General features: G+C 38.6%; 7 protein-coding genes across 8 annotated transcripts; 2 read left to right on the forward strand and 5 right to left on the reverse strand.

Moving 5' to 3' along the window:
* Positions 1-4818: 4818 nt before the first annotated feature.
* On the reverse strand, positions 4819-8196 carry LOC103438612 (transcription termination factor MTERF8, chloroplastic-like). The gene is made up of 3 exons (XM_017333112.3): positions 6849-8196; positions 5699-5814; positions 4819-5475 (listed from the first exon to the last, which is right to left on the reverse strand). The coding sequence occupies exon 1, from the start codon at positions 8100-8102 to the stop codon at positions 6957-6959; it is 1146 nt and encodes a 381-aa protein (XP_017188601.1). The 5' UTR covers positions 8103-8196; the 3' UTR covers positions 4819-5475; positions 5699-5814; positions 6849-6956.
* Positions 8197-10984: 2788 nt separating this feature from the next.
* On the reverse strand, positions 10985-14424 carry LOC103438613 (transcription termination factor MTERF15, mitochondrial-like). Its single transcript, XM_008377142.4, has 2 exons — positions 12752-14424; positions 10985-12577 (listed from the first exon to the last, which is right to left on the reverse strand). Exon 1 carries the CDS (start codon positions 14288-14290, stop codon positions 13082-13084), a length of 1209 nt encoding a protein of 402 aa, XP_008375364.3. The 5' UTR covers positions 14291-14424; the 3' UTR covers positions 10985-12577; positions 12752-13081.
* A 1263-nt stretch (positions 14425-15687) lies between these two features.
* On the reverse strand, positions 15688-16875 carry LOC103438615 (transcription termination factor MTERF6, chloroplastic/mitochondrial-like). Its single transcript, XM_008377146.2, has one exon. The coding sequence runs from the start codon at positions 16873-16875 to the stop codon at positions 15688-15690; it is 1188 nt and encodes a 395-aa protein (XP_008375368.1).
* Positions 16876-21054: 4179 nt separating this feature from the next.
* Positions 21055-21885, reverse strand: LOC103438728 (transcription termination factor MTERF2, chloroplastic-like). Its single transcript, XM_008377274.2, has one exon. The coding sequence runs from the start codon at positions 21883-21885 to the stop codon at positions 21055-21057; it is 831 nt and encodes a 276-aa protein (XP_008375496.2).
* A 5038-nt stretch (positions 21886-26923) lies between these two features.
* On the forward strand, positions 26924-39930 carry LOC103438616 (E3 ubiquitin-protein ligase KEG). Of its 2 annotated transcripts, none has more exons than XM_008377148.4 (16): positions 26924-28024; positions 30330-30692; positions 30785-31015; positions 31657-31782; positions 31882-32218; positions 32320-32477; positions 32987-33144; positions 34276-34394; positions 34525-34659; positions 35090-35214; positions 35510-35614; positions 35717-35950; positions 36854-37187; positions 37269-37457; positions 37564-37869; positions 38283-39930. In XM_008377148.4, the coding sequence occupies exons 1-16, from the start codon at positions 27300-27302 to the stop codon at positions 39498-39500; spliced, it is 4863 nt and encodes a 1620-aa protein (XP_008375370.2). In that variant the 5' UTR covers positions 26924-27299; the 3' UTR covers positions 39501-39930. The 2 variants fall into 2 exon arrangements, with proteins under 2 accessions (XP_008375370.2, XP_008375369.2); XM_008377147.4 differs by having other exon boundaries at positions 26971-28024; positions 34273-34394.
* A 3367-nt stretch (positions 39931-43297) lies between these two features.
* LOC103438729 (limonoid 7-O-acetyltransferse-like) lies at positions 43298-44671 on the forward strand. Its single transcript, XM_008377275.2, has one exon. The coding sequence runs from the start codon at positions 43298-43300 to the stop codon at positions 44669-44671; it is 1374 nt and encodes a 457-aa protein (XP_008375497.2).
* An 849-nt stretch (positions 44672-45520) lies between these two features.
* LOC103438617 (nudix hydrolase 16, mitochondrial) lies at positions 45521-49897 on the reverse strand. The gene is made up of 4 exons (XM_008377149.4): positions 49508-49897; positions 48040-48154; positions 47002-47085; positions 45521-46177 (listed from the first exon to the last, which is right to left on the reverse strand). Exons 1-4 carry the CDS (start codon positions 49576-49578, stop codon positions 45899-45901), a joined length of 549 nt encoding a protein of 182 aa, XP_008375371.1. The 5' UTR covers positions 49579-49897; the 3' UTR covers positions 45521-45898.
* Positions 49898-71394: the final 21497 nt, after the last annotated feature.

Consider the following 71394-nt stretch of genomic DNA (forward strand, 5'->3'; position numbering starts at 1 on the left):
CGAGGACAAAACTTGCTTTCGAGTGTGTCCTTCCAGTGTTGCGTTCGTCAGAAAACTTTACATCCGCCAGGGTCTACGCCTTTATCGTCGCGCGTCTGGATTGGGCAGAATAGTACGTCATTAGGATAATTACATGCGTTTGAAAGTAAAACTTGTGCTTCTGGGTTGCAACAACTATCGCCAAAGTTAGCTTTTGAATTTTTAATAACATCGAGGAGAGCTTTTGAACTGTAGAATACAGGTAACTGTGGAATACAGGTAGTCGGGCCCCCATCTCTTCTCGCATGATGGTAGAGCTTATTGCTACTTTAGATACCGTCAAACATGTGAATAAGTCCTCCGCTGCTTCTAGGGAGGTGATGTCGGGTACTTCTTCAAGTCCTTGAATATGCATTGGCGAGCCTCATCCCAAAGTGCATACTTATCTGCCAAAGCAAAAGAGTCTGCCAGAGTTAGATCTTTTTTCATGATCAATTTTCCGAATAGCGGGTGGTCTGCTGGAAGTCCTTTTTGGAAGGCTGCTCTAGCTATCGAGTCGTTGCATCCGACTATTTTTGCCTTCTCTACTTTGAACCTCCTCACATAGTCGCGAAGTGACTCCTTTGAGTTCTTCTTGACGTTGAACAAATGATCAGATTTCTTTTTTATCGAGCGATATAATGAATATTCTTTGGTGAAAACCAAAGAAAGTTCGTAGAAATTCCAGATGGATTGTGGCGGCAGGGTGTAGAACCAATCTTGCGCCTCGCCTTGTAGAGTGGTGGCGAATATCTTGCACATAAGCTCATCGTTGTTTCGATAAAGGATCATTGCGCTTCGGTAGCGCTTTAAGTGTCTCTCCAGGTCTTCATCCCCTTTGAAAGATGTGAAATGTGGCATGCTGAACTCTCGTGGAGGCTCTGCCTGCTCGATCTCGTCTGTGAAGGGTGACCTGCTTATGTTGGTCATGTTCCATCGTAGTGCCTCATCGGTGACCTCGTTGCGTTGGAAATCATGCAATCGCTTGGTCAAGAGTCTCTCTACTTCTTCCTGAATTTGCCTTTGTTGGGGTAGCGGAGCTCTCGGCTGCCCCCAGCCATGACTTGGTGGTCTAGACTGCTATTCCATGTGTTTGGCTCGTCTATGCCGCAGATGCAATGCATGTGGTGCGTTCCTAGCAGGCGAGCGAGTTCTTCGCAGGCTGCTGGTTGAACTTGAGCTGGATTGAGTGAACGCCTCTTTCCGTCTGTCGTGCTGCCTACTCTGATGTGAAGTGGATGATGCTCCTTGTGGGCTTAGCCGCGAATGAACACTTTGTCTGGAAGGTTGCTCATGTTGACTATCGGAGTGTGACCCCAACCGTGAATGTATGCTCATCCGTGGGCCTAGTCGAGAGTACACGCTCCTCCGCGCGCTAAGACAGGAGTATACGCTATCTCGGGGGCCCAATCGGGAATGTACACTGCCTGAACGTTCGGCTCGTGGCTGGTCGAATGGCTGCTTACCGGGACGCTGCTGGAAAGGTTCGTCTGCCCTTGTCCTACTTCGGGATACCTCGTCCGGGGCACGTTGGATCCCGATGCGTTGCAAAAGTTGATTCACCAAAGTTGTCTGTTGTGCAAGGGCGCTCGTCAACTCTATGACTTGTCGAGACAAGTGTTGTTCGCCATTTGGATTGGAAGAGCTTGGAAGGAATGCGCCTCCTTGGGCAGTGGAAATGTGGTAGACTCCGGGCGCGATATTTGAATTGGGAAATGTCAAATCCGCGAAAAAATATGGTGAGAATGCCCCCGGCTCGATGGTAGGTCCGGATGGTTGAGATAGTCTTGGGTCGACTTGGGCTGCTTGGAAAGCCACTGGAGCATGATGGGCCGTGAGAGTGGGCTGCTCGTCGGGAGCAGGCTGCTTGGCAGGAGCAGGTTGGGCCGTGAGAGTGGGCTGCTCGACGGAAGCAGGCTGAACCACGAGAGTGAGCTGCTCGTCGGGAGCAGGCTGGGTCACGAGAGCAGGCTGCTTGGCAGGAGCAGGCTGGGCCACAGGAGTGGGCTGCTCGACGGAAGCAGGCTGGACCACGGGAGTGGTTGCTCGTCGGGAACAGGCTGGGTCACGAGAGCAGGCTGCTTGGCAGGAGCAGGCTGGGCCACGGGAGTGGGCTGCTTGGCATGAGCAGGCTGGGCCACCGGAGTGGGCTGCTCGACGAAAGCAGGCTGGGCCACGGGAGTGGGCTGCTCGTCGGGAGCAGGCTGGGTCACGAGAGCAAGCTGCTCGGCAGGAGCAAGTTGGGCCGTGAGAGTGGGTTGCTTGACGGGAGCAGGCTGCTCAATGCGCGGTGCATGTGAATGCGAGGCTTGGGCTTGGGTCCACGTAAACTTAGATGGCACGGCTTGGATCGTGGTCTTGGTACCGTGAGCCTTAGATGGCACGGCTCGGGCCGTGGTGAAGGCTCCATGGACCTCGCCACAAGTGGCTACCGAAGTAACCACCGCGGTGGTTCCCATGGAGGCCGTGGTGAAGGCACCATGGACCTCGCCGCGGGTAGCTACCGAGGTAGCCACCACGGTGGTTCCCATGGTAGAAGCTTGTGGTGATGATGCCGCTCCCCTTATTGTCGCATTTTGCCTCACGGATCTCCGGGCCATGGTGAAGGCTCCATGGACCTCGCCACGAGTGGCTACCGAAGTAGCCACCGCGGTGGTTCCCATGGCGGCCGTGGTGAAGGCACCATGGACCTCGCCGCGGGTGGCTACCGAGGTAGCCACCACGGTGGTTCCCATGGTGGAAGCTCGTGATGATGATGCCGCTCCCCTTATTATCGCATTTAGCCTCACGGATCTCCGCAATCCCATTTCTTGAACATTAGAATTTTCACTTGTGGAATTTTCTAAATTTCTAGCCATTATATTTTGCTTGTACGTTTTATCAAAGAACCTTTGCAAGTAAAAAATTCTAATAATAAGAACGTATGAAAAATATTCAAATGGACTAGAAAATAAAGAAAAAACCTTTTTGTGCGAGAGTCTTCTACGAGTATGGATTTCAACTCTCAATGAAAGCACCAATTTGTGGATGCAAATTTCTTCCTCCTTGATCTTGGATAATTTTGCACCTACAAAACAATTAACACCTTAGGTTAAGGCCAAGAGCCTCACGCGCCCACGATGAATAGGGGGGCTTTGGCCGAAGAACCTCCGATGCCAAAGTTAGAATTTAGAGAGAAAGAGTGTTTAGAGAATTTTGGGATTTTTGCCAAAGTGTTGGAATTGATTTTTTGGTGAGAATAGGTGCCTATTTATAGAGTTAGGAGGTGGCTAGGGTTTTTAGGTTTAATTTAGGTTTAATTAGCCAATTTATTATGATTAATTGGCTAATTTAAACATAAAGGAATGTTTTGATGGTTATGGGTTTAATTGGCTAGCTAATTAGTGTAATTAAAAAGGGAAAAAGGTGGAAAAGGTAGAGAATATGATAGGCTCTTTTTGGATGGGAATGGCCGGCCCTTGGTGTGATTTTAGGGTGATTTGGTGATGTAATTAGCCTTTAATATATTGATTATATTAATTGGTTGAGGATGTTATGGAATGTTTGAAATAAATGGCTAATTGAATAAGGAAAAAATGAGGTAAAAACATATATGAAATAGGTTTTGAATTGTTACCCATTTTGGGTACTTCTGACTTGGTTGATGGATGATTCTCCACTGCTCGCGTGTAGGAGACCCGGTATGCCTCGAGGGTATTTTTGTCCTTTTTGTCCAAAAAACCCACGTGTCGCCTTGTGAATATTTTTGGCTCCACAGAGTGGTTGGAATATCTTTCCTTATCTGGTTCTGTTGAGTGGTCCGGAACCCTACCTTCGTTGGATTCAATTGAGTGGTTCAAAATTCTTTTCCCTATTCGGTTTCGTTAAGTGGTGTGAAACCTTCATTGGGTTCCATTGAGTGGTATGAAATCCCTTTCCTTATTTAGTTTCATTGAGTGGTCCAAAACCCTATCTTCGTTGGATTCTGTCGAGTGGTTTGGAATCCCTTTTCCCTATTCGGTTTCGTTGAATGCTTCGTAACATGAGCCTCCATTGGATTCTATTGAGTGGTCTGGAATCATTTTCTCTATTTGATTCTATTGTGTGGTCTAGAATCCTATCTTTGTGGGATTCAGTTGAATGGTTTGGAATCTCTTTCTCTATTTGGTTCTGTTGAGTGGGTTTAGAACCCTAGATTCTTGTGCATAGAAGTTGTTCTTACACTTGTGTTTGTAACTTAGGATTAACAATGCTGGATTTAGAATTTAGGTAGGGAAATACAACAAACCTTACAAATGTGGGCTTTATTAAACTTCGAAAGTAATATATGACCTTAATGATTGATTAACGTAATTAAATGCTAATATTGTGCATCTTTATTGAATCAATTAGTTGTTGCTTTGAACAAAAAAAACATTTGTTGGGATTGTGGAATCGTTGTTGGGAAAAAGTGTGATATATGTTAATGCCGAAACGACAATCCTGGTTGGCATATGGTTTCGTTGTGTATGGAATCTAGTGAATCATGCTAATCGAATTCTAACTGTTGGTTTGTTTTTTGTCATGTCTCAAAAGCAAGGCATGATAGTTGAACAGGTACGTGATGACATTACGTGCCAGTTCTGGATGTATCTCGAAATCGAGGCATGACACCCAAAAACTTGTGCTATATAAATGACCGATACCCTCCACAATTTCCTCAGGTTCGAGAAATGATACAACATTGCAATTGCACCAAGTGAACAGCTCAAACCTGGTCATCTAAAAGGAGAAGGAAGACAAATAAATAGTTGAAAGCGAACACCGTTACAATCTGAGACGTACGTGATTCCAGAATGCATCTCATCTCCAAATTTCAGACCCAGTTTAGACTTTAGATCATCAAGCTTGAAAATCAATGTATATATATACCTACATATGCACTAATTCAACTCTATGTCGCCATTCAAACTATGGAAACCCCAAAGTTTAGTTTGTTGAAATATTTTAGCTTTAGAAGTCCTATTCCAACCAGCAATGTAGAAAATAAACATGAACTTTTAATGGAACTGCCCGCCATCTACTCTCTTCCACTTGGTTCTAATGGTGTTGCAACAGCAATATCACTTGCTCTCTTCCTCGTTTGCTTTCCTGCAGCACCTTGGCCAGCCTACATGTAGTCTGTAAATCGTGACAGCACTAGACAGATGAGGAAAGACCTCAGAGTCAACTAGTGAAGCCAACAAGAAGTCTAGCGATTCAGCAAAAGGGTTTCCTCATGATCGAGCGATCCTTGACGATCTTTGAGATCTGGGTTTGAGAGAGTCCATGGTTTCTGAGAGAGGACAAAACGGAGCCTGGTCTTTCTGGAGAACGCAGCTTGACCGTCTTGGATGCTGAAATTGCACTTTTTGGACAACCCACATGAGTGTATGAGGTAATTGACTGTGAAATCGTGTGGTTTTCTGAGATTTTTGGGCTGAAATGTCTGCAAAGTGGCTGAGGTTGAAGAGAAACAAATCGTTTAGTTCTGGAAGATTAAGAATAACACAATCTGAGATTTATATACATAGCATATTCTTGTTCACTGTATGGTAGTAAAAAATTCTTGTTTGGCTTTGAGTTCTAAATGGTAGTAACTCACTGAGAAATTCTTGTTCACAATATGGGTTTGTGTCAAATATTCTATGTTTTGGAGCAAGTAAATATTAAAAAACATTACCAGCAAATTGGCAGAGGAGTAACAAAACGTCCAGATGATGGCATCAATGCTCGATGATCAGCTCCAGTTCCAATCAGTACATATCTGATTTCCTCGTGCAATGCAACAGAATGAATCTGCATTACAGATCTTATGAAAGCTTAATTTTTGTTCTTTTAAAAACGCGCATTACGGAAATTGCACCTCAACCCTTATGGTCTTGCAATTCACAAACAAGCCTAGTACAAGCAAATCACAACGACACATTGATACTTTACCCAGCCATTGCCCCAAAAACCAAGGTTGGCTAGCTGTTTGCAGAGGAGAGTTGTTAGCTTCGCAGAGCAGAGCATAACAGGGACAACGACCGACAATCACTGATGTCTAACGCATCTTTTATAATTTCAAAGAATCAGACGAAAGTATTTTTCATTCCTTCATCCCCACAATAGATTAAATTGAACCCAAATAGAAGCAACATATGAATACATTCTATCAAAGGCAGTTCCCAGATGAACAAAGTCAATAACCATCAATCTTAAAGTTGAAGGCGCCACAATCACAGACAGCAGAGCAGATCAAATCTCAAGTTAATTTCAAATAAGAAAGCATATATATAACTACAGTAGCTAGACACTGGAACGTTAAGACAAACAAACGATTAACAACTGAACTCATTTATAGAGAAATATTAAAACAGCAGTTAAGGACACCGACTTTGACGCAGGAAAAGCCAAGGATTCTCCAGGAGATGAGGGATAGATGACCTGGGAATCGCTCAACCTCCCCGCCGGGGGAGGGGGGGGTGGGAACGGAATCACTCACGTCTTTACTGGGATAGAACTTGGGAATCACTTGACCAGGGGCAACGGATTCACTCACGTCACTAATCATGGATTCACTCGACATGACCAAGTCTCACACTTGATTTTAAAGAGGAGAAAACTCACTCTCTTCTTAGATTAACTTCAATTCACTAATTTCACTTCTTAATCTTACGTATAGAACCCTTTAAATAGGAGGCTACCTTACATTGATAGGATAAATAACTTAATACTAAAAATTATAGTAACTAGGCATCTAATTAAAACATGGCCTTGAAAGATGAAAAAGTCTCCAACATGTTTAATGTATAAACCATATCAATTGTTCTACACTGCATCAGACTTACAATACTGAGCCAAAAGCTAGCTGCTACCAATGGCAATGAGTAGTTCTGCATCCGCATCGAGGCGTCCAAAAATTTTACAATACCTAACCTCTTTTGACCTACGAAACATCATACATCCTGGACTCCAACTTTTCCATGATACACACTCAATAACTGAGGGACTTGATCGATATATCTGGCCACATACCTCTCCAAGAACAACTTCTCTGCAGGCACCAACACAGAACCCAAACTCACGTTTTCAATCCCCTTTATCAATCCTTTCAGCAACAAAACTTTAACAACCAAGCAGCGGGGGATGAATCTCTTCTCCAAACTGTAACACATGACCGCCGGGGCTTTGGCAATCATTACCGACGGCCACCCCATCTTTATCACTAAAAATTCCAGCGCTAGCATTATTTTCTTCTCCGACACAGTCATACAGCAAGGGTACCTCCGGAAAGCAGAGAGCACAACATCTTCAGACCAACCCCATCTCTTATAAACCTGGAGACTTCGATTCCATACAGGCCTATTCTTACCACACAATGCTTTTATTGCCATCACCGACGTTGATATTTGCAGATTAAAACCCATTTGCTTAACCTCGTCCACAACTTTACCTATCTCTTCAGGCTTTACCATTAAAGTGCTGGGGTGATGAACAAGCAGCAGAGAAATGCATGATTGGGGCATACCTGATTCTTTCAAAATCTCAATATTTGGGACAACAGTCTTGCAGTGGCCTTCCACGAAAATCCGTGAGCCCGACTTGAAAACAGAAACGACATTTTTCTCAGAAACCATACTCTTAAGAAAATTATAAGTGGGTACAATCCGATTTTCCAAGCTTGCAGACAAGAGACCGGGATGACGTTCCAAAACTTTTGCAAGGCACTCTCTTGAAACTCCAAGAGACCTGAAAAATTCAAGCTTTGGCAGAAGGATTTTATCAGGATTGGAATTGAGAACGTGTGGGCATGACCTGACGATCTTGGAGATCTGGGTTTGAGAGAATCCATGGTTTCTGAGAAAGAACAAAGCGGAGTCTGGTCTTTCTGGAGAACGCAGCTTCGTCCTCTTGGAGGCTAAAATTGCACCTTCTGGGGACAACCCACATGAGTTTATGAGGTAATTGACTGTGAAATCGTTGTGGTTTTCTGAGATTTCTGAGGTGAAATTTCTGCAGAGTAGCAGCGGATGTTGACGAGAAACAAATCGTTTAATTCTGGAAGATTGAGAACAACACAATCTGAAGGTGAGCGCTACCATGTTAACAGTACATGCTCAATTTCAAATCCAAATTTTGAATTGGAAATTGCCCCAAAACCCTACCTCTGCTTCCGCTCAGTGGGATTTATTTAACTTTTACTCTACTATTTGTTAGGTAATTTTACTTACACCCAACATATTTATTACGCTGTACATTTGTTTTTTTCAATTAAAATTTGAAAGTATTATTCTTACCACATTTTACATAACACATTTATAACATTATTCTAATAGAGATGAGATCCACATGTGTTAATGGGTACTAACTCTATTGGAATGGTGGTATGGATGTGATATGTAAAATGTGGTAAGATTAGTACTTTTGAATTTTAAAACGCCCGAGTATGAGTAGTACATGAAGGTCTCTTTAGGTGCTACACTTACTATATAATTGTACCATCTCTTTAATAGAAGTGGGGTCACTACACATGTGGATTCCATCTTTATTAGAGAGATGATACAATTAATGGTATCAGTAGATAACAAGAATAGGATTTTTGTTATCTTACTACATCATCACATATTTTTCTATAATATCCTCTCACCCCACATTCTCAAGAGACTATTTAGTTTTCCCCCCACACTCCCAAGAGACTTTTCAGTGTATAACATATGTCATTATACAAGGAAAATAACACTTGAAAAAAAAAAAAAAAAAAAAAAAAAACTTCCCTCAACTTTAGGGCGTTTAGCTGCTGTAGCATGTATTCCATTAAGGGGTAGGATTATCTGCCCTCCTACTCCTCTTTCCTTCCCTTCTCTCACACTTTGCTTTTGTCTTAATGTCTCTATAAAAAAAAATCAATATAAGAGGTTGATGCGGCTTAATTATAACATTCAAGTATGAGGAGAGGGAAGAGAGATTATGAGAGGAGCATCATCCTTCTCCATTAAATGCTGCATGTGATGACTAGTGACAAAGGTAACGCAGTTTTCACTTTGGCCTTTAAGGCCATCTCCAACCGAATGAGGACCAAATAACTATGTTTAGCCTCATAGTCTTGCAAGAAATTATATTTTAATGAACACTGTCAGGCCATATTTTATACCATCTCCAACTGAGAAGGTCAAAGGATCATAGGCCAAACATAGCCCTTTGACAAAAAACTCATCTCCAATCGAGGGGGCTAAAGGGTCATAGGCCAAACATAATTCATATATATATTATTATTTAATTCAATTAATATGTTAATTAAACTAAAGTACCATATTAATTAATATAAGGTTTTCAAATAGATTTTGAGTGTCACTTGTCACTAAATGAATAAGCCTTCGAATTTCTTATCTTTATATAATCTCAATAATTTTTTCGGATAGGAAAAATTATTGGAAGAGGTAAGAGAATAGAGTGTGAAGAATTGAAATAAAATGAGGTAAGATAGTATAGAATGATGAAAAGTATGTGAGAAATGATATAGGAATGACGTATTTCTAGGGGAAAAATTAGATTTTTTCCAAAATATAATATTCAAATGGGCTGGGCTCATCTGGTTGGCTAGAAATGGCCAACCTGCTAGCCTGATTTGGTGGTTTTGGCTCGATTGAGCTCACAACTCTTTTGGCCTAGCCCTCGGTTGAATACGGTTTTCGTGTCATTTCAAGCTATTTTCAGCCCTTTGGTCGGATCAATTGGAGATGGCCTAAGTCCCAACATTTTCCTATTTCGCCCTCTTAGGTTTTCATCCAATTTCAAATTCATACGTCCATCAATTTTTTCAATTTTCATACAATGACTCACGTTTTCGTACTAATGTCGTTTAGCCGTTAATCAATCCATCAAATTGACCGGTAAGTAAGTGATAGTAGCCTACACTTTGTTGACATGTTTAATTAGTCATATTTAGTTATTGTTAGGATATAATAGTGCCAAGTGTTACATGTATAGCTTACCATGTGTCTGTGTATCATTGGTTAAGTCTTGAGTTAGTTATAGTTGTGTATTTATAAGACAAGTTAATGTATTGTATTAAATTGAATAGTTTGGTAATAATAATTCAATTTACAAAACTCTCTCTTTACTTTCCCTCTCTACAATTCACAGCTCTTACATTTTCTTATAGTTATCATGGTATCAGAGTTGATCAAGGCTTGCGCCATCGATTGATGATCTTATTGCTTCCGCTCATCTGCTTCTTCGTGTTGTTTGATCAGAGCGTTGCCTTTGTTGCTCTGTAGCAACATATAATCGTTGGAGTTGGTGGAGTCGCGGGTGTTTGTTCGTGGTGATTGTCGGTGAAGTCGATGTCGTCGTCGTCGGAGTTCCTTTGAAACCCTAGTTTTTGGGGATTTATCGAGGTGTTGAGTCGTCAAAGTTCACGAAGGTGATTTTCTTCTATTTGTTTGTTGATTCTTAATCCTTTGATTCTTGATTCTTGTTCGTCTAAACCCTAATTTTTGGGAATTGTTGTTCACGATTCCTACTGTATTCTGTGTTTCTGTGGATTTGTTTATCTGTGCTATGATTGATCTGTTTGTATCTTCACAATGGTTACCTTTGCTCAGTTAATGCTTACACAATCGCCTATTGCTTCTCTGATTCCAAGTGTGGGTAATACTGTTACTGTGAAGTTAGATGACTCTAACTATGTGACTTGGAATTTTCAAATGAAGTTGTTGTTAGATGGTAATGGAATTAGTGGTTTTGTTGATGGATCCATTCCGTGTCCTACCAAATTTGTTGATTCTGAATCTGAAGGGGAGGTTGATAATCATGTGCCTGTAATTTATGATGCATACAAGTTGTGGAAAATTCATGATAAAGCATTGATGACTATTCTTAATGCTACTTTGTCCACTGTTGTTTTATCTTGTGTGATTGGATGTCAGAGTTCTCAAGAAATGTGGCTTAGTCTTAGAGAACGGTTTGCGTACATGACCAGGACTAGTATAATTCAAATGAAAATTGATTTGCAACATATACAGAAAGGGTCTGAATCAATTGATGAGTATCTTCAAAGAATTAATGATACCAGAGATCAACTTCCTATTGTTGGGGTTTTCATATCTGATGAGGATATTGTGATTGCGGCTCTTCGAGACCTACCTTTTGAGTATAACACCATCAAGTCTGTGATTCGTGGTCGTGAAACTCTTATGTCCTTGGAGTCCACTTTGCAAGAAGTTTCAAAGCAAGTTCCTTTGATGTCTACAATGCTAGCTCAATCTTCCAAATCTGGCACACATATGGGTAGTTTTTTCTGGTTCTTCACAGTTTCATGAATCACAGTCACTTCAACAAATGCCTTTTCCAAATCAATTCTCCCAACTGCCTGTGTCTGGACCATTGCTTTTGTGTCTCAAACTGGTTCAGGGTCTTACAACAATTTCCAAGGAAACAATTGGAAGAACAAAGGCAAATACAAGAAGTTTTTTTTCCGGATCTCAACCTTCTCAATCTCAATTCTCGGGAGGTCCGTCATATCCTCAACGATTTCAATCTGGTGTTCAGCCTTCAGGACAACAAATGTCATCACCTCAGGCTTATCAACCTTTTCAGAAATGCCAAATTTGTGACAAGAAAGGGCATTCTGCTTTGAATTGTTATCAAAATGGATGTCAAATCTGTCATCATGTTGGACATACTGCTGCTACATGTTTTGACATAAACAATTTCAATTTTCAGTCTTTCATTCCTTCACGAGGGTATCAGCCACATCCTCAAGGATATTCAATCTCACAGGCTTCTGGTTCTCAGTTTGTTCCATCCCTTGTTATCTCATCTCCATATCCACCTCATACTGCCTTTTCACCTCAACAATATCATTCATTCGGTGGTGCTCCTCAATCATTCTCCCCAGTTGCACTGAACGCTAGAACTACTGGACCATCTTCAGCTCCACAACAAGAGTTTTGGTTGCTTGATTCTGGGGCTGCCGATCATATGACATCTGATCTTTCTAATCTTCAGATGGCTGCGCCTTATCCTTCTACAAATACTGTTACTGGTGCCAATGGTGAAGGTTTACCTATTGCACATATTGGCAGATCTAATCTTCATACTAAGTCTCATACTTTTCGATTAAATTCAGTACTTCATGTTCCTCAGTTGTCACAACATCTGCTCTTAATGAATCAGTTGTGTCGTGATAATCATTGCAGATGTATCATTGATGATTCTTCTATTTGTGTGCAGGACAAGGTCACCCAAAAGATTCTATTTCAAGGGCTGAGTAACAATGCAGTTTACCCTATTCCAGTGTTCAAACCTTCACCTCATTCTCCAGCAGCATACTTAGGTCAAAAAGTTTCTTCTACTTTGTGGCACTGTAAGTTGGGTCATCCAACTAATTCAGTTGTTAAAATAGCTCTTAGTAAATCCTCTATCCCCTTTACCTGTAATTCATCACCTTACACTTGCATCCTTTCAAGTCTACGTTTTTCTTTATGTATCATATGTCTTAATTGTATAGACATTGCATCCTTGCAAGTCTACGTTTCTGTGTGAATCCAATGTAAATAAGCAATTGGATCTCTTTCTGCCAATGCAAATAAACAGCCACATTTCAGGAAATTTAGGGAGACGTTCAAATGAGATGCAATTAAGCCAAATTAATAAACACAGTCGACTTCAACCAGTATTATACGATGAAAATGATATCCGACACAACCTACAATGTGAAAACTCAGACAAGTTAAGGACACAAACTTACAATACTTAGCCAAAGGTTAGCTGCTACCAACGACAATGAGCAGCGCTGCATCTGCCATCTGCATCGAGGCGTCTAAAATTTTTACAACATCTGAACTCGTTTGGCCTACGAACATCATACATCCCGGACTTCAACTTTTCCTTGATACACACTCAATAACTGAGGTACTTGATCGACATATCTGGTCACATAACTCTCCAAGAAGCGCTTCTCTGACGGCACCAATACAGAACTCAAACTCACGTTTTCAATCCCCTTTATCAATCCTTTCAGCAACAAAACTTTAACAACCAAGCAGCGCTGCATCTGAACTTGTTTGACCTACGAACATCATACATCCCGGACTTCAACTTTTCCTCGATACACACTCAATAACTGAGGTACTTGATCGATATATCTGGCCACATACCTCTCCAAGAACAACTTCTCTACAGGCACCACCACAGAACTCAAACTCACGTTTTCAATCCCCTTTATCAATCCCTTCAGCAACAAAACTTTAACAACCAAGCAGCGGGGGATGAATCTCTTCTCCAAACTGTAACACATGACCTCTGGGGATTTGGCAATCATTACCGACGGCCACCCCATCTTATTCACTAAAAATTCCATTGCTAGCATTAGTTTCTTCTCCGACACAATCATACATATCGGGTGCCTCCTGAAAGCAGAGACTAGATCATCCTCAGACCATCCCCACCTCTTATAAACTTGGCGATTTCGATTACATGCAAACCTGCTACCACACAATGCTTTTATTGCCGGCACCGAAGTTGATTTTTGCAGATTAAAACCCATTTGCTTAACCTCGTCCACAACTTTACCAATCTCTTCAGGCTTTACCATTAAAGCTTTTGGGTGATGAGCAAGCAACAGAGAAATGCAGGAATAGGGCATACCTGATTCTCTCAAAATCTCAATATTTGGGGCAACATTCTTGGAGTGGCCTTCCTTGAAAATCCGCGAGCCATGCTTGAAAACAGAAGCGACATTTTTCTTAGAAATCAAACTCCGAAGGAAATCATAAGTGGGTAGAATCCGGTTGTTCAAGCTCGCAGTCAAAAGCTTCGGTTGATACGCCACAGTTTTTGCAACGTCCTCCTTTGAAACTCCAAGAGAAGTGAAAAACTCAAGCTTTGGCAAAATGGTCCTCTCAGGATGCAATTGGAAAAGTCTTGGGAATGACCTGACCATCTTCGAGATCTGGGTTGCAGAGAATCCATGGTTTCTGAGAAAGGACAAAACGTAGTCTGGTCTTTCTGGAGAACGCAGCTTGACCCTCTTGGAGGCTGAAATTGCATCTTCTGGGGACAACCCACATGAGCTTATGAGGTAATTGACTGTGAAATCGTTGTGGTTTTCTGAAGTTTCTGAGGTGAAATGTCTGCAGAGTAGCAGCTGATGTTGAAGAGGAAAATGTGAGGGTTTCGGATCTCCAGAGACAAATCGTTTAAATGTGGAAGCAACTCTACTGGAACTGGAAGATTGAGAATAACCCAATCGGAGGGCGAGGGCCTTCAATTTGGAGAGCGATCCCATGTCAATAATAGATAGACGATGAATTTCAAATTTTGAATTGGATGGAAACGCCCCCAAAACCCTTCCTGTTCTTCCGTTTAGTCTTTGGGTTTTCGGTTTGCATGGTGTTATTCACACATCTTTTCACTTCGCACATCTTTTATTAGTAGATTGTGCTATTTATACACTATTTTTAACCATCAACACAAACTTATTAATTTTCGGTTATCAGATTAAATGAATTATAAAAAAAAATCAAATGATATAAATTAACAAGGAATTTATGGGATATGAAAATAAGTGTGTAGATAGCATATGATCTTCTCCAATTCGATTCAACGGTAAAAAATTGGGAGAAATGCACAACAGTCAACAGCTGTTTGTCTAACACCACCATAACAAAAAATGTTTAGTCTTATTACAAGTAGAGGAGCTGGATTACCAAACAAGGCCAAACAAACTAATCTCAGTTTTAAAGTGGTGCTATCCACACACGCTTTTTACTATTCACACACATTTTTTTTTTTTTTTTTTTTCTTCAATTCATTCGATTTGACAGCAAAAAATTAAGAGTATGTAAGAGATAAAAAAGGATATGTGAATAACACTAACTCTCCTTTATTCAGATTAGCTTTTGCATGCATGAGTCTAAGATCAAGTCAACGGAATTGGATCCACTTCAGACCTTTAATGTCTTTACCCTTTAAATCAAAGAGGGTAAAGACAGTGCAAACAAAACAGTGTGGATGCAACATTGATCATAATAAGATCCTTATGGCCTTGCAAAGTAGGCTAACACAAGGGAATCACAATGGAGAATAGTACTGACCACCTAACCATTGTCACTGAAAATAAGGCTAGCTATTTGTGGATAACAACTAGCATAGCAGAACAGGGACAAAGACACAGACAAAAGTTGATATATCAGACACTGATATCTTACACATCTTAAAATTTGATATATGAGACAAAGAATAGCATAACATGAGTTATTTGGCGTATTTTGATTCCTATATATTCACTCATTATACGATATATATAAGATCCATATGTATAGATATCATCATATCGCTTATAGATTAAATTGAAACCAAAGAAGCAACATAGGTGTACATTCTGCCGAAGGCAATTCCAAGATGAACAACATCAAGGACCATTGATCATATAGTTGAATGCACCAAAATCATTGAGAGCAGAGCAGGTGAAATCTCAAGTTAATTTCAAATAAGAGAGTATCCGTATAACAAAAACAGCTAGACAGTGGAACGGGAGGACGAAAAAATGAATTTCATCTTTCTTCATCCATGGCTACCAATTGAATTCATCTGTAGAAAAATATACTGAGCCAAAAGCTAGCTGCTGCCAATGTCAATGAGCAGTGCTGCATCTACGATACTACATCAAGGGAGCTACGAACATCATACATCCTCAACTTTAACTTTTCCTTGATACACACTCAACAACTGAGGTACTTCATCTATATATCCGGTTACAAACTTCGCCAAGAAGAATTTCTCTGCAGGGAGCATTACGGAATACAAACTCACATTTTCAATTTCCTTCATCAATCCTTTCAACATCAAAACTTTAACAACCGAGCACCTTGGGATTATTCGCTCCTCCAAACTGAGACTCACAATGGCTGGGTATTTGGCAATAACTCGCGCCGGCCATCCCATTTTGTTCACTAGAAATTCCATTACCTGCATTATTTTCTTCTCCGACTTGGTCATACAATGTGGGAACCGCTTGAAAGCAGAGAGAACATCGTCCTCTGACCAACCCCACCTCTTATAAGATTCACAATTATGATTCCATATGGACTTACTACACAAAGCTTTTATTGCCATCGCAGACGTTGATTTCTCCGGATTAAAGCCCATTTGCTTAACCTCATCCACAACTTTGCCGAAATTCTCAGGATTTCGTATTAGACAGCTAGGAAAATGAGCTAGCAACAGAGAAATACATGATTGGGGCATACCTAGTTCTCTCAAAATCCCAATATTCGGCGTCAGATTCTTCGAATGGCCTTCCAAAAAAATCCGCGAGCCGTTCTTCAAAAAAGCAACAAAATTTTTCCCAGAAAGCAGATTCCCAAGGAAAAGACAAGTGGGTTTTATCCGTTTCTGCAAGCTCACATCCAAAAGAGCAGGAACGGAAGCAAAAGTTTTTGCAAGCTCCTCCCTTGAAATTCCAATAGACAAGAAAAACTCAAGCTTTGGCAAAAGGGTTTTCTCCGGATAGCCCACGAGAAGTTGCGGACGTGACCTGATGAGCTTGGAGATCTGGGTTGCAGAGAAGCCATGGCTTCTGAGAAATGACAGAACAGAATCAGCTCTTTCCGGGGATCGCAACTTGACCCGCTTGGATGCTGAAATTGCACCTTCTGGAGACAACCCACAAGAGTTTATGAGGTAATTGACTGTGAAATCGTGGTCGGTTTGTGAGATTTCTGAGACAAAGTGTCTGCAGAGTATCAGACTTTGAAGAGAAAAATCAAAATCCGAGGGTTTTAGATCCCCAACCCCAACAACAAATCTTTTAGTTTTGGGAAATAGAGAATAACCCAATCTGGCGGCCTCCAAGTTGAAGAGGCTTACCATGTTAGATTCCCGGCGATGTCCAATTTCAAGTGGAAAGTCCAAAACCTCGGCGGCGCCTCCGTTCAGAGGGTTTTAGCATTTCTCTCGGGAGAGGCTCTCCCTCTCTCTTTCACGTTTTGTTTTTTTCTTGGTTGGATAAAGTGCAAAATAGTACGAAAATGCTATTTGGGCTTAAACCCTTTTCAAGCTTAATTGGGAATTAGTGCAATTCTTCGAGGTGTGGGATACATTAGTCTTTGACAAATAAAAATTACGAACTTTATATGGGCTTCGCATTGAGGACATATATGGTAAACCGGTACGGTAACGTCTTGTGTTAATAAAATAAATACGTGTAAATTTTAATTTACATATTCTTGTTTTTGTGACACGGGATGTCATGTTATTGTGTACTTGTACTATATAAGTTTGTCTCTTGCACATAACCCGAGAGAGCGATATAAATGACGACATAATAATTAAATATTAATGTTATCTTAACAACGTTATATTGACGTAATGATACCATGTATATCCTCGTATCAAGAAATTTCTATTGAGTATCAACGTCGTTACCATGGCATGGATATTCAATTGCCGCCCACGTTAATCTTTAGGTCATGCGCTGCCCATGCACACGATTCATGTGCGCATGGGAGAAAAACTGAAGCAAACACAAGGTAAAAATAACCAAAAAAAGGTCCTGCACAACGTAAAGAAATTACAATGAAACAGGCCCAAAAGGAGTAGTCTATAGAATGACTGTCTTCCTTGTATTGTAAGTTCTGAATCAGAGGATTGTCATATTTTCTGACGAAGGCAACAGCAGATACGAATTACCCTTGAAGAATTAGAATGCGACACAGATCAACTTACCACGAATAATACAAATTATAAATATAAAACAAGAAGAAGAAAGTTTCATTGGACAATTTGAGCTTGCTTTGTGGCTGTTTCGGGTTTTCGATTACCTTTGAAGAATTGCACCAGAAAAATTGTGGAAGAGATTATAACTTTGAGTACCAAGTTGTTGATTGCAAACAAGGAAGACAAAGGATACCAAGCAATAGACATCAAGCACCCAAGCACAACAGAGTTTATGTGGTTCTGTCTCTATCCACGACCAACATACACGGCCATAAATTAGGTGAACTGGGATGTGCACTCGTTGTAGAGAAAGTATGACTTCACTGCATGAATAAACTGATGCAAATATACCGAATCCAGCATCACATTGTCCGTGACATAAGTAATGAGCTTCCATAGTGTTCTATCCTTCCCACGCAAAATGACTTGATTACAAATCCCTGGGATCTCTATTCCCTCGTAGCAAGTCCATCCCTAAGGACTTTGTGTCATCACCCAACCAATTTATTTACTTCAGTGAACAGTAATATACTCCAATGAACAGTAATAGGCCAATGCACTCAACCCCTAAAAAAAATGCGCTGGCACCCAACACATTTAAAATATTTTTAAATTTTTTCTAAAAGAATAAAAAAATAAAATAGTTTTAATTTCGGATAGGATTTTTAACCAATCTCGTCACACTACGTGTCATTATCCGAACATATTATTTTGTGAATAGTTTTAATTTCGCTTATCCATCTCATTACCCGTAATCGGGTCATGAGTAGTGTGAACCCAATATTCACACAACACAACATCTTCAATGAGCTTCTACGAAGACATTTTTTTCTCTTAAAGTGTAGAAAATATTGAAATGTAGATAGTATAGAAAGTGTAGAAAATATTGAAATGTGGTGTAAGGTGGAAGATGAGAGTTAGGTATTTATAGAAAAAAAAAAATTTTAAATTTTACTGTATTTAAAAAAATTATAATTTATAATTAATTTTAATGTAGTTAATTAATTTGGACCGTTGAATTTGAAAAATATTCAAATCCAAGAGCCAAGGATTTGCCATGTGGCCAACGGTCATAAATCTGACCGTTGGGCCCTTTTTTTCTTTTTTTTTTTGAGGAAAAAACATGGACCGTTGATCTGTGATCGGATGGTCCAGTTTAAAAGTAAAATTTATATTTTTTTTTACCGTTGGAAATCCAACAGCTTTGAGCATGCCACGTCGCTGACTGCATCTGAAGCACAAGTGAGCTGACAACGCCTACCCCCTTGTCCCCTACTCGCGGCCATGCCTTACACACGCCAGCCAAAAAGACCGGCTCTTGGGTTTGTCAAAAATGGGCTGGTCTGGGTGTCAGGCAACTTTGTAGGCTGGAGTAAATGGACTGATCCTTAGCTTGATATTTGGACTGGGTGCTGGGCAAGGTTTGCTCCGCTCTCAAGAACCGAATTTACAGCCACAACGGATGCAATTTTTTTTGCTAAGGCAAGTGCTAAAAAAACAGCGAAAGTGATTCACAACGACACAATGATACTTTATCTAGGTCACGGCCACTGAAAAAAGGCTAGCTAAACTAAACTAAAGACTAAACTGAATCCCATAAGAAGCAAGTAAAGGTGTACTTTCTATCAAAACCAATTTTGAAGACCAACCAAATTCAAGAACCAACAACACAACTCGGACTGCAGGTCAACCTTTTCAGATAAGATAGTATATATAACTAAACCATCTAGTCAGTAGAGTCGAAGATGAACAATTGTTATTTCTCTTTGATCGTGACTAACAACTGAGCATAAGTAAACCAATATCGAAAAGTTGGCTTTTACCTCTCCTGACCAGCCGATGTCATACATCCTGGATTTCAACTTTGCCCCCGATACACACTAAGTAATCCAGGTACTGTTGGAATTTATTAGGTTTATTTAGGAAATTAATTAGAGATTTGATTTGATTTTGTAGTAGGGTATTTTTGGCATATACGCATTAGGGTTTCTTTGGTTTATTGCTCTATAAATAGAGTTTGTAATTTAGTTAGAGAATAATTCATTCACAATGTAGTCTCTAGGGTTTTTGTAGCCGTCTCGGCATTCTCGTTTGTTCAATAAAATTCCTATTATTTTGTAGTCTTATTTGTTCCGCACTCTGATATTCAACTTGGTATCAGAGCGGGTTCGATCCTTATGGTTCAATCCGTTCTTGTTGGTATCAATTTGTTTTGTCGCTTTTTGTTTTTTGGTTTAGTTTGGGTCTCGTTTAGGCTTTCGCTTCCGCTTTGGTCTGTGTCCTTTGTTCTTGGTCACTCTGTTTTTGTTCGTTTTGTCTTTGGATTTCTGTTTATGTTCTTTGTCTTTGGATTTCGGTATTGACCGTCAAATTGTGTTAGTCTTGTCCGTAGATTTTTTACGCTTTCTGGTTTGGTTTTCAGTTTGTCCTTGGTAGTCGTCAAGAAAGGGAAAAAAATTCTGTTTTTTGAAAAAAAGGAATTTGGTGAATCCATCGCACTAGGATTTCTGCATTCCCCAGCCCCACCCTGCATCTGGATCCGTCCACAATCGTACCCTCGCGGAAAAAAAAAAAAAAAAAAAAAGGAGGCTGGTGATGTTGGTTCGCACAGAAGAAAAAAAAGGAAGGAGGTTGGTGATGTTGGGTCACACGTTGGTTCGCACAGAAGGTAAAAAAAAAAAGGAAGGAATCGCACAGAAGGAAAAAAAGGAAGAAAAAAGGAAGAAAAAAAATATTTGGTTGGATTTTTTGTTTGTTTGTTAGGCATCGGCATCGACATTTGCACTGGTACTGGCATTGGAATCTTGCACTGGCATGGAAATCTTGCACTGGCATTGGAATCTTGCACTTGCACTGATGAAATTTCGTATTGAAATTGGCATCGGAAATCGGCATCGGCATCGGAATTTGGAGGCTTGCATCCACATCTGCTTGTTGGCAAACTCATGTCGTGTACCGCCATGAGTTTGACGGGGGGTGTTGGAATTTATTAGGTTTATTTAGGAAATTAATTAGAGATTTGATTTGATTTTGTAGTAGGGTATTTTTGGCATATACGCATTAGAGTTTCTTTGGTTTATTGCTCTATAAATAGAGCTTGTAATTTAGTTAGAGAATAATTCATTCACAATGTAGTCTCTAGGGTTTTTGTAGCCGTCTTGGCATTCTTGTTTGTTCAATAAAATTCCTATTATTTTGTAGTCTTGTTTGTTCCGCACTCTGATATTCAACTGGTACTTCATCTATATATCTGGGGACACACCTCTGCAAGAAGACTTTCTCTGTAGGGTTCATTAGATAATACAAACTCACATTTTCGATTTCCTTTATCAATCATTTCAACAACAAAACTTTAACAACTGAAAACCTCGGGATAATTCTCTTCTCCAAACTGAAACTCACAATAGTCGGACATTTGACAATTGATCTTTGCGGCCATCCCATCTTGCTCACTAAAAAATCCATTACCTGCATTATTTTCTTCTCCGACTTATTCATACAAGGCGGGAACCGCTTGAAAGTAGAGAGAACATCATCCTCTGACCAACCCCACCTCTTATAAGCTTCACAATTACGACTCCATATGGACTTACTATTACCACTAGATAATGCTTTTATTGCTGCTATAGATCTTGATTTTTCCATATCAAATCCCATTTGCTTAACCTCATCCACAACTTTAGCAAAATTCTCAGGCTTTAGTGTTAAATATCTAGGAAAATAAGCCAGCAACAAAGAAATACATGATTGGGGCATACCGAATTCTCTCAAAAGCTCAATATTTGGAGCCACATTCTTTGAATGGCCTTCCGAGAAAATCCGCAGGCCACCGTTCTTCAAAAAAAAAACAACGAAGTTCTTCTCAGAAAGCAGGTTTCTAAGAAACTGGCAAGTTGGTAGAATCCGCTTCTCCAAGCTTGTGACCAAAAGATGCGTTTCATATGCCAGAGTTTTTGCAAGGTACTCCCTTGAAACTCCAAAAGAAACGAAAAACTCAAGCTTTGGCAAAAGGGTTTTCTCCGGATTATAATTGAGAACTCCTGGGCATGACCTAACAATCTTGGAGATCTGGGTTACGGAGACTCCATGGTTTATGAGAAGGGACAGAACGGAGTCTGCTCTTTCTGGGGATCGCAACTTGACCCGCCTAGAAGCTGAGGCCATCTCCAACCCGTCAGACGTCTCATTTTAGCCATTTGGCTCTCCAAGATCCTCCAAGGTTTTAATATTTTAATGAACAGTACATGACCATATTTACCTCCGTCTTCAACCGAGTGTCAAAGGGCTATAATGTCAAACATAATTTATTATTTAAAAACTACAACTTAAAATAAAATGAAACAAATTTTGTGAAATCGAAGTTATAGGAAAAAATGGAATTTTAAAAAAATATGAAACAAATTTTGTAAAATAAAAGTTATTGGAAAAAATAGAAGTTATATGAAAAATTTTGTATAAATATACTACTGTCGGTTATAACCGACAGTAATACATTTATATTAAGTAATATAATGTATTACTGTCGGCTATAACCAACAGAAATAACAAAACATTAAAAAAAATGGCCAACCCCGGGCTGGCTAGTTGGCTGCATGCAGCCAGCCCTCTCCGATTCCATGGGGCCCTCCTAGATTCTAAAGCCCTCTGGCCTAGCACTCGGCTGGAGACGATTTTCGGGCTATTTTCGGTTTTCTGGCCCTCTGGACCCTTCGGTTGGAGATGGCCTGAAATTGCACCTTGTGGAGACAACCCACATGAATTAATGAGGTAATTGACTGTGAAATCGTGGTGGTTTTATGAGATTTCTGAGGTGAAACGTTTGCAAAGTATCTCGTTTTGAAGAGTAAAATGTAAGGGTTTTACATCTCCGACAACAAATCTTGTAATTTTGGAAAATAGTGAATACCCTAATCTGCCGGCCTTCAGGTTGAAGAGGGCTGCCATGTTGGACGGCGTCGGCACTGATCAATTTCAGGTGGAAAATCCCAAACTTCGAGGGCTCTGTGGAAATTTACTGGCAACTTTTGGGCTTGGGTTGGGAGCATTTGTTTGCTAAATTCTAAATTTTGGGTTTTAGGCTTCTAGCAACACTTAGGGGCGTTTGTTGGGAGCGACCATCTCGGATTGGACTACCTTCTGGGACTAAGCTGGATTGATTTAGACTAAACTAAGCTGGACTGACTTAGTGAAGCGTTTGCTGCAGTGATGGACTAAAAGAAGGATAATTAACAACTATAATATTATATTATTTAATACACATTCAATAATATTTTATTATTAATTTAATATATTTTATTCAAGCTTTTGCCCTTTTTTATAGGGAACTTTAACGAAAAGCTCCCGATACTGTTCACTTTAACGAAAAACCACATTTTTACACTAAAAAGTCAATCCTTGTACTATTCACTTTACCCTTTATTTTGTCCTTATCATTAAAACTCAAAGTTTTCAAACCCTTTTCATTAGTTTTCCTTTTTTTATATGTCTAGAACACGTTTTTGTTCCGTCCCCTTTATTAATTCAACAATATTTTCATTTTTATCCAACCTCTCTCTAGACTCTCTCTGGAGAGTTCTTTCTTTACTTACTAGTTTCGTCCCCCATAACACTCCTTCCATCATTTGTCCTGCAAAACCACAACCTTCAAAATCGTTTTTCCTGTGTAAAATCTTCCTCAAAACTACTCTCTCCTCCGTCCTCGTCTCTCCATTACTCTTCATCCCAAAGCTACTTTCTCCCTTTCTCTATCCATTTCTCTCCAAAATTTTATGGGAAAAAGGAAAATTTTCTTGGAATTTTGGAGAATAAGGAAGAATTTTTCTATTAGGATTCTTGTTGTAATCGTTTTGCATTTTTTTCTTTTCGAATTTTGGTGTTGAGATTTAGGTAGCAGCGAGGCTGGGTTTCAGATCTAGGAAATGGAGTTGCCCAGAAGCATGCTTACGGGCTTGCAGCGTTTATAAACTTGCATCGTGCAATCAATTTTGGAGATGGGATTAGCAATCCCATGGTTTTTGGGGGGTTTAGATAAAACCCGCTAGTCTCTTCTTTAGTCGAAGCGAGTGAGAGCTAATCTCATTAAATCTAAGCCTTCCAGGAAACAAACACGGGACTGGACTAAGAGTTAGTCCAGTCCAATCCAGTGAATTTTAGTGAGGGTAAACAAACACCCCCTTATTGTAGTCTAAGACCAACTTGGAATGTTGCTTTTACATCACCGTGAATTCGAATTTCGTTAACTCTCTAATTTAACATATAATCTAACAAATTTATCTTTTAACCAAAAATAAAAATTTGGATTCAAACTCACATATTTGTCTACTAAAAAATAAAATTAGCTCTATAAATAGTGGATGTCACTTAACTCTGCAAACCTAAATTTTAGCACTTAAAATGTATTAATTGTTGTGGATTGATTTGAACTTTAAGGGGGTGTTTGTTTGACCTCCTTAAGTTTCACTGGACTGGACTACTTGGGTAGGATTATTACTCTGTGTTTGGTGCAAGCCATGATTGAGTTTAGTGGGATTAAGTCGGACTCGTGCCGACTAAATCCTTCGTTAGCTGGGCTTAGCGAGAGCCCCCAAAAAGGAGGGGATTGCTAGTCCCGTTTCCCCGCTTCCCCTCACTTTGCCTCACCCCACGCCTGAGAACTTGCCCTCCCATTGTCTTTCTCCCTACCTCCCTTTCGTCTGTCCATAAGATCGCCAAGTCAGAGACCCAGAAAACCCAAAAAAAACTCAGAAACCGAAAGCAGATTCAACCCCATCTCCCACCTTCGAGCCACTCATGCATGCATCCCGCCTAACTCCTAAATTTTCATTTTTGTTCTTGCTCTTTGGTTTGATTTTAAGATTTGCAAGGGATTTTGTGAGAGGAATAGAAGAGGCAGAAGTAGATTTGCAGTGAAGAGGAAGAGAGAGATTTACAAAATCTTCGAATCCGAGACCATCCAAAATCAAATTATCACCCATGGAGTTAGACAGGAAAAGAGGCAGAGGGGAGAGAGAGATGGGAAGGATGTAGTGAGCGGACAAAAAAAATGAGAGAGGAAGAGGATTAAAAGCTTGATCAAAATAAATGGTTCTAGAAAAGAAACTGATAATTTAATAATAAAATATTAGTATATATAATATATGAGTCATGTTTTTTAGTCCGACACAGCATCAAACGCTTCATTAAATTAGTCTAGCTTAGTCTATTATAAGCCAGTCCAGCTTAGTCCCTAAAGCTAGTCCAGTCCGAGATAGTCCGGTACAATAAACACACCCTAATTGTTTTTATAAGGATTTTTTTGTACTTAACTAACTATTTGCAACATCGTCACATGATGACTATATATATACACACTCAGTCAACACTCAAGAAGAAGTTTTAATCTTAATTTCATTAAAAATGTGATTATGTAAATCTGAATAGACGATGTCTAATATTTTATAAATAATTTTGTTTACATTAAGGGTGCGATTGTATAAATCTTAATAGAGGATGTGGAATATTTTATGATAGTTTCGTTGTTGTACTGCAGCACTGAGTGGAAATCATGCTACAATAGCCAAACGGCTCTAGTACATTACAAATCAGCTCAATCATTTTCCCCCAAAAGAACCCAAACAGTGGCCACAAGTTGATAAGACAAGTGCTACTTCCTTACGTTGCCACCCCTTCTTCAGTAACTTTTGTTTTGTGATATTTTTTATTTTATTCAATTTGATAGTTAAAAATTAAGAAATATATGTAAAAGATAAAAAAAATAATATATGGATAAATTTTGTTAGCATGGGCTTGTCTTCTCTAACTTGAACTTGCATGATTCTCATCCGCTGACGGCTTGTGCCACATTATTTTCGAATTAAGCATCTTGGTATTCAGGTTTGTCATACTTTTTTTTTCCTAACTTTGTGGTGTTGCTCAGTTTGTTTTGCAGGTTTAGATATTTAGGTTTGATTTTTGAAGGGTTAGGTTACACATGCCCCTCTTTTCTTTGTATTATTCTTGTTTTTGTTTTTAGAAGGCTATGATTTATGTCCCATTTCTTTTTCATGTATTTTTTTTATGAGAGGTAAAATTTATATCTCCTGATTAGGTATATTTTTTTCTTTTCGTTATTAATAAAGTTTTTCTCGTACAGTCAAGTTTTCAAAAAAAAAAAACATATATATATATATAAATTATTTTCATAGCAATTCAATTGCAGTCACATTCGATATGTAACATCACTAGTCCACATGGTCGGTTTAGGGTTTAGGAGGAAAAACCATACATTACGGCTTTTGCCAAAAATAGACTATGCACTATTGCAACTTGCACGCCATCTGTGACCAACAAAAAGAAAACAGCATGAAGTCTGTAGTACGTAAAAAATGATGTGTGAATAATATTAATAAAAAATAAAAATGAAAACATTTGCAACCATTTCACACCATTTTTCTATATTCTTATTTTTGCTCTCCAACCGTATTATTAGTCCGTTTAAAAGTGTTTATATAAATTTAAAAGCGTTTTATTTTTCTTTAAACTTTGACATACTTAAAAAAGCATTTTACTGGAAGCATTTTGAATAGAAGTACTTTTTAAATGAGCATTTTCAAACCAACCAGCTGTATTTATATTAATTCAAATTTATGGCTATGAGATGATTGATATCTTGATAAACTCTGTAAAAAAAGAAGATCTTGATCAATACGTGGATATATTTTAAATTAAATATAATTATTAATTTTCTATCAAAAATCTAACGGCTAAATATTTTAGATTTACGATATTTAGTTGTACCATCTTTTGAATGGAGATAGAACGTATGAATTAAATTTCTATTAGAGAGATGCTAGCACAATTAAATAGTAAAAATAGCATTTTTGAATATTTTATGATGTCAAATATTCCGAAACACACTAAAAAATCCAAAAAGAAAATCGAAAGAAAACAATGATGTGGTTTCATTTTGTGGCGGAAGAAGCGGGTTTGAGGACTCAGTGAAAAGCAGCCGACCTAGCCAACCTTCCTTTTACTCCTCACAGAAAGCGAAACAAAATCTTAAAATAGTAATAAAAAAAAAAATTTGAAATAGGTCCAATTTAAAGGCCTATTTTTGAAATAAATTTAATTTTTAATAATTTTTTATTTTTAAAATAAGTTTTATTTTTAATTACTTTGACCCATATCAAAAGATCTAAAAAAAAAAAGAAAAAAAAAAAAACCCGTTGCAACTCGCAAGTTACAAGACAAGAAACAAGCTCCTCTCTCTTTATCTCTCTAGTTTAAGCTCCTCTCTCTCTCTATCTCTCTAGGTTCTCTCTCTAGTTTCTCTCTCTTTCTTTTCTTCCTTTCTCTCTCTAGATTCTCTCTCTAAATAGTCTAAAACCCTTTTTTCTGTGTTGGTGTAGATTCATTGTTTGTTAGCCCAACACCCAACTGATCATTCATTTCTCTCAAATCTCCATTTTCTCTCCCCTATTCATTTATGGATCTGCCCTTTCCCACTACCGACCCGACCTTTTGAGCTCTCCCGGAGCTCCGAGAACCCGAAACCCACCCCGATTCCAATCGATTCACTTCAGCTAAGCAGCCGGAGTCCGATGAAGGTCCCGTGCTGCTCCGTCTGCCAGACCCGCTACGACGAGGAGGAAAGAGTTCCGCTTTTGCTTCAGTGCGGCCATGGCTTCTGCAAGGACTGCTTGTCCAAAATGTTCTCTTCCTGTCCCGATACTACCCTCGTCTGCCCCCGCTGTCGCCACGTCTCCGTCGTCGGGAACTCCGTCCAGGCGCTGAGGAAGAACTTCGCCGTGCTCGCCCTGATTCACTCCAGCTCCAATGCTGTCTCGTCTGCTGCCGCTGCCAATTTCGATTGCGATTACACGGACGACGAGGATGGGGACGATGATGAGGATGACGATGGGGACCGAAGGTGTGCTCGTGGGTCCCACACGTCGATCTCGGGCGGGTGCGGGCCGGTGATCGAGCTGGCGGTGCACCCTGACTTGAAGTTGGTGCGGCGGATAGGGGAGGGCAGGCAGGCTGGGGTTCAAATGTGGACTGCCGTCATCGGAGGTGGAGGAGGGAGGTGCCGCCACCGGGTTGCGGTGAAGAAAGTGGCAGTAGCGGAGGAGACGAGTATGGATTGGGTGATGGGGCAGCTGGATAATTTGCGGCGGGCATCGATGTGGTGTAGGAATGTGTGCACATTTCATGGGGCTATTAAGAGTGAAGGCACCTTGTGTCTTGTTATGGATAAGTGTTATGGATCGGTTCAGTCCGAGATGCAGCGCAATGAGGGCAGGCTTACTTTGGAGCAAATTCTAAGGTTTTGTGGTTTCAAATTGCTATCTTTTCATTTTTATCTTCGAAAGGTTATGTACTTTTTATAATTTGCGTATATTCTGATTGATTTGTATGTGTCACTGCTCGCGTGTGTGTGGAAAGTAATCTAATTTCTTGGTTTGTGTGGTAATTCTGGATTGTTAGTTCATAAAGGTTGTTTTGCGAGTGGAGGAAATTCTCGTGGATGTTGATTTAGTGGGTAAAGTTATGTGCTTTCTGATTCATTCAGTCATGGATTATGAATTTGTTGACTGTCTGAATAAGCAGAATATGGAACTAATTCAACCTACATTTTCTTGAGTGGATGCATTTTTTAACAAATGAGCATAAAAGCAGTCCTACCCGCAAGAGCGGAGTCAAGAATTTTCAATTGGGTGGGCTAGCTATTTTTTGTTTCTTTTAGGATTGGGCGTATACTCTTAAGAGACTAGAGACTAAATTTATGTGAGTTTAGTGCTATTAGTTTTAATTTGGGTTGTTTGCTAGGTATAATTTGATAGACAAACACTCAATATAAGCAAAATTATAGGCGGATTTCTTTTTTTAGTTGCCTAAAGGCCAACTAGGCTGCAGCCCAAGGTAGACTTGTATGTGTCTCCGCCAATGCATTCTTGTCTCAATGTCTTACTATGCAAGTGGGATGGTATTATGTTGAGTTTGATATAGCATAATCCCACGTGAGACCCTAACACTACAAATATCACCCTTTTCATTCAGTGCTAACTTAGGATACAAGTTATATTGCAATCACCAAATTGTGATGGCTTCCATTCCCATAAATGTTGTCCTCACTAAAAAGCTTTAAAGGGGGACAATTCTTGACCTTCTTACTTAACCAAACGTACTTTCTATTCCACTATATACCTCTTTTTTTTAACCCCGAAAATGGGAATTAGAAACGTTAAAAGAATGTTGATTTGCTCACAAGGGTTGATGTTGATTTACAGGTTTGTTTATGTGACTTGAGAGTAATGAATGGACATGACAGAACATGTATAAATGCGAAAATTCGGGTTTGTTGGTTGAATGAGACATAACAAGAATTTCCCGACCTGGAAATCAAGCTTATTCAAAACTTTCATTCGATACTCCTATAAATTCTCTAAATCCATTGAAATTAGTTGTCAGATTTAACCATATCACTCTTAATATTGTTAGATTTGTATTAACTTTACTGTTCTAGTCATTAGCTGGAAATAAATCTGCCCAATTAATTGCGAAATTGTGAACAGCTGTATCAATTTATTAAGTAAAAAAAGAGACTTTAATAAAAATGATTTTCCTTGTTGATTTTCCTTGTTAATTTTCCCTTCCATAGAACTAAATAATCAACATAATAAATGCATTGTTTTACAAGATCAAGTGTTAATTGTAGTTACCCTGTCCTCCTTTAACCACCGTTCGTACTACAAATGTTTGGTAACTGATGCAAACATTTTATTTATGTTGATTAGCAATGAGGAAGAAAAAAGAATTTTAAACTCGGAAATATTGAATGAATATCTCATTTGTTCTGAAATATCTTCCGTCTCATATACGGGAAGCTTAAACTGATTCTTGTAGAATTGTTTATCTTTCCTACACAGTGAAGCTTTCTCTAATTCTGTATCTATGAGGTAGGAGTAGGAAATACTAATACAATAAAAGTGATCTGGAATATCATTCTGATTTTCTAAATGCACTTTTGAATCCGAATGCTGAGCTTTAGACTATGAGAACAAATATAGAAAAATTGTGTCTTCACCGAAAAATACATAACGTCTATTCTGTTGTCCATGCAACCAGCTTCCAAAGAGAGCACGGGGTTTGCTTCGCATCTCCTGTCTTTATTTGAAATGTTTTGGAAGTTAATAAATAGAAATTATTATTGTCATGTATATGATTATACTTATATATTCTACACATATTGGAGTCATTTAATTTGAGGCTTAAGTTCTAATTCAGCTAGAGGTTAACCAATCCAAGCTTACCAATGTGCAAGTTTAATAGTTTATATAATATCTTTTGTTAGTAACTACTAGCTGGCATTAAATCTTGTCTTGACGTTTATTTGAAATGTTTTGGAAGTTAATAAATAGAAATTATTATTGTCATGTATATGATTATACTTATATATTCTACACATATTGGAGTAATTTAATTTGAGGCTTAAGTTCTAATTCAGCTAGAGGTTAACCAATCCAAGCTTACCAATGTGCAAGTTTAATAGTTTATATAATATCTTTTGTTAGTAACTACTAGCTGGCATTAAATCTTGTCTTGACGTTTTGAGTGCTTGCCATTTGTAGATACGGGGCTGACATTGCGCGAGGAGTAGCTGAACTTCATGCAGCAGGTGTTGTTTGTATGAATCTAAAACCGTCCAATCTTCTTTTGGATGAAAGTGGTCACGCGGTAGTTTCTGATTATGGAGTTGCTGCAATTCTGAAGAAACCTTCCTGCCGGAAAGCTCGATTGGAGTGTGACACCTCAAGGATCCATTCTTGTATGGAGTGTACGATGCTCAGCCCCCACTATGCAGCTCCAGAGGCATGGGAACCAGTGAAGAAGTTACTGAATCCATTTTGGGAGGATGCTATCGGTATTTCTGCAGAGTCAGATGCATGGAGTTTTGGTTGTACATTGGTAGAAATGTGCACTGGTTCCATTCCGTATGTGGAGCAACATACTGTATATTTGAAATTTCTCATTTGTTTTCCCTTTGTGAAATGAGTTTTAGTACAAGCTGAAATTCATTGTGCAGATGGGCTGGTTTAAGCACTGAGGAAATTTATCGGGCTGTAATCAAGACTCGGAAACTACCTCCACAATATGCAAGTGTAGTAGGTGTTGGAATTCCTAGAGAATTGTGGAAAATGATTGGCGAGTGCCTGCAGTTCAAGGCATCAAAAAGACCATCTTTTAATTCAATGCTAGCCACTTTTCTTCGCCATTTGCAGGAGATACCACGCAGCCCTCCTGCAAGTCCTGATAAGTAAGAATTCAAAGTTCTGATTGTGCCCTTGAAGTTTCTGGTATTTTTGTTTGTGGCATCTTGACTTAATCCGAGCTGATATCGTTGGATGAGACACACAAATATATATATATATATATATATATATATATATATATATATATTTACAAATAAACAACCTCCTATAAGATGATCTATTTTGTTGAATGCTAAAACGGGATCCCATTGTTGGGCTGCTCACAATGTGGTTCAGCAATCTGAACAGTAAACTATCCCTGCAAAAAATCAGCAAAATCGGAAATTGTTTTGCCATTGGATTATCATCATGAACACCTCGTTGTTTATTGGAAACATTGTGTTCGTCTATTTGTTGTGCTAGTTAGAAGACTAAACGATTTTCAACTTTTGAGGTTCTGTAAGGATGATCCTTCAGGAGGTCCTAGAAAATGAACAGTTTGGATAATTTGACCACATTTATGATTAGGGCTGAAAAGGGATGGGTTTTTATATGTAAATGTATATACAATTTATATTTTTAATAACTTGAGGTATCTGATGAATCTTCGAGGGCAGAAGAAATGTCGTAGCTCACTGTGTTTTAGCCAATTTCATTAGATTTACATCAAAAGGGAAAGTTACTTATATCTTCAGTGTTTGAACAGTGTTTTAGCTAAATGCTCTGGATCAAATGTGATGGAACCATCTCCTGTATCTGAATCAGAAGTTTTTCAGGGTAACCCCACTCTTCTGCATAGACTTGTGTCTGAAGGGGATGTGCGCAGTGTTAGGTTAGTGCACTTTATCGAGGAATTATTTGAGCTATATTTTTTTTTTAAAACACATTTTCTTTACCTTATTCTCCTTGTCACACTTCTTTGGTTGTCCAGAGATCTGCTTCAAAAGGCTTCAGCAGGGAGTGATAACAGTACAATATTGTCTCTATTAGAAGCTCAAAATGCTGATGGCCAAACTGCTCTCCATTTGGCCTGTAGACGTGGCAGTGCAGAACTTGTTAATGCTATTTTGGAGTATCAAGAGGCAAATGTGGATGTCTTGGACAAAGATGGGGATCCTCCACTAGTTTTTGCATTAGTAGCTGGATCCCCAGAATGCGTTCATGCTCTCATTAACAGAGGTGCTAATGTGAGATCTAGGTTGCGAGAAGGCTTTGGTCCCTCAGTTGCTCATGTCTGTGCCTATCATGGCCAACCTGATTGTATGCGTGTATGTGTCAGTTGGATATTTAATGAGATTTCATTTTTGCTTCATAACGTGCTGGAAGGTGCACTTTTAAGTTCTTTAACATATACTTTGCATGACCTCAGGAGTTACTAATGGCTGGAGCGGACCCTAATGCGGTGGATGAGGAAGGTGAATCTGTACTGCATAGAGCTGTTGCAAAGAAATATACAGATTGTGCCCTTGTTGTTCTGGAAAATGGGGGCTCTAGGTCAATGTGTGTTTTGAATTCAGAAAAGTTTACGTAAGTACACAGTTGATTTTCATTCTTTTTCCCCCTATAAGAACAATGTGCATGCAAGCTATCTGGAAATGAAATTCATTGACGATGTGTTTATGCAATATATTTGTGCTTTTTTTAATGTGCACAATCCACTGAGCCTTAATCAGGTTTTAGTAAATATATTCAAGCTTTCTTAATTTATAGACAGGCAGGGTTTACCTGCTGGTGATGTGTCAAAATTTTTTTAACTGTATACAAAGTGTGCAGTATGGTTGGTGAATTCTACTAATTGAGCCCTTTTGGAGTCATTGGCTTATTGTTTCCTGGCCTGTGATTCAAACTACATGCTTAATATACCCGACAATTGTCACTTATTTCCTTAAGCATATTTGTTCTGTAGCTTATATTTTTATAGGCTTGTAAAATTATCAGAGTAGTTTCATGATTTTGCAAATTGCAAGTGGATTAAAACTACTTATATTTTTGGTCTTGATTTTTGATTTGCCTGTTACTTTCTTATTGTATCATAGACCATTGCACTTGTGTGTGGCAACATGGAATGTTGCTGTTGTTAGAAGGTGGGTGGAAGTTGCAACACCAGAAGAGATTGCTGATGCAATTGATATACCAAGTTCAGTTGGCACTGCATTGTGTATGGCAGCTTCTCTAAAGAAAGATCATGAAATTGGTAATCCTAGATCTTTGGAATGTTTGGTTCATTGATATGAACTTCTAATTCTTTTTGGTGATTCTTTGTTTACAGCCAGTTTTAGAGGCACTTTGATATATTGATTGTTTTTTGGACTTTGGTTGATGTGATTATAGCATCCAATAATTGACATATTGAGTATATAACTAATCAATACCTACTCAGTTTTTTAATGTTGAAACCAGTATCTTGGCACGCGCTTCATGCATGCCAATTTGCTTTTTATGCACAATTTTTATTTATTTTTGTCATAAAAAAATTACTTATATTCTTTAAATTTGAAGTTTTTCCTATTTTTCTCCTTTTACATATGCACAATTGCATACTTCCAAAGTTTTGAAATGCTTGTTGATGAATATTTACAAGCTCCATAACTATAGTAGTACATCGTCATAAAAATGGTCAAGAGATCTAGCTAATAGGCCTGTAGATACAGATTAAGAACTTCTAAACTATTTCTTTTATCTGGTATAAGCCTTTCCCTTGGTTAACGTTTTATCCATCCATGATTACTTGTAGGGCGGGCACTTAACCCCTTGAATCCCAATTTTTTTTAAATAAATTTTTTATCCAGCCATGATGACTTGTAGGGTGGGCACTTAAATTTTGGATCCCAAATATTTTGTCAACAAAAAAAAGATGTCATATTAAACTCTGTCTGCCTGTCTCTGTCTGCTATTTTCCCTTGTGTTCTTTCTTTCCCATGTCATTTTGTTCTGAAGTTTTCTTCGTCCCCCCCTCTCCTCCTCTTTTGATATAATTTGTATCATCTGATATTCATAGTGTTCTGAGATAAATTTTAGTGGCTTCTGTGCTTTGTTATTTACTTTTATCCAGAGACCTCTTTGGTTTTTTGTAAACCATATGTTCATTAATGTAAACTCCATATGTTCATTAATGTAAACTATGTTGCTACATTTCAACTGACCCGAGAAATCTTGTTTGCTTGCACTTTGTATATCTTTCCTTTGTTGGTTTTTATGTTTTAAGCACACCAGTGGACAAGTAAAGTTAATTTCATTTGTGTTTGTCAAGTGTTCTAATTGAAGCTATTAAGAAATTTTTGTTATTATCAGTTTTAATATTCATACCTGATGCTGGTTGTAGAAGGAAGAGAAATGGTGCAAATTTTGCTAGCTTCTGGAGCAGATCCAACTGCTCAAGATTTGCAGCATGGACGGACAGCTTTGCATACAGCTTCAATGGCCAATGAAGTTGAGTTGGTCAAGGTATGGAGGACAGCTTCCTACTACATAATATCAGAATGGAAACCCCATCTCATGATTTTTGGTCATCTATCCTCTATGTGTGCGTTAATGAAGTATCAACACTTTGGAAAACTTTGTATTTTCTTGCTAGATTATACTTGATGCTGGAGTTGATGTGAACATTCAGAATGTACAAAATACAATTCCTCTTCATGTAGCACTGGCCAGAGGGGCAAAGTCATGTGTTGGACTGCTTTTATCTGCTGGAGCAAATTATAATTTGCAGGTTTTTCTTCAATCTCTTGAAATTGCATGTTTTTGTCAGTTATATGTTCTCATGGTATCTCAATTTGTTGGAACTGAGTTGTGATAATAATACCCACATGTTATATTGAATACAGTCTTCTAATCACAGTCAAAGACACTATTTGATATATGCTCATGTGGAGGCAATCTCGTGAGGAGTGAGTTAGGATTTGCAGGCTATCCGTTTTCAATATGGATGATTGATTGGATGTTACCAAGATTTTAGCCATAACAAATATTTCCTATACAAGTCCTTGAGTTACGCCATTGTTATAGTGTTGCACACACATACACAAGGACAACTTTTTTCTATTTATGATACCTGATGGCTTTGTCCCTATCTTTTACTACTGAAAGCAGCTTTCTTTTTTATTTACTTATGTACAATGTATTTTGCTCATTGTTATCAGGATGATGAAGGCGACAATGCTTTCCATATAGCAGCAGATGCAGCAAAAATGATACGTGAGAATCTCGAATGGCTTATTGTCATGCTTAGAAATCCTGATGCTGCTGTTGAAGCTAGGAATCACAGGCAAGTGCCAATAAATGCATTGCACTTTTGTGTGGCTTGACCTTCACTTGCAAGAGATTGTCTTCTTTCAGATTTGTTTTCTATTAAGTGGTTTAACTTTAACAGCTATTTTTCTCCTAAGAAACAAAAATAATGACTTTATACAATTACCAGGTTGTGGATGACTTATTGATGATTATTAGGCCTTTCTACTTTTGCATTTAATGAGAACTTTTTGGAACTACAAAAATATGGCAAGGCACATGGGTAAGCTATCTACTATATGACCAACTTATGCATTTGACTTTGATGGCAGTGGCAAGACCTTACGTGACTTTTTGGAGGCCCTTCCTCGGGAATGGATATCTGAAGATCTTATGGAGGCACTTGTAAATCGGGGAGTGCATTTGTCTCCTACAACGTGAGAAGAGATAATATCATTGTGCTGTTTTGATATTTTTGCATGTCTTATACACCCTTGCGACTAACAGATTCCATATTTCTTGTTTTCTCTATCATCTAGATTTGATGTGGGAGACTGGGTCAAATTTAAAAGAAGTATAACAACTCCCACGTATGGATGGCAAGGTGCAAAACATAGAAGTGTTGGCTTTGTGCAAGGTGCCCCAGATAAGGACCATTTGATAGTATCATTTTGTTCTGGAGAGGCTCGTGTTTTGGCGAATGAAGTTGTAAAAGTTATTCCCTTGGACAGGGGACAGCATGTTCAGCTGAAACCAGATGTCAAAGAGCCCAGGTTTGAATCTGAACAGTTTCTATATGTATCCAGTCATGCTTGATACCACGTTCCCAATAACAGGTTCTACTCCAGAGCCCCTCATATTGATTTAAACTTCAATCCTCAGGATAAGTTTTTTCTATGTACCAAAATGACAACAGACTGAAGTACTTTATAGTTTAGCTGATAGGACTTTTAGATTATTTAACCAACTCATTACCTAAACAATTTCATCCTTGAAGTTATTTATTTTGTTTAAGCTTACTTGAGTTAAGAGCTCAAGCATTGTTGCTTGGTTAGTTTTTTCTTTGTGGTCGAGTAGTTTATTAGTTATTAGTCTTCCAAAGTGATGGCATCTGGTTTACTTTATCTTGTCTCGAGCATTTAAAATGAAAGTGACATTAGTGTACAAATTATGTACTTTGGGCTCAGACTACTGTCAATTACTGATAACAATTTTGAAATAGACTCGGTTAAATATGAGTACCAAAAGGGTTAAATACAAGAGGATACAAAACAACAGTGCAGAAACATCCAACAAACACTAATCTTTTGGGGAACCATAGTAAAAGATGATAACATTATATATGGAGGGGGAAACTGATATAGTTGTTTCTGGATCAGTTTACCAGCAATGTCGTAGACAGTCAATTTCAATTATTGGAATAAGGTTGGTTCAGAAATACAGGATCATGTAGTACTGGGTAAATGGCTATACAAAGCAGATATATTGTCTAGGGATATAAGTGGTCTTTATCTCTTTTTCCTGTTAATAAACAATCAAACTTCACATGCATGTGATGGAACTTTTACTTTTTCCTCTGTCATATTTAATTCCTTTTTATATGTGTCTTCTGGTATCTACTTGTGATCCTTATTCAAAGTGATAAATTTGTTGACTAAACCTTGTCTAATTATCAGATTTGGGTGGCGTGGCCAGTCACGTGATAGCATTGGTACTGTATTATGTGTTGATGATGATGGTATCCTACGTGTTGGCTTTCCCGGAGCCTCCAGAGGGTGGAAAGCTGATCCAGCAGAGATGGAGAGAGTTGAAGAATTCAAGGTTGGGGATTGGGTTCGAATTCGCCCCACTCTTACAACTGCAAAGCACGGATTAGGATCTGTTACACCTGGTAGCATTGGTATTGTGTATTGTATAAGACCAGATAGTAGTCTGTTGCTGGAATTAAGCTATCTTCCAAGTCCATGGCATTGTGAACCAGAGGAGGTTGAGCCTGTAACCCCTTTCAGGGTGAGCGAGATATATTGATATTTGTTGTACGGATTTTATACTGTATTCTTTTCACACGCTAATACAGTGTTTATTTTGAAGATTGGTGACAGGGTATGTGTTAAGCGATCTGTTGCAGAGCCTAGGTATGCATGGGGTGGTGAGACGCACCATAGTGTTGGAAAAATAAGTGAGATAGAGAATGACGGGCTCCTGGTAATTGAAATTCCAAATCGACCAATACCATGGCAGGCAGATCCTTCTGACATGGAGAAGGTGGAAGATTTTAAGGTAATATCTAATTTTTCGGTCTTATTATATTTATTATATATAAAAAGAAGAGGATGCTTTTTTTTATTCCTCTTTGTATCTGCATATTGGTGTTTCTACCACGCAGGTAGGGGACTGGGTTAGAGTCAAAGCTTCTGTACCATCCCCCAAATACGGATGGGAGGATATCACAAGGAACAGTGTTGGGATAATTCATAGCTTGGAGGAAGATGGTGATATGGGTGTCGCCTTCTGCTTCAGGAGCAAGCCTTTTTCTTGTTCTGTCACGGATGTGGAGAAGGTGCCCCCTTTTGAAGTGGGGCAAGAGATTCATGTGACGTCATCTATTTCTCAGCCAAGACTTGGATGGTCAAATGAAAGTCCAGCAACTGTTGGAAAAATTGTTAGGATTGACATGGATGGAGCTTTGAATGTAAGAATTCTTAAGACTCATAAGCAATATCTTACATGAGTGGAGGAGAGAGATCAAGAGAGAGGATGAACAATACCTATAAAGTTTTTAAAATAAAAACTAAAACAATGTAAATGTCTTTTAGCTTTTAGTTAAAGTTAATCTTCTCTCATGTCTTCTTAACCCCTATCTTATCTCATGTCTACTTAACCGTCTGTCTTGTCCCTTTCTCTCTTTAACTGAAGACACATGAAACAAGAAATAAAAAAACCTTATACTGAATGAAACACATCCATTTTTGCGGTTTTTTTTTGTTGTAGAACATTTTTTATTTTCTGCTGGTGCATGACAACTTCTGCAACTATATAAGCTTGTGTGTGCATGCAGAATTAAACAACAATATAACAGGATTTCTTTGTTTATTTGTTATGTAGACAAAAGTCACTGGCCGACAGAGCTTGTGGAAAGTTTCTCCTGGAGATGCGGAACGACTCTCTGGATTTGAAGTTGGTGACTGGGTACGTTCAAAACCAAGCCTGGGAACTCGACCAAGTTATGACTGGAACAGCATTGGAAAGGAAAGTTTAGCTGTCGTGCACAGTGTACAAGATACAGGTTATCTGGAGTTGGCTTGTTGTTTCCGTAAAGGCAGGTGGATAACTCATTACACAGATGTTGAAAAGGTTCCATGCTTTAAAATTGGGCAGTATGTCCGGTTCCGGATTGGACTTGTTGAACCAAGATGGGGCTGGAGAGGGGCTCAACTTGATTCTCGAGGCGTCATAACTAGTGTTCATGCTGATGGGGAAGTGAGAGTGGCTTTCTCTGGTTTGCCAGGATTGTGGAGAGGAGATCCTGCTGATCTTGAAATAGAGCAGATTTTTGAAGTTGGAGAGTGGGTGAGATTAAAAGATCAAGCTGGTGCTTGGAAATCCATTGGGCCAGGCAGTGTTGGAGTGGTGCAAGGATTGGGATACGATGCAGATAAATGGGATGGAACCACTTCCGTTGGATTTTGTGGGGAGCAAGAAAAATGGGTTGGGCCTACCTCTGCACTCGAAAGGGTGAACAGGCTCATGGTTGGCCAGAAGGTTAGAGTTAAACTGTCTGTCAAGCAGCCAAGATTTGGGTGGTCAGGCCACAGCCATGCAAGTCTTGGAACCATATCCACAATTGATGCTGATGGCAAGCTGAGAATATACACTCCAGCTGGTTCAAAAGCTTGGATGCTGGATCCATCAGAAGTGGAACTTGTGGAAGAAGAGGAGCTTCACATCGGTGACTGGGTTAGGGTTAAAACATCGGTTTCAACTCCAACCCACCAGTGGGGAGAGGTGAATCGTACAAGCGTTGGGGTTGTGCATCGGATGGAAAATGAGGAGCTCTGGGTGGCGTTTTGCTTCACAGAGAGGTTGTGGCTTTGCAAGGCATCAGAAATGGAACGGGTTAGGCCGTTTAAAGTGGGGGACAAAGTGAGGATTAGAGAAGGGCTGGTGATCCCACGGTGGGGTTGGGGAATGGAGACACATGCAAGTAAAGGAGAGGTAGTGGGGGTTGACGCAAATGGGAAGTTAAGGATTAAGTTCCGATGGAGAGAAGGGAGGCCATGGATTGGAGATCCTGCTGATATTTCTCTTGATGAAAGCACATGACACCACTCATCCAACTTATGCTTCTTTTTCACAGGCTTCTTCCGCCTACAGGGTTTGTCACCCTCTCGACCGGGTAGACAAGTGGGAATGCCATTGTTACTGCACCATGCAATCGGATCTGCTTGGAAACTATACTTTTGTTGTAATGGGCGCTGAAGGGACAATTTATTTGCTGTTAATACAGAAGATTACAAGAGACTGATAGGAAACGGGGGTAAATTGGCTTGCCTTACTGTTAATTATAGGAGACACAAGGGAGGCGAAGAACGACGTGGCAGTTTGCTGTTTTGTGTTTCATAGATGTGCAGTTGACAAGCTGTTGAGGTATATATATTTATATATATATATGTATAAGGTTATTTTGTATTCTATGTACAAATTGAACCCTTAATCTTATTACTTAATACATTGTTTAGTCCTTCACTTGAAAGCTTTTCTGGTTGGTGTTTTATTATTTTTCCTGTAAACAAATTGGCAGTTGTTACTTTTACGTACGGTGCAACCATTACCGTATATGTTTGAACGAGAGGTTTGCAAGCGCCAAGGGGTTTAAGCTAAATTAGTTAGGAAGGACGTCATCTGTAAATTCTGTTTTTGTTTCATGCAATGCATTTCAAATCCCTCCGTCTAATGTTTGGTGATTCATTTGTAAACTGATTGTCCTAAATCTCTTGGTACTTGCAAATCCCTCGCACAAACATAGCGTTAAAATTACAGGGATAGAGGTCGAGGGGAAAACGTATATCATGGTCCTTTACGTGAATGGTTGAGAATGCAAGTTGGACAGAATGGCCCAAGAACGCAAGAAGGTATCCAAAGCAGATGTGAGAGTAATCGCCAGGACCCATCACAAAAACTTGGGTCAGATTGCTTGGATTTTGTGAAGGCACAAACAAACTTTTAGTCTGAGTTTATGAGCAGTAGCGCATTGGCAATCATTCTCTTTGGAATTTCAAGGCCTGATTTGAACAAACGAATCCAAACTGCATTCGGGATTGCAAGAGGACTCGTGTACCTGCACGAGGAGTGTAGCATGCAGATCATCCACCGTGACATCAAGCCCCACAACATACTTGTAGATGATTCATTCCGATCACTGCAAAGGTTGATGTTTATAGTTATGGGGTCATGTTATTGGAGATCATCTGTTGCAGGAGGAGCCTTGAAATGGAAGCGGAAGACGAAGAAGAAGTGATACTAACAGATTCGGTTTACGATTGCTACAAGGAAAAAAACAATAAAGAAGCTGATAGAGGATGATGAGAAGGCAAGAAATGACATAAAAAGGCTGGAGAGGCTAATCAGCGTGGCGATTTGGTGCATACATGAGGATCCGTCCTTAAGAACGACAATGCAGAAGGTCATGCAGATGCTTGAAGGAGTGGTCGATGTATCCATGTCCTCTTTTTAGTTCAATTTGCTGAAACCTACACGTTACGCATAGTCTTTGAAATGCCAGTGTCACGTGCTCCGCATCTCACATTTTGACACAATAAACAATGGACTAGACTCCTAGTCATTTTTTTTCTTCAGATTTTTGAACATTAGTCCTTGCAAAAGATTAAAATTAAAAAAAAAAAAACCTGGTGCTAGATTACATATTCAATTTAATCCCTTGAAGTGTACTTTTATCCAAATTTATATTCAATTTTTTGTTATTTAATGTGTATTTTTATTTAATTTCTCCACATTAAATTTTAATTTTATTAATATGCACATATTTAGTTCTTTAATTATAAATGAACATAAATGAGAAAATATTAAAAGAAATTTGTGATACAAAAATATATAAATACATAAGTGTACAGAAATGACTGTGCCGAAATATATAAAATTGATTTTTTTGTACCGAAAAATTTGTACCTACATGATTGTACCGAAATATATTATAATGAACCTAAATGTATTATATTGAATTGATGTACCTAAATGTCAATACTGAAATGTATGTACCAAAATGTACGTACCATAATGTTTGTACCGAAATATAGTATATTGAATTCATGTACCTAAAAGTCAATACAATGTGTGTACCAAAATGTATCTACCGAAATGCATTATATTGAATTAATGTACTTATATTTTTGTATCGATGGGTATACCGAAATATTCAAATGTATTAATGTACCTAAATGAAGAACATACAAAATTGTTATCGGAATATATTGTAAAAAAATTAGTTGCCTAAATGTAGACATTAAAATATATTATGATGAATGAAATGAAAATTAAATTTAAATGTAATTAATACATTAAAATTGAATAAAAAGATAAATAAAACATCAAAATATAACTAATAAATGGGATAATTAAATGTACTAGGGACTAACATTGGATTTTAATCTTACACAAGATTATAGTCTAAAACTTATTCTTTTTAAGGATTAAAATGAAGTTCTTTATTTAAGTGTGACTTATCTCATCCATCCCACCAAACAGGCCAAATGGCTTCCATAAGATTAGGATATGTACTCCAGGTAGCACTAGCACGGCCACCAACTATTTCCAAAACCAAAGTTTTACATAAAGAATTCAGATTTGAGTTTTGCAGACAGGTTGTCAGTTAGTTCCAACCCAAACACAAACAAGATTTCAAAACCTCCTCAATTTTACCACACTTTCTTGCCAACTGAAACAGAAACATGCAACTAGTCCTTCAAAAAGCATGCAGAATCTTACTCCCACCGTGTAGCGTTGTTGGCAAGTAATCTGCTGGTGCTAGGTCTGGACCTTAACCACTATCTGAACATGCTTGACGACGAACGAAAAAGAAATGGACCGTGAGATGATGGATACGGGATCCTCGTTGGCGGAAGCTAATAACTCAGGGACAACACCAGTTATTGAAAGGCAACACCAGTCCTAAATCCATGAGAATTTCGGAAGCTAGTAAGTCAGGGACAATCTTAAAACTTTGGAACTTTGAATGCACCAATTACTTCCGCTTCACATCGCCAACCACATCGATCGCCGTCGATGAAAGCACCTCCAATTGACCACGGCTTCTCTGCTCAAATCGGCTCCCTCTCAAGCCGAAGTACCACTCTGAAGAAACTACATACTCATTGATGCGAAATCAGCTTCTCTGCTCAAGTGACAGGTGCTAAGGTGCATATGCTAGTACCGAAATGTTGCTACCTTAGTATGTTTTTACCTAAGACGGTCAGGGTAGCTACTATCCCGAGAAGTGTGACTAGGCAAGCATTTATGCCAAGTTGGGTTGACAAGAGAGCTTAAGGAAGATACTTTGAAGACTCCATATGTGTTCTGTTGAAATATCCCACGTTGGGTAGAGACAGAAAAAATAAAAAAAGTTTAAATATCATAACCCTACTCCTACTACTATCGAGGTATTTTGTGATAAAATTCCCCACCTGTCAAATTATGTAGGTGGTAACAAGTTAGAGGACAATATCAGTATTGTTAGAGATGGACCTTTGATCCGTCTTTTTGATAATTTGATATATTAGTGCTTCGAAGGTGAATAATTACATTATTTGCTTCTTTCAGAAAACGCTCGTTTCTGCACATCTTTAAGTAACGCCCAGGTGAAACAAGTGGCGTCCATGCAAACAGAAATTGATCGTTTTTGCACATCTTTAAGTAAGCCTAGGTGAAACAAGTGGCGTCCATGCATGCATCCGTTTCGGATTCAATTGTCATGACCTTCGGGACGGCAGATCCCTGGCCTCTACGGATTTACAGTATCGGTGTTGTCGAAAAATAGTGGAGAAGTCCGATCTAGCTAGCTGCAAATCAAAGCAAAAAAAATGAAGGTAGCGATCATCTCAAGAAAAATGATCAAACCATCCTCTCCAACTCCTAACCACCACAAAAACTTGAAGCTCTCTCTTTTGGACCAAGCATTTCCTCCATCCTTCTATGCAAATACCATTTTCTTCTACTCTTCAGACAGCAACAGCAACCATGGCCATAACTACGGCGGCGACGTCACCTCCCAGCAGCTTGCATGGGAAAGGTCTGACCGATTACAGAAGTCGCTGTCCAAAACCTTGGTTGCTTTCTATCCATTCGCCGGGCAGCTCAAAGACCAAGTCTCCGTTGAGTGTAACGATGAAGGAGCTTATTTTGTAGAAGCCCGAAGTAACTGCAGCCTCCTGGAAATTCTTTCCAAACCCGAACACAAGTTACTTCCCCACTTTATTCCTGCATTCAATGCCGATGAGCAGTTGGGCAGTGCTGTTCTGCTTGTTCAATTCACGGTCTTTAACTGTGGAGGAATTACTCTTGGTGTCTCCCATTCACACAAGATCGCCGACGCATCATCTACATGCACTTTTTTCCAAAGATGGGCAGCCAGTACCCTCGAGTTGGAGTCCGTTAACAACCATGATCGAATCTCTGCAGTTAACAACCATGATCAAATCTCTGCAGTGCTTCCGGAGTTCGTTGGATCATCATTGCTGCCACCTTCGGATATGCCCTTCTCATCCAGCTATGTCATGAACATGGCGCCAGAAAATTTGACCACAAGAAGGTTTGTGTTTAGTGCTCCAAAGATAGCCATCCTCAGTGACAAAATTAGTAGACTTCTTCAACAGTGTGGAATTAATATAACCCCCACAAAAGTGGAAGTTGTATCTGCAGTTTTGTTCAAATGTGCTAATGCTGCGAGGAGATCATCAAATCCTTCGGCAACATTTAAGCAGGCAGTGGACTTACGTCGAAGAATATCTCCTCCGCTGCCGGAGAACGCTATAGGGAATCTGGTCTGGTCGTTTCAACTGTTGGTCGAAAATAAAGACATCAAGTTGCATGAACTGGTTGCTGAGATGAGGAGAGGCTCTGCAGAGTTTTGTAACGAAAAGGCAAATAGGTTGAAGGGTGAAGAGGGTGTGTCTTTGGTTTTTGAGGGCAACAGAGAGGAGTTTGAATTTGGTAAGATGGGAATCCCGATGTATTGTTTTGCAAGCATATGGAGACATCCGATGGATGAAATGGATTTCGGGTGGGGGAAGCCCATTTGGTTCACTTTTCATATGTGCTACAAGAACACTATAATGTTGTTGGCCGGTACTCGAAATGATCAAGATATTGAAGCTTTGGTGACCTTGGAAGAACAAGAGATGACTAGATTTCAACGCGACGAGATGCTTCTTGCAGTTGCTGCCGTGAATCCAAGCGTAGTTGTCAGTCACTGCCGCATGTGATGGAGGCGCCGGGTGGCGGTGAACTTGTTCCACCAATGTCCGTCCTTCATGTGATGATGCGCTATGAAATTAGTTTTTTTGGTTATCTATGAAGAAATAAAGTTACTTTGTAAAAGACAACAAGTTTTTTCATGATTTGTTTGTTTAATTACATGATTTTTTTTTTTTCATGTCATGAATAGAATGAGACGGTTTGATTTGAATTTTAAGTTGTTTTCAATTTCAATATAATGTTTTCGTTCTTCTTTGTTCTTCGTCTCCCTCAAACTACTCTTCTTCATCCCTTATCTTAAACACAAAAATTAAAGCTAAAAACTTAAGAGCTGTATGTTAATTATTTCGTTTTTTTGTTTTTAATTTTTTTGTTCATTTCTTTTGAAAATAGAGAATTGAAATCTTATTTGGTAACTATTTTTAGTTTTTAGTTGGTAACTATTTTTAGTTTTTAGTTTTGAAAGATAGTGACAAATGAAAACTAAAAGTAAAAATTCAGGGCTAAATTTTGAAACTTAAGAAGCTAGTTTTTAGTTTTTGGTTTTCAATTTTCATTTTTATTAGCTAAAAACTGAAAGTAATTATCAAACAAGATTTCAATTTTTAGTTTTGACAAAATAAAAAACTAAAACTAAAAACGATATAATTATCAAACCGCCTCCAAAATAATTATCCAAAGAACATTAATATTGGCAGTTCAGAAGCAACGACAGTGAAGTACAGTAGCATCGTTAAGGCATTGCATTCACCTTCTTTTTCACTCTTCTACCAATTTTTCTTACTCACTATAGTTTTAACGAAATATTCTAAATTACTCTAACCTACAAGGACGGGAGGAGCGGGATTGAACTCAGGTGCAAAAGGAAACAATATCTTTGAATCGGAGCTTCGGAAATTTGTTTCCAACTTTACAATAATGTACTACTGCAGATGCAGAATATGGCAAGTAAACGTTCGGATATGCACCAGAAAATGTTCATACATAAAAGTGAACATCTACCAAAGATAAAACATTACACTCTGAATTAAAATATCAGAGAGATCAACTGGTAACAAGAATACACTTTAAGGGACAGTGACTACGTAACTTCCAACGGTAATATCGTTGATCGTTTTGTTACTTGATGACCAATTGATGAACAGAACAATGCCCCGAGAAAACAATTCCAGCATGTGTGTATTTGTTCATGAGCGTGCAACTGAAATCGCCTTTGTTCACGTTCACACACCCAACTAGCAAGTCAATGTTACATCCTCCTCCCCTGTACCTATCTTCTTTTCTGCATGCCACTTTGAGAAGCCTCCCTCCAGGGCATCCCTCATCCATTCATGCCGGCAACTCACGATAGCCTCTGCTACAGTCAGCCATGTTCTGTCTCGGGTGCTCTGTTCAGGCCATGACTCAAGCTCCTCTTTCACAAACAAAGCAAACATAGAAGCTCTACATACACCTTCCGGACTGAACTCGTCCTGGTGTGTTTTGCTCTTAAAATAATAATACCCCAGGAAATCCTGCAAATCAAATGGATAAACAGTTGCTTTACTTTATACGTGTACTGTGAAGAGAAGGGCAACATACAAAAAACTTTGGCATAAGAATTCTAGAAAAACACCCAGCAGGCATACAAACACCCAGTGCTAATATACAAAGCCAACCAAAAAAAATTATACATAGTTATTCTTCTCCATGACAGCACAAACATATTGATTAAATTGGACATCGGCTCCTGAAATTTAATAACCCCCGAGTTCCTTCGTTTATCAATAAGATAGGATAAAGAAAATCGCTACTCTGGATTTCAATTTCCTGAAGGGCCAGCCCAACCGATTTATGGTTTCTACAACTAATAAACCCCCTGGTGCACACAGAGCTTACACACAGTTCTGTCAAGGTAAATCATAATGCCCACAACGAAAACTAACATGTCTAAAACTAAATACGTAAAATGGATCTAGTGACAACATTAGACCTACTGCTCAAGTCTTGTGAAAGTTAAGGCAGCTTTAAAAAGAATACACATGGAGAGCTATTACAAGGAAAACCAAGCCCAGTGTAAAAAATTTAAAGCTTTTGTGCTCAACATTTGGAATGTGATTGTGTTATTAGGCAGATGGTCTCACAACAAATTAAAAAAAGCATAAAAACTAATCCCCAACAACATTTCTATGTTAATCACAAGAAATCCAAATCAAAACACAGAAACAATTTAAACAATTCAAGCCTTCAATAGATGAGGAGAAATTATTCAAACAATTTGGAGACCAAAATATGGCAAACATGAAGGAAAAAAAAAAAAAGATCAGAACAAAATAAAAGTTATGACAACGTATTTCACCATTAGCTCTCCCCGAACTCCAGCTTCTTCAACAGCTTCCCTTACGGCAGCCTGCTCAACAGTTTCATCATTCTCCCAGCCTCCCTGCATGTGTATAACATATTTGTTAAAAAAAAAATAAAAATAGCAAAATAGTCCCACAAACCCAAAAAAGCACACAATCACTTTGAGGGGTATTTTAGCCTTATAAACCATAAAATTGCCACCTTCTACAAACAAGTCTACAATCAGATGTGTGTAATATGTCATTTTCTAACTAGCAAGGGAAGTGCCAAAAACTTCAGACTCATTAGAAATTGATTTCTGAGGAAGCCAACATCCCAACTTAATGCAAAAGGAGTTCATACAAATTCTAGCAATGGGTACGTTATGATGGGTTGAAAATAACGGTGAGTGATATCACAAAACTATAGTACTAATTAAAAATAAATAAAACTCTCCTTGCAAAATCTGTCCCTCTACCAGTTTACTATATTTCTCAAGAAAATCATCTTGAGAAAAAGAAAATCATGCTGAGGAAAAAAGTCCGAAAGTGTTAATATAGTTCCAATGCTAAGAAGGCACTATAACCATAACAAAAGTATCCATATCTGCATTTGCATATCTTGTGCAAGCGAAAACAACAATTCTGTTCCCAGCCTTGCAGATGTCAAAACATAAGTGATACTACATGTCTATGGTTACAGCCAATAGAAAATTTCTAATATTTTCTGCTCTAGATTTTCAAAGCTCAGGGTCATGAGATGGTACTTAAATGTATCTATAGGTATCAAAAGAAAAGAAATTAGTTTTAACCACCTAAATGTTTTCCAGAAAAAGCAATCTTAACAACTTTAATTCGATCTCGACCCCTATCCCTCAAGCATAAGTTATTTTGAAAATAACAACTTTAACTCATTTTTACCGTTAATCAGTTAGTGAGGCGACAGAACAAAAGTAAAATAGTAATCTATATAAAAAAGGGTATCCATAAAATAAGGTCAGGAAGAAGGACCACACAGTTCTTAAAATTTTAAACTCCAGCAGAAAATAACATACCTTTGGAAACAAAAGACCAGGTCCACTAGGTGAGTTAATCATAAGCACCTCAATGATCTTCTCAGAATTGGCATCATCAGTCTCATCAGAGCTTTTGTATCTAAACGGAATACACCTGTCAAGGTCATCTCAGTTAGCTTCTTCGTATCAGAGAAAAAAAATACTTGTTCAGATACATAAAACGTAACAGCAAGTAATCTCGAATATAATTTAAAATTACTTATACAAAAACGAAAATCCTATGCAAATATGAATGTCTGTACGGTCGCTCAGCCCTAGCAAATAATTTATTGTATAACCAATAACCATACTACCAAGCTCACCCTTTATATGTATGATCGACATAGAAATATCAATAGTATACTCTACTGGTGACATATTTTGTGATATATGGATAAACGAATTTATATGGTGATTCTTGTCAAGAAAAAAAGAATTTATACAGTAATACTTCACTTCAAAACAAAAATAAAGCATCTTTCATCAATGCTTAGTAATGACTAGAAATTGCAAGGTGTGGAGTCCATTGACAACCTGTTAGTACTAAATCAACTACTTTAGTAATTTATTACTCACAAAGAGCTTCTGTTAAAGGCTAAGAAATTTAGCATAATTATGGAAGCACCAGAAGACTTCTACAAAGAGAAAAGCCTAAAGAATCCAATCTGGATAGCTTCTCTGTGTCCTCAGTGTCTTTTTTCTGCTTTTTCACCTTGTCAAATTTTGAAAGAACTATGTGAACAATCACCAGCATGTCACATTGGCTTTTCCATAAACACAGGATAATACAGAGAACCACACCCTTGACATCTCTCCCAACCAAAATATAGCCATGAAACATATTGCTATAAAGGTTTTCCAATTTTGTGCTACCACACAATGATTCAACTCCTTGACTTATCAATGCCCACAATGATTGCATCAATGAACATTACCAAATCATATGGACGAAATAATCTTGTTTATTGCATCAGCATTTTACCCTATTTCCAGTTCTCCTAACCCTCAAACCGAATATGACGTAGTTAATGAAGGCCCAAAAGCTTACAAAGTTGAAGAAGCCTAACCACGCCATATCCGTCCCTTTCGTATGTGAAAAATACATTTCACATCGAAAAATTACAAACGAAACTCAGATAAGTCAATACAAGGCCATTGTTTGTCCTAATAAACCCACATATCTACCTACCCTATATAATAAACATGTATAATCAATAAAACAAAAGAACCCCATTAATCCCCACTGCTTAAAAAAATTCCCAAATGGTTGCCATCAAACAGAATCCTCCAACTTTGGAGACACATTGGTCCACCTCCACCACCAGAACACCACATAAACAAACAACATCAACATCAATCCAAATCAAACATATATAAACAAATAATATAAACACACACATAAACATGTACATATATATATGTATTATATGGAAATATCTATATATGTGCAAAGAAGAAATGTAAGTACCCGGCAACAAGGCGACATCCGGCCTCGTAGCGTTGCTGATGCCGACCCGTACGGGCCACTATATCACACATACTAAGCGCCCAAGCCAACAAAAATCAATCCTTTTTTTCTTCTTTTTTGACAATCTTCAACAATTTCTCTCCTCCTCTTCCGCCATTGAAATCGTTCTGGTTCTTTGTTTTGGTTTTTTACGCGATTGTTACAATATCACGCCCGCACCGGATAACGCGCCAAGAACTGGTTCTCTGGGCTTCGACGGCGGCGACCGGCGCTCCCTCGCATCATCCAATGGCTGTAGATTTCAGATTTCGTTCTGGTTTTTTTTAGGGTTTGGCTGCAGAGGGAAAATGAAGGGTGGTTCACAGAGAGAGAGAACGAAAAAATAAAAATAAAAATAAAATAAATAAAAGCGCTTTTAACGGATCTAATCGGACGGTGAGGTCTCAAAGTCACGTGGTTGATAGGTCAAACGGGGCCCCACTTTTGGGAGAAAATACTTGTGTGTATAATTGTGTCCTGTATAGTATATATACACGCGGTTGGATTTCACTGCCATCCGTACACGTGGCAAGATGTGGACGATTTAGCTGACGTTTGGTTATGTTATTGGTTTCAGGGGTTGTCAATTTGGCACAGAGTAGTTGCCCGTTGCAGCGGATTATTTAATCGGAGGAAGAAGTCAGCGGATTAGTGGTTCACGACATGCTGGTTTTACTTTTGCGCTTTTGTAGGGAACGGTGGCGATTCAACGCCGGTATCCTATGAGGTCTTCTGGTCCGTTGGATTGAGTTCTTTGTTATTTAGGGTCTTACTGGTTTTTTATTTTATCAATGCAGAGGCTGGATTAAGATTTGAGTAACTATTCTAATTAATAGTTAATTGCTGGTGTGAGGAACGAATTCCACGTAAACGTAGAATTACTTTGGTGTGCTGCAATTAAGAGAGAAAGACCAGTAAGACCTAACCACACCGATGTAGTGTGAGGCAAAAGCTCTCTGATGCTTAAGTTAAACTTAATTGTATAGTGGTCGACATGGACCTGAGGATGATCGTTAAGCATGCATGGCGCTTTCTAAGTGGTTGGTTAATTTGACTCACGTTATGATGCAACAATGATGAAGGGCACCAGTCAAGAGTCTCTTGTTAAGAGATAGATAATGTTCAAAGCTTGGAAAAAAAAAAACTACAAATCACACTAACATGGCTCGCTTTTAACATAAAGCTTAGTTTTATGAGCAAGGTCTTGACAGATTTAGCGATGAAGAGAGAGAACTTTAAGGGCTCTCTAAACGTTAAAACTATAAGGTCAACTGTCGCACTGATGCAACAATGATGGTAGATTGGTTGTGCCTTGTGCAGCAATGGATCTAATGCTAAAGGAACCCGTGGTGGTGGATTTGATGCTATATATGATGGTGGTGGCTGTGGTGCTACTATGGGACCATGGTGGTGCTTCAACTTTGGTGGTATTTTTCTATTGGCTTCTTCTTGAAGCAAATGTTTCAACTTTGAAGCATTTATATCTGCAGAATGGTTATCTTAGATCAGCTTCTTATTTTGCTGGGTTCCACAGTTTGAAATCTCTTCGGCTGCTCTCCAATACTAGAGTCCTTGAATTCTTGTGCATCAAAACCATGGCCATCGGAGGTGATTGAGTGTTTCCACAGAGGGAATATTCGGGTTTCTGCCCCAAAACTTACCTATTTCGGATATCACAATCTGGCTGCCCTCAAGGATAACACCTTTACCACTAATGCTCCTGAATTGACAAAGACATATACTTGTACACATACGAAGAACCTCATCCAATTTCACACTTCATTGGTAGTCGTCGGCTTGAAAACCTCTACCTGCGCCTATCTTTTTCTTCTCAGGTAAGCTAAACTATAGTGTATTAATTATTAGAGGATGTATTAACTTCAGTCTGTGACGCCATACATATTTTGTGGTAATATGTTTGAACTTCACAGAGAAAGAATGTCAAGAAACATAGTCCCGCTTGGGATTATCTTAAGCAATTGCAGTTGCCTTTCATGGTACGTGTGATGTTTTCGAATGTTCAGATTGAAAGCGACAATGAGAAGCTCCATTGTTGATCTTTGTAAAAACCTAGGAAGCTTTGAGGTTAGTGAGAGAAGGCAGACGAATTAGCTGAATATACTGAATTCTCATTACAAAGAGTGGATTAATTCCACCAGTGTATGTACATCAGCTAAGCTTGGCTTAAGAGCTAATCATATTAATTAAATACAACCAGAAACATCCCAACTTAATGAACTGGCATTTAGGATGCAGGAGAGTTTATATTATCATCCCCTCAACCCAATGATTGGACGAGAGGTATGCAGACCCTTGGTGAGTACGTCTGCAATTTGGTTGCAACTGGGAATATGTTGCACATGAATGTGTCCTCGAATAACTTTGTTTATACCATACTTAGGGCATCCGTATTTAGATCTCTTATAAATACTCGGAGGACTTAAATGTAATTATGTAATAAAGGAAGAGGCAAATATGTAATAAGTGAGGAGCCCTTATTCTATAAAAGGACTCCTCACTCTCCTCATTAGGGGAGGCCATTTCTTAAGCCTCCTCAGATCCCCTAAGCTCTAAGCTCTCTCATGCTCTCTCCCTCTTCAACATCTTAGAGAAATATAATATATCAGTGTGGACGTGGCCCAAACCTTGGGGTGAACCACGATACATCTTGTGTTATTTACATTTCTTGCAGATTCACGGTCGGATTTACGTTATTCCAAGACCTCCAGTTTTGTGCATCAACAAACTTGTTCCCTAATGAAATGAAAATTGATTTCTGTATGCTTCGTGCATGCATGAAAAACAGGATTACTTGCAAGAGCGATTGCAGAAATATTATCACACCATACAATGGAGGAGGATCCAGATACACAAGTAAATCCCACAAAAGTTGATGCAACCATGAACTCGTTTGACAGCAGCTTAGTGAGCTTCAGTTGGTGTATGCATGAGTTGACATAAAATAGTTCACAGTGAAGGCACCGGCTGGCCTATTAAAGGTGAGATATTGTAATATTCCTACTACTATACTTCGATAAAGGGTTGGATCCTATAGAGGAACTTGTAGAAAATGATTTCCTTGTTTCATTCATTCCCAAAGTTACATGATATATAGAACACATTTGATACAGTAATTAATTACAATTGAAATCACCAAGTCAACCCTATACAACATTCTAAATTTAACTTAATCAAGAGGATTGGGGAGAGATATATGGAGATGGTAGAGTCTCACTAACAGCCCCCCCAAACACAAAAACTGGACGGCCTAGTGTGTACAAGTTTGGAGCAAAGAAAGGTGTGACGCGGCTTATGCAGCACCTTATTAGTGAGAACATCGGCAGGCTGATTAATGAAGGGAAAAAGTAAACGCGATGACTACCAACATCGACTTTTTCACAAACGAAGTGGTAGTCAAGTTCGATGTGATGAGTGCGAGCGTGGAAGATAAGGTTGACAGCCATGTAGGTGGGGCTGAGATTGTCGCAATAATGCGCTGAGATTGACAGCCATGAACAAGAAACTGTATAGATACATCAAGTTCGTAGAGAAGATAAGATAACCATGTTGTTTCTACACAAGAGTGAGAAAGAGACCTGTACTTGGACTTGGCACTGGATCGAGCAATAATGGGTTGTTTCTTTGAGCACGAAGAGACAAGATTCGAACCCAAATAAATTAAGTAACCACTAGTAGAATGGCATGTATCGGGGCATCCTGCCCAATCGGCATCTGAATAAGCACAAAGTGGGCGGTGCATGACTAAGGTCTAAATACAAGACCATGATCGAGAGCCCTTTTGACGTATCGAAGAATACATTTGTCGGTAATAAGATGAGGAACACGAGGGGCACTTATAAACCGAGAAACTGTATTCACCGCATAAGCAATGTCGGGACGTGTCAATGTGAGATATTGAAGGCAGCCAACAAGTTCATGAAATTCCCTTGGAGAAGGGAGGAGAGGACCATCGGTATTGGACAAAACCACCTTGGCAGCGATGGAGGTATCAACTAGCTTACAATGTTCAAGGTCATGCTTTTGTAACAAATCATTAACATACTTTAATTGGTTGATGTGCAGTGAATTACCATGAGTAAGAACTTGCAATCCCAAAAAATATTGAAGGGGGCCAAGATTTTTGATGTTGAAACCATTGCCCAATGCATCAATAAAAAAATTATCACTACCAGTGAGAATAATATCATCGACATATAAGAGCAAAAATATGGTGTTATGACAAAACCCATAAATGAAGAGTGATGGGTCAACAACACTTTGTGTGAAGCCTACGACAATGAGAAATGAGCTAATATGATGGAACCACGCTCGAGGCGTCTGTTTAAGACCGTAGAGAGATTTGTGTAGCTTGCACACATAGTTAGAGCTATTGGGGTCAATGAAACCTAGACGTTGAGTCATGTAAACGTCTTCTTGTAGGAACCTATGAAGAAATGCATTTTTGATGTCGAGTTGGCTTAGTGGCAAACCACGAGAAATGACAACACTTAGAATTGTTCAAATGGTGGTAGGTTTTACAATTGGGCTAAAGGTCTCACCATAATTAACTCTGGGTTGTTGATGAAAACCCTTGGCCATTAAATGAGCTTTATAACTCTCAATAGACCCTTCAGGCTTTCGTTTAATCTAGAACACCTACTTGGAACCAACTATGTTATGACGAGGGGAACGAGGAACTAGAGACCATGCATTATTTTTAAGCAAAGCATTTATCTTCTTGGACATCGTAGAGCACCACTCATGACTTTTGGAGGCTTGAAAAAAACAGGTGGGCTAAAGTTCCGAGATTGTCGTAAGGAGAGCTTTTGGCAGAGAGTAACGCATTGTGCCATCGGTGGGTTATTTGGGCTTGGTGATTTCAAGGCGTAGACGTGTTACCATTGGGTGCATTGAACCTGAGGGGGCTTCATGAGTGGAATGATCAGTGATGGCATGTGTGCCGTGGGCCAAGAGGGATGCATGATAAAACAAGATATTATTTTCAAGGGATGCATGCGGTGAGTCAACAGATAGGGCAGTTAGTGCATCATCACGTGGTGCAGGCGATGAAGCATCATTGAAGGGAAAAGATACAGCCGGTGGAAATGGTGTTGTCGGTGAAGATGTCAAGGGAATATGTAGAGGTGCAGTCAGTAGAGCTGCAGTAGACGCAGCAGCTGCAGCCCGTGAGTTCGGTGGTTGGCTTGGCATGTCATTTGTTAGGGGAGGAACTTGCGGAGGAGGAGAATGCAATAGGCTAGGTGGGCTCGACAACGAAGGCTGCGAAGGTGCAATGGGCTGAATATCCAACAAAATTGTTGGAGATTCACGAGAGACCTGCAAGTTAGTAAAAGGAAAATAATCTTCCTAAAAAATGACATGACAAGAGATATAGACGTGACCGATGGAAGGGTGAAGACACCTATAACCTTTATAACTCGGACTATAACCAATGAACACACAACTTAAAGAACGAGAAGAGAGTTTGTGAGATGTATAAGGACCAAGGTTAATAAAGCATGAAATACTGAAGACCTAGAGATGAGAGTAAGATGGAAGGCGATGGAAGAGTTTGGCATATGGGGATTCCCAATTTAGGATGGGTGTAGAAGAAGATTAATGAGATGAACTGCGGTGAGAGTCGGTTCAGTCCAATATAGTGATGTTAAATGTGCAGTATGAAGAAGAGTGTGAATCATGTCTGCAATATGGCAATGTTTACGTTCGACAATGCCATTTTGTTGAGGGGTGTGAGGACATTAGAACTGTTGTTGGATACCAAGGTGTTACAAAAATGGGCAAAAGCATTGTTCACATATTCGGTACCATTGTCACTTTATAAGATTTTAATACTAGAGTTAAAGAGATTTTGTGTCATGGCAACAAATGTTTGAAAGTGAGTAAACATTTCCGATTTACGGCGCATAGGATAAACCCAAGAGTAACGCGAAAAATCATCCATAAATAGAACATAGTACCGAAAACCACTAATAGATGGCACATGTGACATCCAAACATTGGAGTGAATGAGTTCAAAGGGAAATAAGACTAAATTAATATGGTTCGAAAACGGTAGTTGAGTGGATTTGCTTATAGCACAATCCTTACAAAAGATCTTATTGAATTTTATTTATTTACCTAACAATGGCCTTAGGTGAGAAAAAACAGATTACAAAAGATCTTATCGAATTTTATTTATTTACCTAACAATGGCCTTAGGTGAGAAAAAACAGAGGACGATGAGTGGCTAAGATGACGGTGCCAAGTAGAGGAATGGAGAGGGGCACAACAAGAATGGTGGCTGGATATTTTGGGTGAGAGCCATCAACAAACTTGTAGAGTCCTTGGCCAATAAGGAATGGTTTCATTTGGCAAAGCCATTCAGGATAATTGTCTTCATCTAATTTCAGAAAGCTAACAACACTAGGGCCAGAAGAATGAACAGAGGTATCCATGGGAGAAGAAGGAAGGATCAACTAAGGTTTTTCAAGAAGAATGAGCCTAGACCTATGTGATACCATGTAGAAAATGATTTCCTTGTTTCATTCATTCCCAAAGTTACATGATATCATGTAGAACACATTTGATACAGTAATTAATTACAATTGAAATCTCCAAGTCAACCTTATACAACATTCTAAATTTAACTCAATCAAGAGGATTGGGGAGAGATGTGTAGATGGTAGAATCTCGCTAACAGAACTCCATATTTCAGTAGCTTGGTAGTTGGCAAGCAAGGAGTTGGACACGTTTTACATTGTAGCATGCTAGCTTTGGTCAACAAGTTAGTGGTATATTTGGCCTGGTTAACAACAATTCCTAAATTTGTATATGAAACTTGTAGCCCAAGAAAGTAACTTAGTGTGCTTAGATCCTTTATATCAAACTCCTTTCTCAAATCTTTGATCAAAGAATCCGCCAAACTTGGATTGATCCCTATAAAAATAATATCGTCAACATATAATAGGATAATAGGTAAATCATTCTCCAAATTCTTAACAAAAAGAAAGGAATCAGCAAAAGATGGCACAAATCCTAAAATGAGTAGATGAGAACTAAACCTTCATTCCATGCACGTGGGGCTTGTTTGAGTTCATACAACGGTTGATTAGCTTGCGGGCATGATAAGTATTGGTTTTGTCTTCAAATCTTGGTGGTTGACTCATATAAACTTCCTCATGAAGGCATTTTTCACATCTAGTTATTGAGAGTCCAACGAAATTGAGCTACTAGAGACAATACTAATCTCACTGTAAGATGCTTGACTACTAGAATAAATGTTTCTTCATAGTCCAATCCAGCCTCTTAATGAAATCCCTTGGCAACAAGTCTAGCTTTGTGTCTTGTTATTGTACCATTAGCATTCTCGAACCTTCTTGTATCTTCCTTGTTTGCTTTCTCCTTGGATCTCCCTCCCTAGCTTATTCATAAAGCCACCAAAGAGATGGCCTCTAAAGTTTCCACACCTTAATCTCCTCTAGGTGGCCGGCTTTTGGTGTTTAGAGAGGGAGATTGTTGCTTTCCTTATCAAGCTCTTCTTAGAACCACCAAAATGCCTTAATTCCAAATAGGTAAGTCTTTACTCATATAATGAGGTGGGATGAGTCACTTAAGTGACTCTCCCTCTACACTCTAGAATCGGCCGTACCATAGATGATGGGCATTTTGGGCTTCATGTCACTTATGTCATCTTATTTCATAATTTGGGTTCAATGGGTTTGAGCTTAATAGGCCCTAAAAGTCTGAAATTTAAGGCCCATTACTGATTATTTGTCATTAGTTTGATTAATCATGACTCCTTTATCTAATATCTCTATGGCCTAGTGTATTGGTATATGATTCATTATGTTTCAATTTGTGAGACAATGAGGTGATTAGTACTACTACAATCACTTAGCGAATTAAAACATTGTTTTAATTCTTCCAATCATCGATGACTATGTGTTTAGTCATCAAGAGGGCATATAGTTCATGAGTGACACCTAGCCATGTATCATCACTACCCAAGACAATAGATAATAATTTGGAGATGATTCAACAGTTGGATTGTTGGAGTTATCGTATTATTATTCTAGGGTTTATCCTTTTAGCTGTAACCTATTTGGGTGCAATTGCAATGCAATTTGATCTTTCTCTAACTCAATACTCTTACTTACATTGCTAGGGTATGGATGGTTCATGTCAAACCTAATGTGATTTCCGTTTATGTATATGATTCAACTGAGATGTATAAGAAATGTCTTTCTTAATCATCCTCGACCCTTTCACCAAAGATTTCCGAATCATAGCGTATGAGTATTCTCCTTCTCTTACTGACGGTTAAAGGTCCCTTGTTGTACACTTTCGGGGCATATGGATTCTCACCTATGTTTGCATTACTCAAGCCGACATTCTTGCTTCGGCTTCGTCCATCGCTGCTGATGCAGGTGCTTCCCTCTAGGCAGAACGCTCCCCTACTGATGCATTTTTACATCCCACAGCTTCGGTAGATCGTTTAGCCCCCTTCGTCTTCAGCACAAGAGCGCTCGATCGGTGAGCTATTACGCACTCTTTCAAGGGTGGCTACTTCTAGGCAAACCTCATGGTTATCTCTGCACCATATACCTTTATGACTAATTCAAGGACTCCAACTATACATAAAAACATACCCAAGATAAGGTGCGACCATGTTGCATCAATAAATGATCAATGGCTTATCCACAAGACAATCATGGTGTCACATATCAAATGATTACTTGTATTACTGCAACTCTTAGAGTTACTTGCTTGACATGTATGTAGAACTCCATGCAATTATTCTCTTTTTGATCGCCTTCAGTAAACTTAGTCATCCTCCTAATTGAGCAGACATAGCTTGGTAAAGAGTAATGATAGGGAATGAGTAATTACTTAACTTTAATTTTTATTGTTCAATTTAATAAGCTTACAAAGGATACAAAATAACTTTACCTTGATAAAGAAGGTTCTTTTGATTAATGGTATAGATACATGCTAATCCAAATAGTTTCATATAATGAGCATCTATAATGGTGTAGGCAAACAAAATAAACAAATTTGTACTATAATAGCTGACGTGGTAAGTTGTCTATTCAATTGCCTCATGAAAACAGTGTGTCACTTCAATAGAATAGACAACTTAAGTAGGCAAAATTTATTTTATTATTTTATTTCATCTTTAATATCTACTTTTATCTTTTATTTTTGCCTTCTTCCTCCACAAACACTTTATTATATATAGAAACATGGGGCTCTATTTGCCTGTAATGTTGCCTACTTTACTGGTGTAAACAAACTTTGCCTACCCCAATTGACCACACCGTTAAAGCATGTTTTTGCCAAGCTCATCAAAATAGGTTCGATTTTTCATTTGTTGCCTACTTTTATCTTATATTTTCATTGAAGATGCTTTAGCCTATACTAGTCAAAGATCGCCTAAATGTAGGTTCTCTCCGGAAATGCTTTAGACTACCAAACTAGAGATCTTGATCTCAATCATTATTGGTTTGCAGCCACATATACCTTTTTGAGCTTTACAGCGTCACAAACACTAAGAAAGAATCATACAAAGGAAAACAACACCAATAATACCATATGAGTAATAATATTATCACAAAAATTCTGTCAAAAATATGAGGTAGTGAAAAATTCCACTTTTGAGAGAGTCATTTCCGTATCACATACCAATGATAGGTAAGATGGAAGAATATTAATTAGATTCATAGATGATGGCGTTCAAGAAAGGGATGGGTAAGCGCGTGGGAAATGGTTGTTCAGATACATTGTACAATACCAAAAGTAAGGGGGAATATGTACCAAGTTGAACATATTCTTTCATGCATGCACAGCATCCCCATCATATTCAATCGTCTGCTTCTGACGCGGTTGTTTGATTCAAAACGTAAATGCTCTCCTAATTTGACAATACCAACTAGAAGATCACGTACACTGCATAGTCTACCTGCGCGTATGGGCACTTTTCCTGTGCTTGTGTTGCCCATTCATTATAAGGAAAATTAATAAAAAAAAAAGTTTAAAAAGTTGAACTCTTATTCAATTCAACAATTCAAATTTTAATTCTGATCATTTAAACCAATTTCTTAAGAATTTATTTGATATCTTATATAATTCTTGAAAGTTTTAGAATATTTTAGATCTATTATCCTTGTATAGCTGTAAGTCATGAAGTTTTACAATAACAAATATATATATAGACACACACACATGAGTGCTCAAGCGTTAATTTTAAAAATCATCATTCGAAGAGTATCCTTACAAAAAGTTAGAAAAACCTAATAAACAATTAGTCATGAAACTATATATGTTCAAACAAATGGACGAATACAATATTCCCTATAATTAATAAAAGGGAGACTTTGGATGCGGTCCCTAGTTATGAATAATCTTTGACTGAAACTTTGTTGGTTTTCAATTTTTGATTCAAGTCCCTAAAATTAATTGATAATTTATTTCTATGTACGTTACTATATTTTTTAAATTAAAAATTAAAATTTATAGTTGTTTATAGTAATGAGATTTTAAATAAAAAACATAATTTGTGGGATTAAAAATATTAAAATATAAATATACTATTGTGTGTGTGTGTGTAAACATGGGTACATTCATAAAAAATAACCAAAAAATTATTGTATCAAAACATGGGTACATTCTTCAAAATGGGTACATTTAGCAAAAATAAAAATGGGTACAAATAAATAAAAAAATATGGGTACAATACAAATAAAACTTTAAAAAATATGGGCACAAAAAGAAATTAATATATGGGTACAAATTAAAATTGAAAGGAAAATTGGTACAAATTAAAAAAGGTTGCAAATTAAAAATGGGTACAAACTAAAAATAAAAATATATGATAAAAAATTTAGCCATAAATATAAATATACTAATTGTAACATTTTTAATATTAAATGAATATATTTAGAAATAAAAAATATTTTATTATTGAAATAATTAATGATATTATTAATACAAAGGACCTTGATCAAAAATTGAAAAGTAATAAGGTTTTAATCAATAGAGTAGTAAAAATAAGGATGAAAACCTAATTACTCCTTAATAAAAAAATGCATAAGAACAACCAAACGGTGAAACAATTACCAACTTGACTTAATATTTCTTTAGAGACTGGCAGATTCTTGGTACCACTTTTTTACATAGCTTTTGACACAGTTTTTGTGGGTCTCACTCGGTAATGTATATTAACGATCTGAACCTTCTATATATTAGAATATCATCCATAGATCATCCTTGCAAAAAATTACACATCCACAACCATTAAGACATGTATTTGTAGTGAAGAAAATTGACGAATACAATTATGCAAAGAAACCTTAAAAACTTAATCCAACGGCTTAATCCAACAATTATATATTTTCAGATTTGTGTGATTTCTGGTAACAAAATCATTGAGTAAAGACCTAAAAGATAGACTGTAATTCGAATCGTTGTAATACATTACAAAGTGAGCTCCACAAAAATGTGTATTGAAAATTGTGTAAAAAAAAATGATGCCATGAATCCGTTGCTTATATATTCTGGTTTTAGTTTACATTGTAGATCATGGCATGATCGTATTTTTATTTACATCGACAAATGGTGTTGATGAGATTTAAATTTAAGGCTTTCTATATGTAGTGAAATATTATAGGTGCCAACAAATATGCATACCTAAAGATGATCATTTATATACTATAGAACGAAATTTGTATAATCAATAACCTTTTTTTTCTTTCCAAACGGTAGGATCTATATTACGAGAATAAATAAGATATGAATTCAAGACACAATAAGTTGAAGATGCAAGAATATACACTAATACAATCCATCAGTTACATTAACTTTTTTTTCACATTATTATCATGCCATAATATTTGTTTATATTAACTTAACAGTCAACATTGGCTTAATTATTCGATCTGACTTATTTGTGCAAGACAATGACCATGTTTGGAATGAAAAAAGTCGTAAGTTGTCGCTGCATTGGTGTTCATTGAACTGAGACGCAACCCAACTCATCTGTGCCGAAATGGGGACTTGCGATATCAGTCCAACACGGCCATTGCTTGCTTTTGTAACAGTGTTTTAAAAATCGGCCTAGGTGGCCGCTAAGGTGGTGCCTAAGTGCTAGGCGGTGAAGAACCGCCGCGATTTAGGGTAAATCGTTTCAAAAAATCGGTCTGGATCTAGGTGGCGCCGCCTAGGCTGTCCTAGGCAGATTTTATTTTTTTATTATTTTTTATTAATTGTGTGCTTTTGTATTTTTTAATTTCATGATGTATACTTATGAAAATGGTGTACCTAATTTGCAAAGCATATTTGAATCTTCCTTTTTTGTCGTCAATCCTTCCAGGGTCATCATCAATCTTCTCGTGCATGCATATGGTATATAGATTTTTATACCAAATACCAAATATATATATGCACGTCTTTCTATCGTTAATTTTTTAGGATATATGTATATATAACGACGCACGAGCAATATCTTGTGGTCATCAGATATTCACTCTTGCGTTTCGTTAAATCTGCTGTGCATCGTTAGTGATTTAAGCACGAGAGAATATGCATTAAATGTGAAGCATATTAGATACAAGTTTTCTCTTTTTATATTACTTCACCAATACTTAAAAAACCAAATAAGAATATCAGTTATCATTCAAATGAAAGAAACTTACATGTCACGAGTGTAAATTACATTTCTCCTTATCAAAGAGATAAAGACAGTACAACTCATGCAAGTTATTTTTTTTGGAAATATTTTTGCTCACAAGTCTAAAGTTATGATAGTGCTCGTCATCATATTTATCACTCTTTGATTAGTTTGAGTTTCGAGGTTTGTCTGATAAGTAGACACAAATCTTTAAACATAAACTCATTTAATGATAATAAATATGGTGGTGAGCACTACAACCACTTTAGGGTATTGAACAAAAATGTACCCTATTTTTAATTACTAAATAAGATCATCATATATATAAATATTTGACATAAGATGCCTAAAGTTCAGATCCAAGTCATGAACTTTTTTAGTTACGTTTGACGCGTATTTAAAGCCCAAAATTTTGACCAACTATTGTGTAGTCGAACTTTTTGGGTCGGAGAATTGTTCTAAGAAAAGATTTTTCACATTTCAGTTGTAGCAATTTGTTATGAGTATGGTCTAAAATATCCATAATATCCCGATATTTTCATCGAAATTTCCGTGTTTTTGGACTACCGATATTTTTTTGGATTACCGATATTTCCGTTATCATCGATATTTTAGACTTTGCTAAGTCACTCATGTATCTTACCATGCAATGTATAAAGTGTAAAATATTGTACTAATTCATTATATATAAATGATTATGATGTGTTTAAATTTCTTTCATTAATTACTACATATTTTCTACACTCACAATGTTTGCCAGCTCGCTATATAATCAACTTAAATCAGTTATATCTATCATGCAATGCATTTTCTTCTAATTTTTTGTGATAAACTAATAGATAATTGACTAAATAAACATCCTGCAAAGTTTCAATAAAAATTTCCAAGTTTTTCTTACAATTTCCGTGGTTTTTATTCAATTTTTATCGATATCGATAATATCCCGATATTTCCATTGAAATTTCCGTGTTTTTAGACTACCGATATTTCCGATATCATCGATATTTTATACCTTGGTTATGAGTGACACTTTCGCAGCCATACACTAAAATGTACTTTTGTCTTGCATGAATTGTGGTGATTTACCATTTCTGGAATAGTCTCATTCATATTATACATCTTTAGGGTTAGGTAAATTTATTGAAATTTCAAGCAAAATATATCTATTATAAAATTTAGAAGTTCTCAAAATGCATTTCGATATGTAACCTTTTCTTTTGATACAAGCGATATTGCAGGATGATGGATTCAAACTTGAGGCCTTAAGTGTAAGGGAGAATAGCCTTAACCAACTTAGCTATAAGCTTTTTATTAGCATCCAACTTAATACAATATATAGATAGAGCTATCCAAAATAGAAATCATGTGATAACGTTTAAGTTTTTGCTTTATGCGAAGAAGTATAAATTTAAGAGTATCAACTTTCACTCTCATTTTCATGTAAAATGAAATTAAAAAAAAAATTTGAGAGTAAACATAATTACGCTAAATAAAAAAAAAGTAGAATACAACAACAACAACAACAAAGCCTTTTCCCACTAAGTGGGGTCGGCTATATGAATCCTAGAACGTCATTGCGCTCGGTTTTGTGTCATGTCCTCCGTTAGATCCAAGTACTCTAAGTCTTTTCTTAGAGTCTCTTCCAAAGTTTTCCTAGGTCTTCCTCTACCCCTTCGGCCCTGAACCTCTGTCCCGTAGTCACATCTTCGAACCGGAGCGTCAGTAGGCCTTCTTTGCACATGTCCAAATCACCGGAACCGATTTTCTCTCATCTTTCCTTCAATTTCGGCTACTCCTACTTTACCTCGGATATCCTCATTCCCAATCTTATCCTTTCTCGTGTGCCCACACATCCCACGAAGCATCCTCATCTCCGCCACACCCATTTTGTGTACGTGTTGATACTTCACCGCCCAACATTCTGTGCCATACAACATCGCTGGCCTTATTGCCGTCCTATAAAATTGTCCCTTGAGCTTCAGTGGCCTACGACGGTCACACAACACGCCGGATGCACTCTTACACTTCATCCATCCAGCTTGTATTCTATGGTTGAGATCTCCATCTAATTCTCCGTTCTCTTGCACGATAGATCCTAGGTAGCGAAAACGGTCGCTTTTTGTGATCTTCGCTAGATTGCTCCGATCATTAGTGTGGATAAGTATATAAATGGATAAGAGACAAGAAAGCAAACACAAGATGTACGTGGTTCACCCAGATTGGCTACGTCCACGGAATAGAGGAGTTCTCATTAATTGTGAAGGGTTTACACAAGTACATAGGTTCAAGCTCTCCTTTAGTGAGTACAAGTAAATGATTTAGTACAAATGACATTAGGAAATATTGTGGGAGAATGATCTTGTAATCACGAAACTTCTAAGTATCGGAGTGCGGTATCGTCTTGACTTGCCTTATCTGTCTCATAGGTAGATATGGCATCTTCTCTGGAAGTACTCTTCCTCCATCCAGGGGTGGTATCTTTAACTGGTGGAGATACACAAGGTAATGTATCAATTTCACTTGAAGCTTACTTGTAGTTTCAGGCTTGGTCAAGCGCGATACAAACCATGTAGTAGGAGTCCCCCAAGTCGCCGAGCTAGAGGATCTGCTGAAAGAGGTGACAGACAAGGTAAGCAATCAGAGCTCCGGCTGATTATTCACATTCTCCATATCTTGCAGGCAGCATGAAGGATAAAGAGAAGAAAATGAGAAGAGATGATATGGGATACTTTTGCTTTTGAAGAAGTAACTTTCCACAGGCTTATTCTTGAACTGAGCTGGAGGGTTTTCTGATTTCCTCCAGAGTATAAGGCCGACTGAAGAATTTGAGGGTCAAAACAAGTCCATCAAATCTAGAGTACGTTCGACCCTGCTGATATGGGATACTTTTGCTTTGACAGAGTAATGGATGTATCGGCACGTGTGCTGTTTCGCTTGTCTCCACATGCTTCCTTGTATCCTTCTCCCTTGCCCTATTTGTTCCTCAGGCAGATGCGATATCTTCCCTGGAAGCATAAGATGTTGAAGATGAGTACTCGAGAGCAATGGCAGGTAAGTAATCAGATAAGGGGTTCCAGGCAGTCAGTTCCTGGCTGGAAGCTTGATTCCAAGTGCTGACTGATTGCTCTCTTTCTCCTTGTCTTGCAGATAAGAACAAGGCCAAAAGAAAAGACAGGGAAAAAGCATGATATGGGATACTCTTGCTTTTAACCCTGATGATATGAGATATTCTTGCTCTAGTATAGCTCGTTTGCAGAGATATTATCGGGGGGAAAGAAAGCTGAATATTTCGAAAGGCTTCGTTGGGAGTGCCCTCTCAGATATGAGGAAGGGTTGAGCATTTTTGCAGGTCTGCCTGTCCATTGGGGATGGAGGTCGACATATATAGGAGTCTCCTTAACAACAAATAATAATGCTATTCCTTTACCCTACTTGGTCATAGCACGGTAGTGGGAGCTGCCAGCTTCACATGTTTTAACTCTGTCAGAGCACTTTGAAAAAGTGGTCTGTGGTATCTGGAAAGGTAATGTTGCGTGTGAAGATTACAGACATCTTTATCCAAGGAGATCCGGCTCTTGAAGTTGGGAAAGTGTTGCCTCTTCGGTTTTCGAACAAGCAATCCTATCGGGGATCTGGCTCTCGAGATTCGGAGAACGATGTCTCTTCGATTTTTGAGAAAGCAATCATGCTGGGGGTCTAGCTTTCGAGATTCGGAGAGCGGTGTCTCTTCGATTTTTGAGAAAGTAATCATGTTGGGAGTCTGGCTCTCGAGATTCGGAGGGCGGTGCCTCTTCGATTTTGGAGCAAGCAAACTTGTTGGGAGTGTTTTCTCGAATGTGAGTAAAGGTTGGGCATGTTTGCTCGTCTACCTTGCCACGAAGCACAGAGGTTGACACATAGGGACTTTCCAATTATCCAGCAATGGTACTGTTCCTTTACCCTCTCTTCGATTTTTGAGAAAGTAGTCAAGTCTGGCTTTCGAGATTCGGAGGACGGTGCCTCTTCGATTTTGGAGCAAGCAATCTTGTTAGGAGTGTTTTCTCGGATGTGAGTAAAGGTTGGGCATGTTTGTTAGTCTACCTTGCCACGAAGCACAGAGGTTGACACACAGGGACTTTCCAATTATCCAGCAGTGGTACTGTTCCTTTACCCTTGTGGGTAATAATATGGTAGCTAGACCTTCAAAATTTATGTGTCTAACCTTTGTTAGTGCTGTTTCTTTGCTATTCTTTTACCCTTCTTGGTCAGAGTGATGTAGTGGGAGCTGCAAGCTTCACGTGCTCAACTTTGGCAGAGAACTTTGGCAAAGTTATCTGTGGTACCCATGAGCTACTGTTGCGTGTGAGAAGTGGGTGATTGAACAGTAAGACTCATATGCTTTCTACTTCACCAGAAGTCTTCGACAGAATGCCCATAATTTCCGCAAAGCTGAGTGTGCGTGTGACAGGTGCTGACAAGGCTGGAAAAGTAGGTGCCTCTTCGATTTCTGAGATCGGCCCTCGTGGTCTCTGAGCAGCCCAGCTTTTGAGAAAGCAAGCGCCTCTTCGATTTCTGAGATCGGCCTTCGTGGTCTTTGAGCAACCCAGCTTTTGAGAAAGCAAACGCCTCTTCGATTTCTGAGATCGACCCTCGTGGTCTCTGAGCAGCCCAGCTTTTGAGAAAGCAAACGCCTCTTCGATTTCTGAGCAGGCGCCTCTTCGATTTCTGAAGCTCTGTTGAGTGCAGATTTTTATAGGGGCTGGCATTAAGTTCCAAAGCACACTTGAATCTCCACCAGTAGAAGCTCCATTCTTGCACTTCTAAGATCTTGATTTGTCCGACCTCTTCTCTCTTCAACACCTTTGAAAATGTCTGGCCCATCCGACCGTCGTTTTGACTTGAACCTTGTTGAAGAGGCAGCTCCGTCTTCTCCAGACAACATATGGCGCCCATCCTTCGTCTCCCCTACTGGTCCTCTTACCGTTGGGGATTCCGTGATGAAGAATGATATGACCGTTGCGGTGGTGGCCAGGAACCTTCTCACTCCCAAAGATAACATACTACTTTCCAAACGGTCTGATGAGTTAGCTGTTAAGGATTCTCTGGCTCTCAGTGTTCAGTGTGCAGGTTCTGTGTCTAATATGGCCCAACGCCTATTTGCTCGAACCCGCCAAGTTGAATCATTGGCGGTTGAAGTGATGAATCTCAAACAGGAGATTAGAGGGCTCAAACATGAGAATAAACAGTTGCACCGGCTCGCACATGACTATGCTACAAACATGAAGAGGAAGCTTAACCAGATGAAGGAATATGATGGTCAGGTTTTACTTGATCATCAGAGATTTGTGGGTTTATTCCAAAGGCATTTATTGCCTTCGTCTTCTGGGGCTGTACAGCGTAATGAAGCTCCAAATGATCAACCTCTGATGCCTCCTCCTTCTAGGGTTCTGTCCAGTACTGAGGCTCCGAATGATCCCCCTCCGGTGCCTTCTCTTTCTGGGGCTCTACCGACTGCTAAGACTTCTCCTAAGCAACCTTTGTGAAAGCTCCCTGTTGTTTGTTTATTTTGACTTATGTATATGTACATATTTGTAGCTTATCCGGGATATCAATAAATAAGCTTTCCTTCATTTCAACGTATTGTGTTAATTACACCAAAGCCTTATTCGCTAAGTTCTTTGAATTTTCTTTTGTTGAAGCTTTGTGAGTGGAGCATGTAGGTTGAGGTAGTGTTCCCTTAATTTCCTGAGTGAGAAAAACTTCTCGGTTGGACACTTGGAAAATCCAAGTCACTGAGTGGGATCGGCTATATGAATCTTAGAACGCCATTGTGCTCGGTCCTGTGTCATGTCCTTCGTTAGATCCAAGTACTCTAAGTTTTTTCTTAGAGTCTCTTCCAAAGTTTTCCTAGGTCTTCCTCTACCCCTTCGGCCCTGAACCTCTGTCCCATAGTCGCATCTTCTAATCGGAGCGTCAGTAGGCCTTCTTTGCACATGTCCAAACCACCGTAACCTATTTTCTCTCATCTTTCCTTCAATTTCGGCTACTCCTACTTTACCCCGGATATCCTCATTCATAATCTTATCCTTTCTCGTGTGCCCACACATCCAACGAAGCATCCTCATCTCCGCTACACCCATTTTGTGTACGTGTTGATGCTTCACCGTCCAACATTCTGTGCCATACAGCATCGCCGGCCTTATTGCCGTCCTATAAAATTTTCCCTTGAGCTTCAGTGGCATACGGCGGTCACACAACACGCCGGATGCACTCTTCCACTTCATCCATCCAGCTTGTATTCTATGGTTGAGATCTCCATCTAATTCTCCGTTCTTTTGCAAGATAGATCCTAGGTAACGAAAACGGTCGCTCTTTGGTATTTCTTGATCTCCGATCCTCACCCCTAACTCGTTTTGGCCTCCATTTGCACTGAACTTGCACTCCATATATTCTGTCTTTGATCGGCTTAGGCGAAGACCTTTAGATTCCAACACTTCTCTCCAAAGGTTAAGCTTTGCATTTACCCCTTCCTGAGTTTCATCTATCAACACTATATCGTCTGTGAAAAGCATACACCAAGGAATATCATCTTGAATATGTCCTGTTAACTCATCCATAATATATATTTTTTATAAATTGGTATCGGAACTGTCACTAACAAGATTCAAACTTAAAACTTCTCACTTACAAGTGCACCAAAATATTACAAGATCGTAGTACTTAATGACAAATAAAATAGTGTACTTAAAAAGATAAATAAAACATGCGAATGAACACCTAAGACCTAACCCAACAATTAAGTATTAAAATTTGGAGTAGAAGTTGCTGAACGTATCGGCCGAATATCTTGGTATCTGACGCTCTGATTCTGCCGGATTCGGACCATCACCCCAAACAGGATACAATCAACCAAACAAAAATCCACTCCCTGGTTCCTCACATTATTTTTATAGTTCCCCAAATCAACGGCTCTCATTACATCAGCCTCGTCACAACTCCTTACAAGCTCATCCACCAGAAAGCCACTCCTACACGTATACCATCCTATATATAGAAGCCGTCACCGCTGTCAAAGCCTTCATTCCTTCATTGCCTTTCCCTTGAAGTTGGAGTATTTGTGTTCTCGGTATCCATAAAAATTTCTGGTCTACTTGTCGTTTGCTGGAGGCTGCATTCAGGCATTTTCGTTGGTGAGGTGCGGATTGAGGAGAGACATGGTCGTCGGAAGTCTGACGACGTGGTTGATATTATGGTGCAGTGTATGAGCTTGGGGTCCGCTCTAGCGCTGGCGTGCCTGGCGTTGTTCTTGGTGGTTCTTCCGTTGATACTACCGCCGCTGCCTCCTCCTCCATTGATGCTCTTGTTCTTTCCGGTTGGCATAATGGCTGCTCTCTTGTTTCTCGCCTTCTTGCCGGCCGGTCCGGAGGCCGGACACTTCGTCATTTCTAATGCTGTGTAAATATTGTTAGCTAATATATTTAGATTATATCGACTTCATCGACTGATAACTATGAGATAGCTGTACGCTTCTTGCCTGTTTGGCACAATTATAATTTAGTGATACATTTTTTTTTGGGTGGTGCACTGCTATCCATATAACCTTTTTTTTTAATCTTTTACACACACTCGATATTTTTACACTCTTCTTAATTTCTGATATTTTACGCACTCTTTTTTAATCTTTTTTTTAATCTTTTACGCGCACTCTTCTTAGGTTTTCATTTCAAGCAGCTACTCTCTCTCCAGGTCAACTTTATCCGACCCACCTCCTCTCATCCCCTCCCTCTTCTCCTATATATTGTATATTCAATCTTCGCCAGCACCACCTTTTATCACTATCACTTAACCACAATAGACTGGGAAATGCAGTAGTTACTCTTCTATTTTGCCGGTTAAACTGCTAGTTCAACCCCCGCTCCCTTTCTTTTTCTCTCTCACTGAGGACATCAATCATTCTTTGCTACAAACGTTCTTGGTTGGTCCTCCCTCTTAAAAGATGATGCATCGGTAAAAAGTCTTGTGACAGCACCCTCATTCCCTTGCTCCTCATTTCTTCTGTCCCAACCATCATGCTTCAAAAATATTTGTAAGGTCCACGAGAATCAGGAAGGTGACCAGATTTGAATTGCTCCGACATTACGTTTGGGTTGGGAGGACTGGGCAAAGTTCTTAATTACTTCTTTTTTCATAAGTTTTTCTATTTTAATCTTATTTTTTATTCAAAAAAATAATTTTCTAAATGACAAGAAAGTCTCTCAAACAGTCAAACTCCATTCAAATTTTTAATAAAAATTCATAACAATCCTTGAAAATCCATTTGAATGTTGTAAGAATTTTACAATCCTATCAAATCCAGGGCTTTAAAAAGTGTTCTGAAAACCTTTCCGTATCCTTATTTGACTACACACCCTAGGATTCCCAACCCTAGCAACCACCTTATAGCCGACTGATGAAAAGTCGGGATATCTCCAAAGAGTTACTCTACAGTCTACACATTAATCTTAAAAACGATTTTCACATGCTCATTTTCTCTCTCCGCACTCATGTTGGTAAACTGGAGAAATTGAGTGCAGCAACCTGTGACTTTTGGCGACAAGGGAAGGAAGACGGACTAGAAAGACATTGGATTTAGCTGTCATATATCTTCTTCAAAGGGTGTCTCCAACCACCTCGTGATAGACCTTATTCTAATCATGCCAATCCAAACCTTCAAATATAGTAATGACTTATTTTAACCTACGGCCACTGTTACTCTATTTTAATTACACATTACTCCTTACTCAAAAATCACCACTTTACTTCTTGAAATTCAAAGTTCGCTTCACTTTGCCCTCTGAAATTCAATTTTAATCCCATTTTACCCCTTGAAACTTGAAAGTCATCTTTATAAAACTCTTAAATTTGCTCCAATTTGGGTGTGCTAGACTAATCAATTTGTTTTTATCTCTTTAATTTCTTTTAAACTTAATATTCTCTAATTGTTGGATGTTAACACATAATGAAGATTTATAATCAAATTTATTGCACACGTGGCGTACTCTTATTTGATTTATAATCAAATTTAGCATAATTATGGAAGCACCAGAAGACTTCTACAAAGCGAAAAGCCTAAAGAATCCAATTTGGATAGCTTCTCTGTGTCCTCAGTGTCTTTTTTCTGCTTTTCCACCTTGTTAAATTTTGAAAGAACTAATGTGAACAATCA

Source organism: Malus domestica, chromosome 07, assembly GCF_042453785.1.
Source record: "Malus domestica chromosome 07, GDT2T_hap1".
NCBI classification, from domain to species: Eukaryota; Viridiplantae; Streptophyta; class Magnoliopsida; order Rosales; family Rosaceae; genus Malus; species Malus domestica.

Excerpts from the sequence above, each read along its gene's own strand:
- LOC103438612 (XM_017333112.3), bottom strand. The coding sequence starts at position 8,102 with ATGGTAGCGCTCACCTTCAGATTGTGTTGTTCTCAATCTTCCAGAATT.
- LOC103438613 (XM_008377142.4), bottom strand. The coding sequence starts at position 14,290 with ATGGGATCGCTCTCCAAATTGAAGGCCCTCGCCCTCCGATTGGGTTAT.
- LOC103438615 (XM_008377146.2), bottom strand. The coding sequence starts at position 16,875 with ATGGTAAGCCTCTTCAACTTGGAGGCCGCCAGATTGGGTTATTCTCTA.
- LOC103438728 (XM_008377274.2), bottom strand. The coding sequence starts at position 21,885 with ATGGCCTCAGCTTCTAGGCGGGTCAAGTTGCGATCCCCAGAAAGAGCA.
- LOC103438616 (XM_008377147.4), top strand. The coding sequence starts at position 27,300 with ATGAAGGTCCCGTGCTGCTCCGTCTGCCAGACCCGCTACGACGAGGAG. Across the intron at positions 28,025-30,329 it reads ACTTTGGAGCAAATTCTAAG|ATACGGGGCTGACATTGCGC; the intron begins GTTTTGTGGTTT and ends TGCCATTTGTAG. Across the intron at positions 32,478-32,986 it reads TTGAATTCAGAAAAGTTTAC|ACCATTGCACTTGTGTGTGG; the intron begins GTAAGTACACAG and ends ATTGTATCATAG.
- LOC103438729 (XM_008377275.2), top strand. The coding sequence starts at position 43,298 with ATGATCAAACCATCCTCTCCAACTCCTAACCACCACAAAAACTTGAAG.
- LOC103438617 (XM_008377149.4), bottom strand. The coding sequence starts at position 49,578 with ATGTGTGATATAGTGGCCCGTACGGGTCGGCATCAGCAACGCTACGAG. Across the intron at positions 48,155-49,507 it reads GGATGTCGCCTTGTTGCCGG|GTGTATTCCGTTTAGATACA; the intron begins GTACTTACATTT and ends TGACCTTGACAG. Across the intron at positions 47,086-48,039 it reads CTGGTCTTTTGTTTCCAAAG|GGAGGCTGGGAGAATGATGA; the intron begins GTATGTTATTTT and ends ATACACATGCAG.